This window comes from Hippopotamus amphibius, chromosome 2 (genome assembly GCF_030028045.1).
Source record: "Hippopotamus amphibius kiboko isolate mHipAmp2 chromosome 2, mHipAmp2.hap2, whole genome shotgun sequence".
Lineage (NCBI taxonomy): Eukaryota > Metazoa > Chordata > Mammalia > Artiodactyla > Hippopotamidae > Hippopotamus > Hippopotamus amphibius.
The window spans coordinates 213,707,610-213,778,225 of NC_080187.1; the positions used below are offsets into that span (position 1 = coordinate 213,707,610).

At 53.8% G+C, this 70,616-nt stretch overlaps 1 protein-coding gene across 1 annotated transcript; it reads right to left on the bottom strand.

Moving 5' to 3' along the window:
- Positions 1–383: 383 nt before the first annotated feature.
- Positions 384–40,981, bottom strand: HCN4 (hyperpolarization activated cyclic nucleotide gated potassium channel 4). The gene is made up of 8 exons (XM_057723615.1): positions 40,194–40,981; positions 15,725–16,148; positions 7,237–7,398; positions 4,916–5,134; positions 2,768–2,914; positions 2,423–2,663; positions 1,943–2,107; positions 384–1,828 (listed from the first exon to the last, which is right to left on the bottom strand). The coding sequence occupies exons 1-8, from the start codon at positions 40,979–40,981 to the stop codon at positions 384–386; spliced, it is 3,591 nt and encodes a 1,196-aa protein (XP_057579598.1).
- Between the last annotated feature and the right edge of the window lie 29,635 nt (positions 40,982–70,616).

Here is a 70,616-nt window from a genome sequence, read left to right on the forward strand (position 1 = left end):
CACAGCTAAGGGCTTGGTGGTGGCTACTGCCCTAAAATGAATACAATGACAGGTCTGCTCTGGGAACCCGAACATGGGTCACCCCCACCCCTGCCACGCCCCAGAGACCCCACCTGCCTCTCTCTTTTGCATTTGGGCCCTGCCCGCTCCCCTCCCCCCTCCCTCCCTCTAGTGCTGAGTATTAAAATAGTCTATAAAAGCAAGTGACCAAAAATCTATAGCTCTAAGAATACCTGGTTGTTTTCTGCTGTCTTTTGTTTTTCTGGTGTGGGTTTTTTAACGATAATTATTATTGTTATTGGTATATCTCCTAATCACAGTTAAACCTGAAAGAAGAAAGAAGGGAGAAAAAAAAGAGGAGAGAAAGAGGGAGGGGCCGCAGCTCATAAATTGGACGGCAGTTTGGAGCGTACGGGCTCAGACCTGGCCCCAGGTTCCCTCTGGGGAGCAGCAGTCAGAGGGGGCCCCCCGGAAGAGGTGGCTCTTGCCCCAAATAAAGAAAGAGGGGGTGGCAAAGAACCTGAGGATGTCTTCCGAGGCAGAGTGACGTGCTGGCCAGGGACGGCACCATAGGGCCTCCCGGGGAGACCCAGGCCCCCGCTGCCTCCGCTGCCGCCCCCGCCTCTGGGAAAGAGCGGGAAGGCAGCCACGGACTCCCCGGAGGAGTGCGGGGAGGCTCTGCGCAGAGTCTGTGCCCCGTCCTGCGGCAGGGCCGGCTGAGAGGCTGAGATGAGCTTGAGGTCCTGGGTGAGGCGGCCTGGGGTGAGGGGTGGGGTGCCCCGGCGCTGGGGGACCTGGGGTGGCGGGGGGCTGGATGCCGGAGGCAGGAGCAAGGAGCCGTGGGAGCCGGAGGCCCGGGGCGGGGCACTTGGGAAAGTTCTCGGAGGGCCTGGGCTGTGGCCCGGGGGGCTGAGAGCTCCTCGGGGGGTAAAGGCCACAGGAGAAGCCCCCCCCGAGGCCCCTGCTGCAAAGGACAGCCGCTCAGGCTGCCGCGGGGGTGTCTCTGGCGTAGTCGGCGGGCCGGCGGCCAGCTCCCCGGGGGGCTGGCCCAGCTGCCCGGGGCTGGACGACGGGGACCGGGCCGACGGCGGCGGCGGCGGCGGCAGGCAGTGCTCGGCGAGTCCCAGGCCGCCCCGGGCCCCGGGCAGCGGGGGCGGCGGCGGGTTGGCCTGCGGGGAGCGGGCGCCCGGCTGCAGCGGGGTGAGCAGGGGCGAGTCGGACGAGGACAGGGAGCCCCCGAGCGCCCTGTGGAAGTGGCCGAACCCGGCCGGCGCGGCGGCGGCGGGCGTGGGCGCCGAGGAGGGGCCGGCGACCCCGGGCGGCGGGGAGGAGCCGGACGAGGGCAGGAGCGGGCTCAGGCCGGCGGGCGCGGAGAAGCCGGCCAGCTGCTGGATGTGGAAGGAGGAGGACGACGGCGTGTCCGCCTGCGACGGGCTGCTGGCGGGCGAGGCGGGGCCCAGCGCCGCCGGGATCAGCGACTGCAGCCGCTTCAGGTGCCGCGGCGTCTGCCCGGCCGCGAGGCCGCCGAGCCCTGGCCCCGGGGGCGGCCGGAAGACGGCGGCGGGCAGGCGCGGGTGGTGGGTGAGCGCGATGGCCACGGAGGTGGTGGCGGCGGCGGCCTGCAGCGGCGCCTGGATCAGCGGCGTCCAGATGACCGGCGTGGGGGTCGGCGTGGCCGCGGCGGCGGCCGCCTGGACGCGGTGCGCGCAGTGCGCCATCTCCCGGTCGTGCTGCACGATCTGCTGGATGATCTCGTTCTCCTGGTAGTTGAACACGCCCGAGTTGAGGTCGTGCTGGACTTTGTGGAGCAGGATGGAGTTCTTCTTGCCTGGGCCACAGAACCGGAGCGCGCGCTCAGGCCGGGCTGGGAGCAGAGGGAGCCCGCCCGGCCCGTGCTGCGGGGAAGCTGCGCTCCCGCCTCCCTCCTGCCGGGCCCCCTCACCGATGCGGTCCAGGCGGTCCAGCGCCACGGTCTCGAAGGCCCGCCGCATCATGGGGTACTCCTCCAGCACCTCGTTGAAGTTGTCCACGCTCAGCGAGTAGAGGCGGCAGTAGGTGTCAGCCCTCACGCTGGCTGTGCGCCGGCCCCGCGTCAGCAGGCAGATCTCTGCCAGGATGGCAGGAGTCAGGGGTGGTGGCCAGCCGACTCCAAGGAGCCCCGCTGCCCCACCTTGACCTGGGGCCCCGCTGTCTGGGACAGAACCTTGACAGGCTCACAAGGCCCCACCCCCAGGCTGTGACCTCATCGGATGCCAGCCCCCAACCAAATGGGTTGCAGACTATCTTTCCCATCCCTGGGACCACCCCTGTACCCGGCTCACAGACACCCACCTCCAGGCAGCAGCATGAGGGTCTGTGATGTCATCCTCGATGTCTCTCCAGCCCATTGCCCTGTCCCCCCAGGGCCCCTTGGCAGCCTCACCTCCGAAATAGGAGCCGTCTGCTAGCTTGGTCTCCTTGTTGCCCTTGGTAAGCACACTGACCACCCCGTGCTGGATGAAGTACATCTTCTTGCCGATGGTGCCTTCGCGGATGATGTAGTCTCCCGGCTGGAAGACCTCGAAGCGCAGCTTGGTCAGCATGGAGGTCACAAAGTTGGGGTCCGCGTTGGCAAACAGTGGCATGGAGGCCACCAGCTTTCGGCAGTTAAAGTTGATGATCTCCTGCTCCCCAGACAGGGTGGATTGAGAAAGGGAGGAGGAGGTGAGGGGAGCCACCCAGCAGGAAGACCTGGCTCCCCTCCCAGGCCAGCGGCCACAAAGCTCACCTCCCGCAGAGGCTCGCTCAGCTCGCCCAGGATGCTCTCCTCGTCAAACATCTTGCCCTGGTAGCGGTGCTCATAGTAGTCATGGATGCGCTGCCGGGTGTCGGGTGGGAGCTTGTGGAAGGACATGTACTGCTCCACCTGCTTGTACTGAGTCCCAGGAGAGAAGGAGAGGGTGTCACCTCCCAGCCAGCTGGCCCCACTGCCCCAGCTCGCACCTCCCGGTCTCGGCTGCTGGTGACCAGAGCTGGCACGGACCCTGTGGGCCTTTCGGGCCGACCTGTAAGACTGAGGCCCTGGGTGTGGGTGTGGCCCTGACTCCCGGCCGCTCGGGGTGGAGGAGGGCCACCATCAGTGTCCAGTCCTCACCGTGTTCAATACTATGGGGACAACGGGGACTGTCCAACACCCAGTTACAGGGGCCCCACTGACCAGGGGGTCAACAGAGTTTCCTCTAAATGGTGGTCTCTTCTGTGTTACACTGTGGACCAGAGAGGGCTCACCCACAGACTGTAGAAGGAACTGTTTCCCATCAGTTGTAACAAACTGGCAGAGGCAGCAGAACGGGCTGCAGTGGGTTAGAGGGATTGGAGGCTGAAGCCAGGATGCCTGACCCATCAGGTGGGGCGGGTGTCTAAACGTGGCCTTGGCTGAGGCTCAGCCTTTGGCTGAAGAGCAGCTCCAGCCCAGGGGAGGGGCTGGGTAGAGCAGGGACCTTAAATAGAGGTTTGGGGACAAGAGATTTGTGAACCTACGTGCCCGGGGCTTAACCAAATAAGAAATACTCCTGCCCACCCCTGGGGTTGTGTGTGGAGACTGGGGATCTTCAGGAGCATGGCTGGGACAGGAGACACCGTTAGGCAAGAACAGATTTTCCCCACACGGGGATGGAAGGGAAGTCCCTGTGCCCCAGGAAGAATCAAAAATAGGGGAGCCTATTGTCATATACTAGTGCTTCTAAGAGGTGGGGACACGGCACTGCTGCAGAGAGGTGACAGAAGGGCACTGAGGGCTGGGAGCTGAAGTCCTCTAACGTTCCTGCAGCTGCTGTGACCCAGGCGGGAGCCGAGCTGGCTGGGATGGAGGGGGAGGCGGAGGTGATGATGTGGGCAGCCGCTGACAGGCATCAAGAGGGGCTCCTGGTTTCCGGCCTGGGCCTGTGCGCCACTGTACCCACCACCAAGACAGGCAAGAGTGGAGCTGTGGAGTGAAGGCCGGGGACTGTTCTCATTTTGGACATGATGAGGCTGAGGCCCAGGGAGGCATCAAGTAGTCTGGGGCTGAGGAAAGAGGTGGCGGCTGATTATACTATTTGGGTCCCACTGCACTGAGATGGACACAGAGCATGAGGTGGAGGTGGGGGTGAGGGGGGAAAACAGCAGCCCCTAGGAAGATGGGAGAGAGAGAAACAGAGAGCTGGGCCCACGCCGCCAGGGGGCCCAACATGGGATGACTGAGAAGATGAGCCCGCCGAGGAGAGTGGGGAAGAGAGCTGAGAGCGCACGGTCACGGAAGCAAGTGTGAAGCCAAGGACAGAGTCATATCTGTCAGAGGCCAAGCAAGACAAGGACCCCAAAGGACCCACGGGCTTTAGCAACACGGAGGGCAGAGGTCACCGTAGACTCAGTGGGCCGAGAGAAGAAAGCCAGATCCAGCAGCCACAAACAACGAGAATTTTTTGGTTGGTTGGTTGGTTTTAGAAATTTGTCCATGAAAAAGACGCAGACAGCAGAAAAGCTAGTAGCCAAAGCCTGATGATGGTGGAAGGACAGACGTTTGTAAGAAGAGAGAGATGGAGCAAGTTTCAATGCTGATGGGAAGGCCCTCGGAGGTGGGGAGGTGAGAAGGGATTCTGGGCACGGGGTGGGGGGCCAGGAGGGAAAGGGGCCCTCAGTCAGGAGAGTCAGGCCCCCAATTACAGCAGGAGGAAAGCAGGGTACAGATAAAAAGACGTTTAGAGGTTTAAGGTCGGGGAGCTGCAGTAGTTCTTAGGTAGGAGGAGTCCCCCTCTCTGTCGCCCACACAGGGAGCCCCCATCACAGGGGGCTGGGCCCGGGGTGGCCGGTGGCTGCCGCCTGTGTCCCCCGTGTGAAGGCCCGACAGGCAGGTTCTCCTGAGAGAGCCAGGGTGGACCGCGGCGTTCCGCCCTACCTTCTCCTGGTACTGGCGCCGGGAGGAGTCCAGGGACTGGATGAGGGCGGTGGCGTGGCCGATGAACATGGCATAGCACGTGGCGCCCACGATCATGCTGAGCATGGTGAGCCAGACGTCCGACATGCCCACCGGGGCCTGCCGGCCGTACCCGATGCACAGCATGTGGCTCATGGCCTTGAAGAGGGCGTACGAGTACTGCTTTCCCCACGAGTTGTTCTGCGGACAGACGCACAGGTGGACAGATGCGGGGAGGGGTGGGATGGACTCAAGTCACGGGGAGGGCAGGGCCCCCTCACAGGCACCCAGAAAAGTCTCTGCAACCTCCCACCCCTCAGCCTAACCGAGCCCCAGGCTCCCAACCTGGCTGTTGGCTGGAAGCCTTGGGGGCGGGGCAGGGAGGCCCACACTGGCAGCCCATGGTGACCAAGCGAATCCCTCACTTAGGCCTTTCTCTGGTGATGCGGGTGGGGAGGGTGGGGCAGGGCTCAGACCAGAAGCCCCAACAAAGGGATGGGCTCCAGCCTAGCCCCCACCTGACCTCTCAGCCCTCCGGGGCAGCCTGGAGCCTCCCCAGCAGCCAGGGCTCCAGGCTGGGCCACCCTGCTGTCCGGCACTTGCTGAAGTAGCTCCATCCCCTCCACCAAACTACCGCCAATGAAGCCCATTTCCCCACTGACCTCAATTATAAAACCAGTTATGCTTCCCCTGGGGGGACAAGCTCGGGGCGGCTGAGCCAAAAATGCTGTCCTCGTTTTGGGTGAACAAAGTGAAAGAGCCGCCGAGCGAAGTCGCCTCCTATGTGCACCGAGCCTGCATCCATCCAGGGCTGGGGCCACGAGTTACCCTCCCCCACCCCGAAGGTGGACGATCTGAAAGGCACACGATGCTGGGGGCGGAGGAGGGAGAAAGGGAGCGAGGCTCCTGGCTATTTTTGTTTCCAAAGCCAGCCGGTGTCTCAAGGAAGGCTCAGTGTGGGAACACTGGACTCAGAAGGGCCATCTCCTGAATTTAGTGCATGTGTGGGCCTGTCACCCTCCCACAGAGGAAACTGCCCTAAATGAAGGGGCCACCGGATAAATCCACCTCCCCAGTGCTCTCTGCTCATGAGGCAGATGCATTAGCATTGATGTGGAAACCCATCCTGGTGCATGGCACCTAGAACCCTAAGCACTTCCGCAGTCACCAGGTTGTTCCTGGCACCTGGAGGAAGGCGCAGGAGCTGTGTGCCAAGTTCAAGGTCACTCAGACCATCCTGGACAGAGCTGAGCTAGTCTTGGGGCTCTCGGTCCAGACCAGGGTGGGAGGTCTGTGGGACTGATCTCCAGGAGTAGAGGGGGCCTGGGCTCCCCACCTCTGGACGGGGCTGGCCCCCAGCTGCCTCCAGCCAGGGCTTCCGGCTTTACTGCCGAGCCTCTGGGGACCGGGAAATTCAATCCATGTGGCCGATTCATTGACACTTAGCTCACCAAAAGGCTGTTTTGTAAAGGCCTGTTTGATGCTGAAAGATGCCTCAGGGTCTCTTTCACCTCTTTCAAAGCCGTTTTTTTTCTCCCCTGGGGCCCTGAGGATTCGCCTAGAGACCAAACCGAACTGACTGGGAGTGAGAGGAGGAGGCAGGGGTTCCCAGAGCCAGAGAAAGGCTCACACGTCCGGGGGCCCTTTCACCCTGCCTGGAGCTCGCCTTGTCCGTAGGAGGCCGGGGACCCTGCCCCATGGCGCCTCTCACCCACCCACAGGGTTGGAGGGGGAAGAAGGGGGTCAGGCTCCATCTACCCTGCCTTCCCCGCTCAGGACCGCACCTGCGACCAGGCTGTGTGTCTGTGGGGCAGGGGATGGAGTGGGGAGGAGAAGGGGGAGGGGCGGGGGGGACAGCCCAGCTCTGCTGCTGGAGCAGAAAGTGGCAGCTGCGTGTGATCTGGGAGTCCACGTGGACTGCCCACAGTGCCCCTCATAGGTTTCTCTTTCCTAGGGTTCGGCTGGCGTTTAATGGTGGGTCAGCCTCGGGGAGCAGGGAGCAGAGGTAGGCGGGCAGGAGCCACCAGCCCGGCGTTCCCACCCCTGATACCATCTGAGGAAGCCCTGGTCTTAGTCTCCCTGGGTGCGATCGGGGCGAAGAGCGAGGCTCCCGACTGCAGTGAAGGCTGGAAGGCGGCAGGGGCAGCGGCACAGAGCCGAGGGCGGCGCCGCAGCCCCGCACGCGGTAGAGGGTCCTACTTGCTGGGACCCAGGAGTTCCACCCCCGGGAGCTGCTCTGCGCAGGCGCACCTCCTCGGCCCCTCCCCCCACACCCGGGGGCGGGCGGCAGGCAGGGCGCTCACCACCATGTGGTTGATGGACACCCAGCAGTCGTCGGGGAAGTCCTGCAGCATGGGCACCAGGAACTGCAGGCAGCCGTCCCAGTGGCACAGCAGGAGCATCATGCCGATGAGGTTCACGATGCGCACCACGGCGCTGGCCAGGTCGTAGGTCATGTGGAAGATCTGCGGGCGGCGGGGGGATGGGCCGGGTGAGTGGGGGGCCGGCTCGCCCCCAGGGCGGACCCCACAGCCGTGCGCAGCCCCGCTGCTCTGCGCACACAGGGCAGCGCGCCCAGCCCGGGGCGGGTCCCGGCTGCAGCGAGGGTGGGGAGGTGTAAGGCCAGGCCCTGGGAGACGCAGCCTGCAGGCTGTGGGGCCCCAGAGGGACGCCGCCTGGGACCCGCGGGGAGTCCAGACGCCCAGGCCGGACACATGAAGGGAGGGCGGGGAGAGCCCCGGGCAGCCCGCAAGTGGGCAGAGAAGCTGCTTCCTCGGCTCCCCTGGGCCAGGAGGACAACGCGAAGAAGAGCCAGCCAGCCCACCTGAGGATCCTCAGGGGACCGTGGTCTGTGGTCACGCCAGGGACATGTGTTTCCCTAAATCTGTCACTAGATTCTCAGGACCCCCCAGGGGCTCTGCCTAAGGCAGCCATGGAACTGCAAGGGGAGCAGTATAGACACCTGGACTCCAAGTTCACACAGACCTTGATCCCAGGCCAACTCCTACCCAATTCCTAGCTGTGTGACCTTGAGAAAGCCCCCGAACCTCTCTGATCCTGTTTCCTCATCTGGAAAATGGCGATAAAATTTCTTACCTTGAATGGATTGTCAAGAGGATTAAATTCTACACATAAAGTGCTTAGTTCTGGGTATGGAAGTATTCAATAAATTGCAAACCATTATTAATTGAGAAGTTATTAATAATTAAACCTAACGATTAGTTAATATGTATGAGTAGTAATGTTCTCCTGTAAAGTTTAATAAAGTACAGCAACCTCAATCCCAGCCCACGGCCACCCATCCATCTCAACTCCTGTGGCTCCTAGTGAGAGGCTGAAGTGTGGCTGGGCAGGGTCAAGGGTGGGCACGTCCCAGCATCCCTGTCCCACCTCCCTTCTCCCAGAGCTGCCTCTTGGTCCAGTTTCAGCAGGGGTCACCATGGTGACAGGACAGTGAGGGAACAGAGATGGAAAGAAGTCTAGAGAGAGGTCTCTGGAAGTTCTGGCCTTGCCTCTGGCCTGGGAATCTTTGGGGGTGCCCCCACCCCTAGTTCTGGTCCCTCCGTATTATTCCCAGGTAGAGAGCCTTCCTGGAGAGGGGCTTTGGGCCAAAACTGAAGACGTGTCAAATGCCACTGAGACCTAGTTTAAGCCCATATCAGATGGGGGAATCTGAGACCCAAAGAAATAGACCCTAGATATTTCAACCCTTCTACTGGTTTTTTAGCAACAGCCCCGTAACTGGTGACAGGATATTCTGATACTTGAGACCTCAGTTTCCCCTTCTGAAATACGAGTTTAGCTTGGGTCTTGCTCTGGAAAAAGCGAAGATGAATGCTACTTGTCCATCACCCCCCAGCCTGTGCCCACCTGTGGCCCCCTTAGTAGCATGACTCTGGATGTACCAGCTGAAAGGATGAAAGAGACCTTGGTAAGTTTCATGGAGGTCGGCAGCTCTAGCTGTCCCATCACCCCCCTATGTCCCCAGCAACAGAGGGACAGTAACACCGCACCTGGGGGGGGAGGGGCACATGGTCCCACAGTCGTCATCTCATTCAAACTCACAACAACCCTTTGCTGAAGATGTTGTTCACATTTTACACCCAGGCTCAGAGAAGTAAAGGGACTTGCCCTGGGTCATGGTGGCAGCAGAAGAGGCAGACTGGAACCCAGGGCTGCCTACAAATTATTAGATTGGCCCAAGGCGGGAAGGGTGGTGTTCAGTAGCTTTGTTTTATAAATAAAACAACTCAAACCCAAAGTGGCCAAGTGATGTGCCTGGATCCACACAGCAAGCTGGACCCAGGGCCAGGTGGGACACCCTGGTGCAAGCCTGGTACACAGCGTAACACTATAGACAGAGCTGCGTGCCCGGCAGCCTAGCCCCACTGCAGCCCGGAAACCAGCATCCCATTGCCTAGCATGCCATTGCCCAGCTATGCTGACACATCTCTGTATAAGGAGCGGTGGGCACTAGAGACCAGGCTGGGCAGGCAGCGCGTGAGTACCAGCGCCCCAGCTGTGGCTCCAAGGGAAGATCCCACTTCTGCCTCTTCAGCACCTGCTTAGGTGAACACAATAGCTCTGTGACCTTGGGCCCACTAACCTTTCAAAGTCTTGGTTGACCAGGATGCCACCAGCTCCCCGACTCTGGCGGGGCTGGGGGGGGCAAGTGACACGGGACCACCTAGTCTCAGAGATGGCTGGCACCTGTCCTCACCTCCCACCACACCTCAGTGTCCCCTCAACTAACACAAAGCTAGACATCTGTCCCCATTTTTCAGGGTTGTTCAAGAAATTAAACTGGCTAAGAAAGTGCTCTTGGCCCTGAACACCTACATGGGGGGTGGGGGTGGGGGAATCATTATTGTTGAGTTCTTTCATCTCCCAGCTCCTGTGAACTGAGTGTTTATCTCCCCAAAATCCACGTGTTGAAGCCCCAACTCTCAACGTGATGGTATTAGGAGGTGGAGCCTCTGGGAGATGATTAGGTCATAAGTGTGGGGCCCCCATGAATGGAATTAGTGCTCTTAGAAGAGACACATGAGAGCTGACACGTGGCCATGTGAGGACACAGAAAGAGGACAGCCATCTACAAACCAGGAAGTGGGCCCTCACCAGAACCTGACCATGACAGCATTTTGATCTCATCCTTCTAGCCTCCAGAACTATGAGAAATAAATATTTGTTGTCTAAGCCCCCCATGCTGTAGTATCTTGTTCTAATAGCCCAAACCAGATATGACACTGAAGGAAGACTTGGACCACTTTTAGAAAGCATCCCAGACTCCACAGCCTGCAATGACGGCTCATTTCTATGTTTTACTCTGGGTCTTAAAGACCAGATCAAGGTTGGCACAGTTTAACGCAATGTGTTCTTTCCTTTTTCTATCATCGTTGTTTTTCCTTTCTTTGTAACTGATTTTCTTCCAAGATCAGGTCCTTGTCTAATTTTGCCTTTATCGTGATCTCAGCAACGAGTATGCAGAGCACGTGGTAGGGTCTCAGGAACTGAGAAGTGCTTAAGTGACGAAGGTGAAGGTGATGACAGTGATGGGGATGACGGTGATCAGAGCTGCCGCGCGTATACACAGTGGCATTCGAAAAAGGCCCAACTGTGGGCAGACACAGCCCACAGGGAACCTGCCTTTGCAGGAAGAAAAAAAGGTGCCTTTTCCTGCAGGTGACACAGACTCATGTATCCTCAGAGAGCGTGGTGGTGGCGGTGGTGTTGGCGTGCCTGGTGTTGGCTGAAGGATGCAGATGCTGGGGGTGTCCAGCAGGGGTGGGGTGGTGGGAGTTTTGGTGGTGGTGAGGGGGACTCAGGATGGCTCTCAGACACACAAAGCCAGGGGCACTGGCATGGCAAAGTCTGAGCTTTCTGCGAAGAGTTGGTGTGGGTACATCCATTCAGGCTAGGAGGGTACCCCAGATGGTGGACACTCACCCCACCCCCAACACTCTACAGCACCCAGGCGTGGTTGCTGAGAGCAAGGCTGGACGTTGCTGGGAGAGGTTGCTAAACACTTGTGTGTCCCCACTGTGGGCTGGGGCCACAGGCCACCCGCAAGTCAGCTGCAGTGCGCAAATATTTGTCTTGCTCTTTATACCTCATTAAAAGCCCCTTTTATGATGTTGGTTCTGACTTTGGGGGTTGAGTGTCTTCATCTCGAGGGCCCCACAAGGCTTGCCAGGCAGGCAGCCTGGGCAGCTCACTCTCTGTGCCCGGTGTGGCACTTGGGGAAAGCTCCTACTCCCATTCCCTTCTGTAGTTTCTGGACCAAAGGGCAAGGGCAGGGCGACATGTCTCCCACCGTCTCCCACCTTGGGCAAGTGCCTCCTCTGCTCTGAGCCTCAGCTTCCTCATCTACATAATGGGCCAATAACTGCCAGCTCCCAGGGCTGTCCTGGGCATCAGGAGAGGATGTCCACAGCTGGCACACAGGAGGTACTTAGCACATACTGGTTCCTTTCCTTCCATCTCTTACCCAGCCCTCAAAATAAAGAGCTGATTTCTCAGTCCTGGGGAGAGACCAGAAGCTGGAGTTTCTGCCAAGGCCTCTTCTTGGGGCCTTGTTGAATTCCCTCCCAGGACTTGTTTTCTCCTCAGGGAAGAAGAGCAAACTTCTTCCTCTGTCTCAGGAACAAGTGGCCACATTGAGAACAGCAATCCGGGGCCTGAATCGCTGGTGCGTGTGTATCCTGGGTACAAACTGGAGGGTCACACTAGGTCCCTTCCTGGGGCCCGTAGAGAGGACCAGCTCCAGCCCCCCAGGACCATGCCTCTGTGTCGTTCCAAACTCTTGATTCTGAGAGAGGTGGAAAAACTGAGACACAGGGAAAAGAGACGCATCAGGGGCTACACGGCCACCCTGGCCCGACCTCCGACCTCCAGCCCCTCCCACCACTCCAAGATGCTGCCGAGGGAAAGAAGAGGCTTCTGGGATGGGTCACTGGGGTGCTGGGCCCTGCAGGGGAACATCTGAAGGGGGGCAACCATGGTTTCTAACAATAGCCTCTGTGCCTATAACAAGCTCGCACCTCAGAGGGAGGGAAGAGGCTTGGCTGGGAGAAGCTTCGGAGGGAGGATGCTGACCTAGATCGCCCAGGATGAAGGCAGAGGCTGGCGTCCTCTGAGACAGTTGCCTGCACCTGCCGAGACCCTCCACCTACCCTGTCTCCCAAGAGCTGCCACTAATGTCCAGGAACTCTGGACTAGGAGGCTGGGCTGGGCTGAGCTGGGCTGGGGGAAGCAGCTGAAGGCTGAGGGTCAGGAATCCAACATCTCTGCAGCTTCACCAGGGCATCTTGCGCAAGCTTTTCCCTCCCAATGGGAGGACGCCTCCCCAGCCCTCACCCAGGGCCATGACTGTGTCCTCAGGATGACCAGCTAACAGGATCCTCACCTAGAGAGGCTGGAGTGGGGACTGAGGTCCAGCCTCCGAGAACATCAGAGCACATCTGACAGTCAGGGAAACTAAGGCCCAAAGAAGGGAAGAGATTCACATGAATTGCAGCTGGAGGAGGAGATAGAGCAGGGTCTTCTCTACGTAACACCTCCCTCCTGAGGACTCGTGCAGACCTGAGGCCTCAGAGGGTCTCCCTGCTGCTGCCTCCAGGCCAAGGTGAGGCTGCAAGAAGCCCCGGAGCTGGGGCAAGCTACTGAGGATCTGGAGACAGGGTTCCTGGGGCCAGCTGGGAAACCCCAATCCAATCCCAGGGGTCCAGTGGGAGCCCTTGGCTGGGCCGTGTGCCCGGAAGACACCAGCTCAAAGCAATTTCCTTCCCAGTGGTAGGCAAGATAAGGGTGTGTGTGTGTGGAGGGGGCGGGGCGTCATCCATCTGGCCTCCTAGGATCTCCCTACCCACCCACGAAATGAGGCAGTGGTGTCCAGTTCAGAGCCCTGCCCTGGGGCCTCTGTCCAGGGTCAGAGCCTGGCTGACCAGTTTTGGATAGCCCAGAGGGCAGCCATGCCACAGGGGCAGTGGAGACAGTATAAGGAGAGCTTAGCCCAGCCACTGGAAATTCTTCCAAATCTCCCCAATATACCATGGCCCCCAGGGCCCAAGCATAAGTGGGGAGCCAGGTTGGCCTCCAGGGGACTGGGGCCTGGAGACACGAACAGATGCCAGAGAAGGCAAAGAGCCACTACTCTGCTTTTAACTGTAGTCTGGCCGTAGGTCCAAGACACACAGCAGGTCGGGGGTTTCTTGGAGACTGAGGGAGCCAACGAGGTTCTGAATTTCCACTTGGGACAGAAACCAAGACACAAGCCCATCAGGGCACTCGAGGAAATACACCTCCATCTTCCCTCTGCAGCTACTCAGAGTGGTCCCAGCCACCACCACCCTCACCCCTACAGACACTGTCCCCTCTCAGCCCTGAGCTAGGACCCACATGCCAACCTCTCTCTGCACCTACATGTCCCCCAGGTTCCTCAAACCCAATCCGTCCCACAAAACTCACCCCACCCCTTGGCCCTCCACTGCCTGCCTCCCCAGTCTCAGCAGGGAGTCATCCCCAACAGACGGAGCAGTAACAGAAGCAGTCAGCCTCCTTTCAGGCCACCTGAGAAAGTGAGAAGGGCAGGGAACCGGGAGTCAGGAGGCCTGGGTCAAAATCCTACCACGGGGACAGATGACCCTTCCACCCTTGGTTTCCTCACCTCACAAATACGGATAATAAATCCTGCCCTGTTGACCTTGTCAGCCAGGTGTGAGGAACCAATGAAATCATGGGTAGAAAGCATTTGAGAAAAGTAAACACCTTGCAGAAGCATAGGGGGCTACTAAGATAATTGAGTGGGGAGAGGCATTTATTAAACAGTTCTCTGCACCCCGTTTCACACTAAGGATTTTACAAACATCATCTCTTTTAATCCTCACAACAATTCACTGAGGAAGGTACAAGTTATACCCACTTTGCAGATAAGAGACTGAGGCTCAGGGGCAAGGCAGTGTGGAGCTGGGATTTTAATTCAGGTCTCACATGTGTCATCCTAGCTCCTAAGCCTGCACGCATTCCGCCACACCGGCAGGGACTGCCACACTGCTGGAAGCCAAAAGCGCTAACTGGGACCTGATCCGGCTCCACCAGAGGTCTGTTGCATGCGTGACCTTGGACAAGTCATTGCTCCTCCCATCAGCAGAAATAATGCAAATTTTCCAAACCAAAGAGAATTTATGCCATGGAGTGATTCTGCCAGGCTGGTGTAGGCACTTCTGCAGCACAGGTGTTCGTGACACCTCTGACCTCAACCTGCCAGTGCCCCGACTCTCAGCCATGGGTGCTGTTGCCCAGGACCCAGGCTGCTGCTGCGGTGGGGTTGGGGCTTTGTGCCCTGAATCTGGGAACTTCTCTCCAATCACATAGAGGTTCCAGAGACCAGGACACTAGCAGTGAGCCGTGGCAAGACATGTACCTCTGCAGAAGCTTCCCCAGGCCACAGCCCACTCCGGACCCCAAGGTGGACAGTCTCACAGAACACATCTCCCCCGACCCTGGTACTTCTGGGCTGGCCTGCCTGTTGCTGCCTCCAAAAGGTGGTACTTGGGTGGCAGCAGAAGGTCTCACGAGATCACCTGCTTTTTTTCAAACCCAGCCTGTAGTCCTCTCTTTCTCCCATAGATGGTTGCATTCAGACCACAGATGAGTTGGGTTTGTTCAGAATGGTGTTGGCCACCTAGTTCTTTTACAATGTCTTATTTAGTTTCTGCAGTCAGTTCTCTACCCAGGGCCCCTAGGATCCCTTTACAGTTTGTGCTCACACAACTCCAGGAAAGCGCCAGGCTTGCACTCCCTACAGCCAGCACCTGCAGCTCTTTGTCGGAGGCCTGGCTGCAGGAAACCACTTTGCCTGCTAGCACCGAGGGCTGGAAGTGCCCTGAGCCAGTGACTGACAGGTGAGAGGCTATAAAAGCCCAACTCCTTTGCCCTGATTGGGACAACTCCCAGGTGTGGTGTACACCTTCCTGGGGCTCTCCACAGGATTTGCTTGGTGTCACCCTTGTTTGGCTTCTTTTCTTCCTTCCTTTCTTTCTTATTTCTTTCCTTCCTTGTCCCTTTTCCCCAAACCCTTACCAGATTTTCCTGGAAACACTTTGTCTCCCATCAAGAAAAAAAAAATCACTTTCATACAAATCCTCATCTCAGGGTCTGCGCCAGAAGAACCCAACCCAGTTGCTGACAAAATCTGCACAAAAATCCATATTTCTGCTTCTCATGAAAAATCTGTAGATCTAGCAACCCTGCACCATTCCCACTTGGCCACAGTGGCTACAGGTGAGTGTCTGATACAGATGGAAGATATGTTCTCCAGTTTTCCCCAGTCCACCATACTCCCTACTGTCCTCCAAATGGCCCTTTTCACTCATTCATATTCTCTGCCTGGCCCCCACAGGCTTATGAGTTTGCAACCCCCACAGTACAGTACAGTGATTAACAATGCAGGCTCTGGAGTCCAGGCCCACCAATTAATAATTCTGTGACATTATATAAATCCCTTCATCTTTCTCTATTTCCTCATGTAAAAAATGAGTACTTATATGTAGCTATATGGTACCCTCTATGCTTGTTAGAGACTTCAATGGGATATTTCCTGTATAGCGATTTGTGTAATATCTAGCACATGATAAGCAGTCAAGAAATTACTAACATTTTTCCTCTTGGAGGAGGTGTACCTGCTACAATCCAATAGCCCACATCCAACTATCTGAGGTTACCCGCTGGCCCGTCACTCCCCTGGGAGGGAAGATACCTCTTCCCTGAAGAGGTTTGGGTCTGAACACTCACCTCTTCCCACTGATGAATATATCGGATGAGGCGGGAGAGACGCAAGAGGCGCAGGAGGCTGAGGATCTTGGTGAAGCGGACAATGCGCAGGGCCCGGGCAGTCTTGTAGACCTCCGAGTCGATGCGTGTCTCCACAATGAGGAAGATGTAGTCCACAGGGATGGAGGAGATGAAATCCACCACAAACCAGCTTTTGAGGTACTTCATCTTAATCCGCTGCGGGTCCAGAATGATCTCTGTGTTGTCCTCCACCACGATCCCTGTGCGGAAGTTGAGGACCAAGTCGATGAGGAAGAATGTGTCCGACACCACATTGAAGACAATCCATGGTGTGGTGTTCTCATCCTTGAAGAAGGTGATGCCCACGGGAATGATGATCAGGTTTCCCACCATCAGCAGCAGCATGGTCAGGTCCCAGTAAAATCTGCCCAGAGACACACATGTCAGTCATAGGAGGAGAGAGAGAATGAATTACAGACTAAAAGAAAGCTCAGGGAGAACAAAGGTGGGAGAGAGAAGTCTTGAGAGGTTCCGAGACCCTGCACGAGATAGGCACAGGGGTACCAGGGCAAGATGTAGGGACTGGCACAGAAAGAGGCTCTTCTTTAGTCATCCTTAGGGATGCCTTCTGCTTGCCTCTCTGTGAGCTCCCCGATGACAAGCCTCCTACTCCAATCCCCGTGCCCCAGTGAGAGGCTGAAAAGCACACTAAATCACGACATCCAGAGAGAGGCGAGGGGCTGTTTTAGCAGCAGAAGGAGTTCACCCCACACCACCCCAGGCTTAGACCAGGCTGCTCCATCCTCCCTGAGGGTCAGCTGCGGCCTGAAACAGGTTGGCAGGCAGACACGCTACAGACCATGACCAGAGAACAGGGGAGGTCCAGACACACAGCAGGAGCCTGGGAGCCTGCAGGCGTGGGATCCAGTCCCAAATCTGTCACTGATAGGCAGGTGCTCCCCCTACTCTGGGCCTCAGTTTCCCCACTTTGCAATGAGGAGCAGGGACTCCACACTCAGTAAATCTGTAATTCTGATCTGGTCTTCTCCCACACTGGCTCTCGGGGGGGGGTCTCCCTTTAGTCTATCCCCTATAGTCAGAAAGTGTCTGAACATCTCTCTCCCCCAGAGGTTTGCTTCTAACACAGTGGTGGGGAAGGTCAGTGATATCTTCAAATGCAGACAGTGTTTTTTTCTAAATATATTTCAACAATTTTTTTTTTTATTGGCTGTGTTGGGTCTTTTTTGCTGTGTGGGGGCTTTCTTTTTAGTTGTGGTTAGTGAGGGCTACTGTTTCTTGTGGTGCACGGGCTCCTCATTGCCGTGGCTTCTCTTGTTGCAGAGCATGGGCTCTAGGCGCATGGGCTTCAGTAGTTGTAGCACATGGGCTCAATAGTTGTGGCTTATGGGCTCTAAAGCACAGGCTCAATAGTTGTGGCACACAGGCTTAGTTGCTCCACAGCATGTGGGATCTTCCTGGAGCAGGGATCAAACCTGTGTCCCCTGCATTGGCAGGTGGATTCTCAACCACTGCGCCACCTAGGAAACCCTATTTCAACAATTTTACTTTATTTTTTTCCAACAAGTTTACATTTAGCAAAGTAGATATTTTTGATGTTCAAATACACATTTAAATAAACACTGAATAAATCAATATATTAGTCACAATAAAATATTGCAAATATTTTCTCATTTTTTTCTTAAAAAGTTTCCTTTAAACATTCTTTGGTAGAAGGCACATACATTATTTCAGTTAATTAAAAGTTGCTGTGATAAATTTTTTTTTTAAGTTTGTATTGGAGTATAGTTGATTTACAATGCTATGTTAAGTTTAAGGTATACAGCAAATGACCGGCAGTGTTAACAGGGGGACTTCAGGCACCAGTGAGGTACCACTCAATGCAATGGAATGAGACCAGCAGGGGTTTTCAGCATCACTTCTCCTAAGGCCTCAAAGCAACTGCTAATACTTCCTGGGGAAGGTGGCGAGGGACCCTCAGGGGGAAGCCTCTGAGAGGTTAAGCAATAAAAGTAAAAGCCAACTCACAGGTCTCCTATCTGGCCCAGCAGGGGCCCCTCTGGAGTGTGCACAGGTAGGCATAGACCCTATGTCTAGAAGGCATCACCAGGGACACTGCCCAAGAACCAGCCACCCTGGGGCTGGCCCTAAAAGTGAAAAGTTGCACTGCAGAGCTGTTTCTCTCTGCTAGTCATTTAGACAGTTACACAGGACAGATAAAGGTATTATGTTGGGCAGAAATAAGCATGTCTTCTCCCAAGAGAAATAACCTTTCAGCCATCTTTAATTCCCTACTACAAGGAAGCAGGGGTAAGGGAGAGGGAGACAAAAAGACACACTTTTCTCAAGTCTTCAATGGATCTCACTGCAAAACCAAAGTGCCCCTGCCTGAATAGTTCCAAGTTTGAAAAAAATTACTTCACAGCAAACTGCTTTCTTTGTCAGGCTCAAAATGGCACTATGAGTCAAGGGGAGGGCAGAGCCTGCTTCAGTGAGGGTGGGCGAGACAGCTGTCCCACATCACACAGCTCAGGGAAGTGTGGCTTCTGGAAAGGCAGCTTCCGGCAGCTCCTCTGAAAGCCAAGTTCTTCAGGGCATCAAGAGGGGACTTTAAGTCAGAGCCTCACTGGGCTAAGGCTTTTCATTCTACGTCTGGTGCCAAGAGGTCAACTTTAGCTCCTTCCCTGCCCCACAGCCCACCACCCCTTCGTCAGCCCCACTCCCCCCACGCCATCTGGGAGAACCCACCCCAGCCTTCACACCCACGACACAGAACACAGCACATCCTGCTAATGACTTGTGCGCCCTGGGAGAACGGTTTCAGCTTCTATGCTTCTCTCAAGCTGTGTACACTCTCCACTCAGGATCACGCACACCATTCAAAGACAGCTGCAGGCCCTCGTTAGATGCCATACACAGGTATCCCATTCACACACACAGTGTGCAAACACCCCTATATACACACGGCCATCGTTCCTTTTATTTTTATCTCTTGTGAAAAACAAAGCAAAACAAAAAAATTGTGACATAGAGAGCCCACTGAGAGCCTTGTGGCCCTCTGTACATAAAGCTAATAATACACCCAGACTGGAAGAGTTTCTAAAATTAACAGAGCGGGTGCAAGGCGGCTAGGAATGCTGACTCGGGCAGGCCTGCTACTCCAGTGGGTTTCTACACTCTCCCAAGCTCTAGTTCCCTCAATTACAGACCAAATTTGAGACAGTAATTAACAGGAGAATGTTTGCATTTAGCGGTCTTCATAAAACCAAATTACATGAGGCAAAAACACCCATTTCCTTGCATTCTGACTAATTGTTTCAATCATGAGTGTCCAGATGCTAAGGAATATTTCTGGTGCCTGATCTGGGCTGGGGTCAGAATACTGGAGCACTTCTTCCCACACACCACTGGTCCTAGAGCATCAAAGAGATACTCAAAAGGCAGTGTAATATGGTGGGAAGAAAGAAGCACAGGCTCTCAGGCCAACCAACCTGAATCTGATTCCTAGTTTGATCATTTACTAGCAAGTCACTTAATCTCTCCAAGCCTCAGTTTCCTCACCTGCTCAATGAGGATAACATTACCTAATTAGTGGAACTGTTACAAGAAGGAAGTGAATTGATATTTGTAAAATCCTCTGACCTATGCCTAGCCCATATTTTTAAATGAGTAAATAAGTAATTCACGTCAACAAATGCATAGGAAAGAGGTGAGGGGGGGTAGATGAAATCTTCCAGGGAAGAGCCAAAGCAAAGCATCTACAGGGGTGGGTGGAAGGGAATTTACAACGGTCCCAGAATAGCTAGTGGTGGAAGTCAGGGCCCACAGTATTCCCTGGATAATTGGACGGCAGAGCCTATTTACCTCAGCATAGAGATGCCCTGATCTCAGGGAGCTCATGGTGCAAGGCTTAGACAGATGACAAGTTGGGCAAAATGATGTAAGAAACCATCCCAGACAGCAGCCCAGGCATCTGAAAAGGTGGTCTCCCAGTGGCCTAGAAGGATGAGGTCATAAAGTGCTCCTAGAGAAGGTAACAGGAGTTGGACTTTGGGAGCTGACCTTGGCCTTGTACACCATGCTTCCTTACTCTTTACCAGACAGTTGCACAGATTTCTGAAAGCTGGGCCGGGCGAGAGCAAAAAATGATATTCAGCACCACGGACAGCTCTCGGTGTGCCTGCCAGCCCCACGGTGCTGGCCCTGACAGGGGAAGTTGGCAACAGTCTCCCCACCGCATCCTCAGCTCTCTGGCCCCTCTTCTCCCTCAGTCCTAGTGATCAGAAGCATCTCAAGTGATTTCTTAATGTCCCTGTGCATTTTCAACTGGGGACTTCTTGGTGACTGAAAAGGCTCTATTCAAAAGGACCGCAAAACACTCACATGTATCAAGCACTTATTTGGTGCTTTCAGTGCATTACTTCATTTATTCCTCACACCAGCACTAAGGTGGCTGCTATTATCTGTATTTTACAGATGATGACACCGAGGTTCAGAGAGAAGTATCTGCCCAAGACCACACAGCTAGTAAGGAGCAGACCCCAAATTCAAAGAGGTCTGTGGAACTCCAGAGTCTGACCTCTTGGGATTTTAGGCACCTCAGTGGGATGCGGGGAAGTGGACAAGCCTTTCTGGCACCTCTGCACTGCACTGTGGAGGTAGCCTACCACAGCAGGTGCAGCCCCTGTCCCAGAGACAAAAGAGAAGGTTGCAAAAAGGTTTCAAGGGGACTTATCCTCCTGAGGCCACGCCTTCTAAGGTACTTCCTGGGTGGGGAAATTAACTAATTTTCAAGTATTAACAGCACCCCAGTCATCAGAAGTCAATCGGGCATTGTTGTGCCCATCCCATAGAAAGGAAAACTAAGGTCCACAAAAGAGGGAACAGTAACATTTCCAAAGCCTCAACCTGGAGGCCACATGCTCCCCTGGCCCCCACTACCCCTAGAATCATTCATGAATAAATCCCACAATCCAGGCTATGCATCCACGGTGGCGGGTATCAGGCCCCGGCAGGGAAGAAATGGATAGCCAGACTTGCTCATGCTGCAGTTGGCACAACCCTGAATTAGAGGCCTTGGTCTCCCGAAAGCCAGACGACCTCCCCATGCCAGTGCTCTCTAAGCTGAGAGGAAGTCCTAGCCAGCAAGACACCAACTCTGGAAGCCCTGCCCCTGGACCCCAGGCCTATTCTCCATCAATTCTGGACCTTACTTCCTCCCTGGACCGACAAGAGGAGTGGCCTCTGGGCCAGCTTTGAGGAGCAGGGGGCCGTGTGCATAAGGAGGTGGGTGGCAAAAAGCCCAACAGCCGACTACACTGATACCTGGGACATTTCATGGTCTGAGTGGAAGGTTATGGCTTCAAGAGAGCTGAGGGAAAAGACAGGGGACTCCCGATCTTCAGCGACTCAAGGACCAGACCAAGGGCCCTCTCCTTCCCTGGAGGCTGAAAACGACGTGAAGCGTAATAAAACGGAGGCGCAAGTGGAGGTCCCGAAACAGGGATGACCTCGTTTCGTTCCCTCTTGTCACACCTGCCCATGCTTGCCTCTGAGCACATAGGCTCTCTCTCACACACACACACGAACACATTTTTGTACACACACTCTCATTTATGCATGCCGGTTAAATTTTGCCCTTGTACACACACCCATTTTCACACAGGCATACTTTCTTGCACACCCTCTTCCAACATTTTGACGCAAATGATATCCACTGGGACTCCTGTCAGCTGGAAGAAAGAGGATGTCTGGTTTTTGTCCATTAAGATCTTTTCCATCCTTCAACATTCACCTGCAGTGCTGCCTCTTCTGGGCCTCCCCAACCTCTCACTGATGGAGCCACAGCCCAGCCTAAGCCATGGCTCTGGATCTCCTAGAACACTGTGATTCCTTGAGGGCAGGAGCCTCATCCCAGACACGCCTGTGTCCCTGCAGTACTGGCGACAGGGGAGCTCCCCGTGCCTTCTCCTGGATGAGCGGCACACCCACGGCCCCTTCTTGTACCCCCTCCCGCTGTGCAGACGGCTCCCACTCAGACACCACTCCTAGCACCAGACTGCATTCCCACCTGCCACCTGGAGGGCCTGCTGGCTCCTCCACCCAACAAGTCCAAGGCTGAGCTCAGCATCTACCTCCTCAAAGCTGAACGGCACAGTCAGCATTTCAATCACCGGGGCTGGAAACCTCACGGTTATCCTCAGCTGCTTTCTCTTTCCTCCCACCTGCCCCTGCAGGCCCCCCCCAAGCAGTGGCCAAGTCTTGTCTAGCCTCTTCAATGACAGCTTCTGAATCGGCCCCCAACTGCTCTGTCCTAGATCAATTCCTCACTACTCCTCACTCGGACCCTTGCCCCTGCCACCCACCTGGTCTCCAGCCTCCGCTCTCCTTCCCTCCAAGTCACATGCTCTCTGGGTTCCCTGCCCGGACATTATGATTATGTCACTTCGTGCTTGAACCCCCCTTTGGTAGACCCCCTCTGACTACAGAAGAAGCCTCGAGCTCCTTGGTCTGGCACCCCCTGACCTCTCTTCTCTCCCTTCCACTTCCTTCACAGGAGCCAACTGGACACCCCACTTTTGGCACCATCTCCATCCACCTCCTGGTTCCTCCTCCTGAGAACCACCGCTACCACTTCAACCCCCATCTTCTGAAATCCCTTCTCTCATCCAAAGCCCAGTTCAACTGCCTCCTCCTCCATGAACTTCACCTAACCATGCAGTGTGTCTATGTTAGCAGTCATCGCATCCTGCCTCTTTCATCAGATACCACCTAACTCTCCTTCCAGGCCCTCAATAAAGAAGCCATGAGTCTTTGTGTCTGAGAAATGGATGGAAGCTGGGAGCTTGCCCTTCCATTCTAGGCCCAGCACAGATAACTGCACAAGCTGATCATGAAGATGATGAGAACAGAGGAGGACAGACATCAACATCTGTTGGGCACTTACTATTTGCCAGGCACTCATCTGAGTCCCTTATACAGACTATCTCATTTAATCCCCATAAAAACCCTATGAAGTAGATACTACGATTATGCCCATTTTATAGCTGAGGAGACTGAGGCACAAGAAGTTGTGAAATTTGCTGTATATGGTGGATCAGGAATTCAAACCCAAACAGCCTGACTCCAGAGTCCCACTTCTAATCACTCTGTACAAATAGAAACCCAGTTGGTAGTATTTTCTCTCTCCCAAACTCTGTGACTCTCCAACTCCCTCTCTCCCTCCCAAACCTGTCTCCTGTGCTCTCCTCCACAGCACCTTCACCCTTAACTTCTTCACTCCCTAGCCCATCTGCTTTTCCCCTTAACTGAACCTTAGTTGTGTCCTAAGGACATCACACTCCCAAACCCCACAGAGCTCAGGGTCAGGGTGGAGTGAGCATCTTCCCCCTTCCACAGTGATGCCTCTTCCTTCCTGTGGCAGGAGTATCTACAAGATCCTCTGAGCATCTTGTCACTTGCTGGCCATCTTTCCAGCATCCACCTGCCACCCTTGGGGACCCTAGTGATGCTGGAACCTGGTTCACAACCTTCTGTTCCAAATCCTGCCATCATCCTAGGTGACTTCTATTCCCTCTTATCAACCCAATGATACCCAGCCTCCCTGTGTCTTGAAGTCCTGCCTCTAATGTCTTCACTCCAATCCATTCCAACAGCACACCTTGGACTGGGTCACTGTCTCCAGTTGGTCCACCTCTAATCTCAGATGAGCAATGCCCTCTCTTGCCCTAACCTCCTTTCCTTCCAGCTCTCTTATCCGATCGTGCTAGTCTATTCCTTAGTGTCCCAGGAGCCTGCACTTGGCTGACCCTCTAATCCTCGCATGAGGACCCTCCTGCCTTCTCCCAGCCCCCCCAGACGTAATGGTCTTGCTCACCAACCTCTCTTGCCCCATCCTCCTGGCACCCACTTCACCAGATCACAACCTTAGCTCAGGGCCATCACCAGATCTTTTTCTGTTTACATGGGGGGGGGGGGGGGGGCGGGGCTGTGCAGAAAACCCCACAACCTCAGACCAGTCCTACTAAATACCAAGTGCCTTAGCTCCCTGTGCCTCTGTTTCCTCATCGGGGTTTCCATGCTCAGCTGGGCTCTCAGCTCTGCCAGCTCATCCTCCAGGAGACCCTAATAACCTTTCCCACCCATTCCCCACAGCAGCTTTTCCAAATTATCTCCTCTCTCCTCAAAGCTCTGAAACCACCATTTCCCCGCTTCCTGCCCCCCCGCCCCGCCCCACAGCAGATAACACCACCTCTACTTCAGAGAGAAAACAGAAGCCCCCAGAATAACCCCGTCCTCCTCCTGCCACCAGACTACTCCCTTGCTTGTCTCTCCCTCACCCCATTCCCTCCCCCAGTCACAAGGGAATCGGTGACTCTTCCACCGGCCCTCTCGACACTGTTCCCTTTTTCCTCCCCCAGGAACCTAATCTACAGGTTATCCCCTCTCACCCATATCTTCAGTCTCCCTCTCTACTCATCCTTTCTCATCAGCTTTGAAGCTCTCTACACTTAAAAAAATAAAATCTCTCCTGAGTCCCCACTGTCTTACCTCTTCTCCCCTCAGAACTGAGCTTCTTGAAAGACGTGTGGCCATCCCCACCCTCACTTCCACGTCTGTCCCCAGCACGCCTCTCAACCCTCCAGCAACACTGCCAGCGCACACATCCTGCTGCAAAATCCCACAGACACTTTCTGGTCTGTTTTCGCCTTGACCCTCTGTATCATCTGACACTGTGCGCCATTTCTCCTGAGACACCCCGCTCCGCTGGCTCTTCTCGTTCTCTCTGTCTCTCCTTTCCCTCCCGTTGCAAGAGCTCCTCTTCCCCTGCGTGACCTTTAAATGTTTTTGTTCCTTTGGGCCCCCACCTCCTCTCCCTCCTTACGCTCTCCCTGGGTGACCTCACCAACTCCCAAGGCTGCCTTATTCTGCTGGCTTCGAAACCAGACCTCTCTCTCGAGCCCCACAGCCATGTGTTCACTTGCTGACTACACATCTACACCTGGGTGTCCCATCGGAACTTCATTCTTGACATAGCCAGATATAACTTAGCTTCCCCCACAAACTTGTGCTCCCAGCACGTGATACCACCAGCCATCTAAAATGCTTAGCCTATAAACCTGGGAATTATCCTCGACTCTCCCATCTCGCTTACCTTCCAACACTCAGTCACGTGGGATCCAGCACAGCTCACCAACCCACCATCTGGCTTACTTCAGCAGCTTCCTAACTGGGCTCCTGCCTCTTCCAGGACCCCACAGACCTCAGGGCCCACGGTAGGATTCACATCTTCTCCATGCTTTGCCAAGCCCAAAGTCCTTCAATGCTCCCAGCTAAAATCCAAGTTCCTCACTGTCATTCTGGGGCACTTCCTGATCTGGGCTTGGCCTCCTCTCTTGTCTTGATTCTCACCATACCTCCCCTGTGCGAGGTGCCCTGTTCCAGACACACTCAGCAGCTTTCAGTGCCCCAGACTCACCGCACTTCCCTTCTCTTCTGGGCTTTCCTACATGCTGTCATCTGCCTGGAGCTCTTCTCCCCACCTGTGCCCACCCCAGCCCCCTTGGTTCAGAGGAGCCATCACTTCTCTTGGGAGATCTTCTCTGTCTCCTAGGAAATCTGGCTAGGCACCCCTCATCTGTGCTGCTCTAGCATGTTTGTCTATCTTGTGGTCACCGGACTCTCTGAACCCAGCACTGTGTCTTTTATGAGGTAGGTCCAAAAAACATGAGAATGGGTGGAAACATGGGAATGGGTGGATGAGTGAACAAATGAATGAATGAATCCCTTGGGAGCCAAAGGCTGAGTGGCACGAGGCCCAGCAGAAGCCACACAAAACGGGCAGCCCTCCGAGACCCCGACTCCTTTCCACAAGGCTTTCACAGGCCTCCGATGATCAGGGAGGAATGCATCCCATCCAAACCCCCAAGACACAAAGACTCCCAGCGACATCCACTAGCAAATGGCCCTCACCTGGTGAGGATGATGGTGAGAACGTCACAGAGAAGGAGGGAGGAGTTGAAAGGGAGGTGGGGGAAGGTAGATGAACAAGAGACGGGCCGGGAGAAACCTGAGGTTGGGGTTCCGACACAGTGGGATGACAGGGGGCTGGTGGGGGGACACAGGCTAAAGGTGGCAACCAAGGTTCTGACTGTGCGTCCAGCCTTACCAGCACAGGCCCACAGGGGGCAGAACACGCCAAGCCCCCTGTTACAGGTGCACCCCCTCGGTGGGGACTTGGGGGATGCTCCCTTCTCCCAGATAGGCTCGGCACAGATCCAGGAGGGAGGGGCGGGGAGGGCAAGGAGGCGGCAGCTCCACTTCTCCTCTGTAACCCCCCTACGGTCGCCCCCACCTTGCCAACCCAGGAGGAGTCTCATCTCCCCAAACCTGCTGTGTGCTCCCCAAGAGCAGAAATGACTTCTCTTCCTTTTCCAAGATGTAAACACATAGCTGGGCCCAGGGCGGCGGGCGGGGGCGGGGGGGGGTCCTCAGGAAAATTGTCTTATTGTCAAATAAATGGGTGGATTAAAAACTACTGTGGGGAGGGAGACTGCCAAAAATAAAAATAAAAAAGAATACACTAACATGTTAACACTGATATTTCTAAGTAGTGGGATTATGGGTGATTTTTGTCTCCATGACACCTTTATTTTCTAAATTCCCTATAATGGGCAAATCCTACCTTTCAATTAGAAAAATAAATCCACCATTAACCACTGACCCGTGTCCCATGCTGTGAAGCATCCTCCAACGTATGTCACGGGAGAGACACATGGGTCCCCAGGGAACTCCTAGGCGGCCGCGCAGACAAAGGTGCTGTCTTGACGCGAGGGCAGGAGGAGCAGATTTTCTGGAGGCGGTTAAGGATGAGGAGACAGAGGGAGGCCACTTGAAGGGCAGGTGTAATAGGCAATGGAGACCACGTGCCTGCCCACAACACACACACGTGGGAACGCACACACGTGGGGCACCTTCCTTGCCTACCGTCCCTCACAACCAGTAACAGCTGTGGAGAAGCGTCGACCCCCCCCCCCACCCCCACCCCAGCCCCCCACTCCCGGTCCCCTCCGCATCCAGGCTCTCCTTGATCATTCTCAGAGGCCGCGCTGCGGCCCCGCCCCCTCACCACGCTCCACCCACCCGAGGGGGGCGGGGCGCAGGAGTCGGGCATTTTAGCCTCCCCGCCTCCCACCGCCCTCAGCTCGGGCCTCTGAGGGGAAGAAACGCCCCCACCTCCCAGGCCCCCTCCTTCTGGCTCAGCCTCCCTTCGCGGCTCCTCCGTGACCCTGGGGTCTCCCCCTACAGCAGATGAATCGCTGCCTTGCTTCCACCCCCGCCTGGCCACTAGGGCTCTATTTTTAACCCACCTCAAAATCTCTGACTCAGAATCACAGGGCTCCCAGGTAGCTGCTCCCTCGGCCGCCTGAGGCTGCCTCCCAAGCAGATTCAGAGCCAAGGGCATCTCGCTAGCGCTTGGTTTCTGAGTGAGTTGTTGGGATTTGGGCGTTATCTTTAGGGTCTCACTTTTCTGAAAGGATGATCTGTTATCTGAAGAACAAAATTTAGTTTTGTTTCTGTTTTTGAAGACCCACACAAAACGACCCTTTACCCGCTGCCTCCTCCCTGGTCCCTCTCCGTCCTGGGCTGAGGCACCAGACCCTCAACATGAGGGCTGGTCTCGGCCATTCCCCGTGGAAGAGGTGAGCTGTGTGAGGGCTGGAACTGCCTGAATCTGCCCTTCCCCTTCTGTGATCTTTCAATCATATAGCACAGTGCTTCTTAAACTGTAATATGCACACAGGGACTTCCTAGGTGGTGCAGTGGTTAAGAATCTGCCTGCCAGTGCAGGGGACACCAGTCTGATCCCTGCTCCAGGAAGATCCCACATGCCGCGGAGCAACTAAGCCTGTGTGCCACAACTATTGAGCCCATGTGCTGCAACTACTGAAGCCCACGTGCCTAGAGCCCACGCTCCACAAGAGAAGCCACCGCATTGAGGAGCCCGTGCACCACAATGAAGAGTAACCCCCACTCACCACAACTAGAGAAAGCCCGTGTGCAGCATCGAAGACCCAATGCAGCCAATAAATAAATAAATTTATTTTTTTTAAAATGCACACAAATCACCTGGGGATCTCACCAAGACAGACTCGGCTTCACTGGGTGTGGGGTGAGGGCTGACACCTGTATTGCTAGCAGGCTTCCAGGTGGTGTTGAGGCTGCTGGTCCAGGGACCACACTTGGAGAAGCCAGGCTGCCGCAGACAGTGCAGCAGTTAAGCACTCTAGTGTTTGAACACCTGGCTGTGTAGCCTTGGACAAATCACTTAACCTCTCTGAGTCTGTTTTCTCATGTACAAAATGAGAACATGAATCCCACCTCAAAGGATTCTGAGAATTCAGTGAGATAATAGTAATAATATGCTACACAGTGTAAATACACAACGCATGCTGGCTGTTACCACCATCATTATTATTCTTGTAACCACTAAGATGCAGGTCCCGGCCTGAGGACTATGGGGATCTGGAAGTATGTGGACTGGTCCCACCTCAAGCAGCCCTCAGTCTTAGGGGTGAGGGGCAGCATGGCTTGTTGGGCACAAAAGCCCCAAAGAGGAGAGGGCCTGAGAGTGCCCACTGGTCAGGAAGTTTGGTGTTGTGGCTGCAGGAAGGAGGGCTCTGCTACACAGCAGACAGAAGCTAGGCCAGGGGCCCGAGAGTCTTGGGTTTTACCCATCTCAGTCTCTTGCTGTGTGCCCTTGAACAAGTCCCTGCCTCTCACAGTCCCTGCCTCAGTGTCCCCATTGGTACAATGAGAGGATGGAGCCAGACAAGCTCTAAAGACACACTGATTCCATGGACCTCTGCAGTGCAGAGGCTAAAGAGGCCAGCCAAGAGCCGCTGGCCAGATGGGAAGCTTGCTGAGAGAAGAGGGCACAGCTCAGAAAACCATGACAGCCCCTCCCCCAACTCAATACTGATCTGAAGAAAAGACGGGGGCATCTTGAATGCCAGACTTGAGACGTTAGGACTCTTCTGAGGATGTGGGGACCCACGAAGGCAGCAGAGGAAGAGCTCCTCGGGGAAAGGATTGTTACTGCACCTTCTCAGTGGCACAGCTGAGCACAGGCCTGAATACAAGGGACACCAAGACATCAACCCGTTGCATCTCTCATGGTCTTACACCTCCTCTGCAGACCCTAAATCTGTGCACTCACAGACACACTAGCATAAGAGTGCACACACACACATACACACACACCAAACTATATAGCAGAGGTCACCTGCTCTACCGCCGCCCCGAACTGCCAGGACGCTGTGTTCCCTCAGGCTAGTGGCCTAACCTCTCTGAGTTTCACTCAACTGACAAGAGCATTTGGGGAAAATTGTGGAGGGGACCAGCAACTGGAGAACGTCTTCACCTGCCTTATAGGAAACAAAAAAGGCTCAAACACAGCTCTCCGCACTTAAGGGAACACAAATAGAATATTGCGGTGGCGTAGCATGTGAGCACCAGCTCAGGGGAAATTAGGTAGGAAGCTCACCTGCTCCTGCAGGAAGGGCGTGCCCCTGCGGAGGAGGAAACAGGATGCATTCCAGGCAGAACTTCCTAAGGACAAGCAGCACTGGTGACAAACAGGGCTAACGATGACACCAGGGGAGGGCTGTCCCATAGAAGGTGGCTAAATATTGACTCTGGGAGGGTCTCTACGTGGCCCTCTTCTTGTTAGGATGAGGGTCTCCTGGGAGTGCCTGGGCTCTGGGGACATGAGCTGGACAGGACTCCGCCTTGCCTCTAGGAAAACACAGTCTGACAAGGACACTAAGCAAGGGTCATGTTCTCTGGGGTCCTGCCAACCCCAGAGTTTTATGGTTCTCTTTGCTAACAAGCGGTGAGGAAGAAAAGGGAACGACTCCCTGGGGAGGGGCCGTCATGAATGGCCTGGGTGTATTTCAGCCCCCAGCTCTGGGGAGTGCTGAAGGGCTATGATGGACGCAGTGCAGTCAGAGAACCGCAGGCTGCTAGCACAGAAGGGGCCCTAGGGGTGCCAGCTCATTGACTCCTCAAGTGACGGAAGCAGAATCACCTGGGTGCTCCCCAAACTTACACCCGCCTGGGCCTCACCCACGGACACCCAGGCATCCGTAACTGCATAAAGCTCCCAGGTGACTCTACAGCTACCGATTTTGAATTGGGAGTCATGCTAAAACCCCCTCTTTGGTCCCATTTTCAGATGAGGAAAGCAAGGCCAGGGTGGTGAGGTCTCGGCTCAGCCCACACAGCTGGCTGGGGCAGAGCCAAGTCTTCATCTGGCCTCTTACTCACAGCCAGCCCCCTGGGCTCCGTCAGCAGAAGCTTTGGTGCAACATGGCAGGAGGGTGACTCCCCAGAGCCTCTGGGGCAGGATGGACAGCTTGTCACACTTCCTTCCCCTGCCAATCCCAAAGTCAATGCTCCTGCTGGTCTGCCCCACGGGACTCTTCCAGCCACAGCTGTCCAAGGTCACCTGTGGTCTCCATGGATCTGCACATCTGAACTCTTCCAAGGGCAGGTCGGAGCTTCCAGGAGAGGACCTCTAGAAGAGGTGGCTGGGACCTTTGCCCAGGGAACAAAGAAAGCGTGATCTCCACTCTCACAGTGGCTAACGGGTTACAGCATAACCACACGACAGGCTAGGGAGCCCCCGCGCCCTAATCCCCAGGAGAGAGGCTGGCAAAGACTCTGCAGAAAGAGGCCAGGAGGTAAGGAACCCCCCACCCACTCCAGGAGCACAAGGGCCGCGTAAATCCAAGATCACGCCCGGATGGGCCTTGGCAGAGTCTCAGCAGAGAGGGAGGGAGATTCTCATCAGCTCTACTTGTCAGCGGTGCTGTCCCTGCCCTGCTGGCTCAATTTGTACTAATGGGGTCAGGATTACGGGTTCAATACCTATTTGGCCAATTAGCTTTGCTCCCTTCTCAGTCTCAGACTGAGCCCTGACGCTGGACACTGAGAGAGGAAAGGACTTTGCTGAGGCCACACAGCAGAACAGGACGAGGGTCAGGAGGGCAAACTCAGCGTGGGGGGAGGTGGACAGTTACAAGCTGGGAAAGCTTGGGATGAGAGGCCCAGGGCTCCAGGCTGGGCCAGCTCCGATGTTGCAAAAGGATAGGCCACAGCTGCAGTCTCCCCTGCTGGACCAAGTTTCTCCTAAAAGTTGCCAATGGCATTGATAAGACCTGTGGACCTGAGGGTGAGGGTCTTTTCTGTCCCTGGGGAAGGGGATAAGTGCCCCGTATCCTCTAACAAATTGTAGGTGGGAGAAGCCCACGCTGGCTTTGGCATCAAGTGACCGGGGACTCAGGTTAATCATTGACGGGGGCTGCTCCAGCCTGCGACGGGGAACCGCAGGGTAATTACTTCTGGGCTCCAGGCCACACACTCAGTGACATTATTGCAGCGGTAACACCTGCCTTCCGGGCCTAGGATGGCAGAAGAAGGGAGTCTTTTCAGAGGTTGTGCAGCTGGAGACAGGGCCTAGGAGAGGTCCCCTGGGCTGCAAGGACCCAGGGTGAGAAGCCAGAGAGAGACACCAACACACATGCAAACACACACACACACTCAGGCAGCATGAGGGGCAAGACCCAGGGCTGTGGGGTCAGAGTCCTCAAGGGCAAAGCTTAAGGAGTGCAGGTCCAAAACAGCAGGATCTGAGCAATCTGCCCTGTCTGCCAAAACCCACCCCAGCCAGGCAGCTCAAGCTCCCAGACACTCGCCTCCAAGAAAGTGTGCAGGATGGTTCTCTCTCTCCTTCAGATCCAGCTCAGCTCTGCTTCCTCCAGGAAGCTTTCCCAGACCATCAGTCCAAACTGGTCTCTTGCATGCCCTCCCCCAGACCAGACCAGGGGACCCTAAGAGGTACCGAAATCCTGCTCTCCTCTTTGCCAGATGGGTGGTGACCCCCATTCTCCATAATGGGTGAAAACAGTCTTGGAATGGACCATCTGGTCTCCCAGTGGGCACGACCTCCCTTAGTCTGCCCCTCCCCAAGCCCAGAAGACAACATATTAGCCAGCCCCATGTTATGTATTAATTTCTTAAAGCCTCGTTCGTACAGACATAACACGTCCACCCACACTGGTAAATGCTTAGACAGACACAAAATCATCAGCCAATTATCAGGCCCCCGCAGCTGCCGTAAGCAGACCTGGAGGCCCCACTGCTTGCTCTGCAATTTGTGGGAGCCCAGAGCTGGAGGTACAGTGGGGAGTAGAGAATCCCTCTACCAAGCCAGCACACCTTTCTGCCCAGCCCAGAGCGCCCCTCTGCAGGAGCCACGAGCTGGCTGCCTGGCTGGGAAGACAGACACAGCCCCAAACAATGAAAGACCAGAGCAGGGCGGGAGTGGTCATGTGTGAGATTTGGTGGCTCTGGCGTCGGCAGCAGTGGCACCGTTGTGTATTTATAATTTGTACTTTACCTCCCCGAGAAGACCAAAGGCAGCTGGCTCAGATGCTAAGAGGTGTAGGAGCTCAGGGAGCTTAAAGGAAGGGAAGGCTTCCTGGGGGGCGGAGCATAGGATGGAGTGGGCCACATGCCCGCCCTGCCCCCAGCCCTGGTGCCTCAGGGAGGCATTGGGGTTGGCTCAAAGCTTTTGTTCAAGGACTCCAGTCCCTGACCTCAAACCAAGGCCTTACCTTGGTCCCAGGCTGAAGCCCGATCCTGAACATAGAGCCCCGACCCTGGACACACACTGAGCCCTAAACTACAGACTGACTCCACTTCTTCACTTCTCAGAAAGATGTGATGAACGGACCACATGACCGCCTATTTCTCTGGTGGCGAGAACAGATACCAGGGGCTACTTGTTCCCTTCCCCTTTGAACCCCAAACACTCATACCAAGGAATATATGTGTCAATGGCATCTGGATATGGTTCCAAAATCCCAAAGGTCTCCATAGCAGTCGGGACATGCTGGGGTGGGGGGAGCAGGTGGACAAGCATCCAGATCCCCAGGAGCAGCAGCCCCAGAGGTGGGGTTAGGACAGGCATGTCTCAGCCTCCAGATGCTGCATTTTCAGCTATGGAAAGACTCCCTTCTCATTGATGACCTTAAATTAACATGGGGCCCTGAAAACACCTAACACTTCAAAATTCAGCTGTGGGGCTGGACAGGCAAGAAAAAGGTCCAGTGATGAGACCATTCAGGAGAAGCCTTCTCTGGACCCTTCTGGCTGGGGATGGGGTAGACTGCAGAGCCTTAAAACCTTTGAGCCAGATGTTACATAACCCGCTTGGGTTCTGGTTTCATCTCTGACTTACTTTGTGACCTTGGGCCTGTCACTTTCCCTCTCTGGTCCTCTGCTCCCCACATATAAAGTAAAGGCTTTAGGTCAGGAGCTTACTAAGCCCTGTCTGGATCTGGTATTCTGAGACCTGTTAAATTTCCCGTGCCAGCTGAGCCCCTTCACACAATCATGTGTGTCCAGCATTATCTGCAATGTTTTCACTCTCAGGAGAATGTTTTCTTGAACTACTTTTGTAATTTAGCTTTCAAAAGGTAACACACACACCACACACACACACGGAAAGAAAAGAAAGAAGGAAGAAAGAAAAGGGACACGTATGAGTCTCAAGTCCTAGAGAACAGGTTCACATTTCAGTTCTGGTGCTTCACAGCTGTGTGATTTGGAGCAAATCTTTTTTTTCCCCCCATCAGAGCCTCAGTTTCCTTATCTGTAAGCTGGGGATAATAGAACCTATTTTTTGGGCCACTATGAAGAATAAATGAGACATGAGTAACGGAGCTCCTAGCACAGCCTGCCACATCTGAATGCTTCATAAACAGTGGTTATTAGTACGTGAGTCCACCTGGTTTTAGTCTCTATTGGTTCGACCTGAGGGTTGTAAACTCAGAACCCTAAGGGGGTCAGGCGTCTAAATGTGCATGTGTGGCGTGGCCACAGGTGGGGACTGTGGGCAACTGGAGAGCAAAATACAGTTTAAAGCCTCTAGTGTGCTCCAGCTCCCTGCTGCGGGTGGGAATGTGGAGCTGAAGCTGCCAGAGTTTCTAATTTTTCAAGAGAAGCTGGAAAGCCAAATTTTTGTCTTACATCTTTCCGTTTTAAACACTGTCTCAGACTTGTTATGACACACTATGCTGGCCAAACAGAACACATCTGGGTACTGTATTTGGTCCACAGGATGCAGCTTAGCAACCTCTGGTGTAAGTACTGCTGTTTCATTTTGAGCACCCTCGGTGACGGGGAGCTCACCACCTCTCTGTGCTGCCCCAGCTCTGGGCAGGTGCTGATGATAGAGCGGCCTCCCAGGCTCTGGGATCGCAGATTTCCAGGGCCCTGGCAATGCTTTCTCAGTAAAGCCTGGCTGGCAGAGAACATCCTCTCTGACGCCAAGGCAATGCCCCTGCCCTCCCCATGGCCCGCTCTGACTGGGAAATGCGGATTCTTCAACATCCCCTGGGCCCAAGCAGGACCTCCTGGCCGGCCTCAGTAGCCCTTCTGTTAATTACCAACTGGCAGTGGCGGCTTTGTGAGAGCCCTTGAGCCAAGAGGTGTGTGTGCCCGAGCCGGCTGCCTCCTCAGTTACATGACAAGTCCCCCTGGGGACTGGGGCTTGACCTTCTGCTCCAGGTGAGTTCCCCCACGGTGGCCAGTGTTGCGGCAGGCACAAGGGCCACTCAGGCTGCTGTGACACGTGTCAGCCCTGTCATCTGTATGCAGACTGGTGTCTTCCAGGCTGGGCAGGGGCAGAGAGAAGTGACAGGCAAGATCGGCTCACGGGGCGGGGGGACTGGGGGGGTGCTACTAGGCATAGTCTGGGGGGGGGAGGGGGCATTAAGAGTCAGCCACACGCTGACACAACCTCAAGGTGCCAAGGCGGCTGCTCTCACCGGATGCCTCTGTCCTCCTCCCAACCAGCCACTGTCAGAGCCCCCTCACACCAGCTCTCCTGCCCGGCACCTCTGGACTCTCTCACTGACAACATCTGTTCCTGCCCGGAAATCTCATTGCAGCACAGCAGTCACTGCACTCCCTGCCCCTTCTCCAGCTGGCCCGCCCCTCTGGCCCTCTGAATGGCAGAAGAGCTGCGAAAGCAGTGAGACAGGATGGATTCATGAGGGCCCTCTGGCCACCTGGCCTCTTCCTGCTGGCCCCGCCCCAACAGCCAGCATCTAGGGCCAGCAGGGTCCACGCAGCAGTGCAGGAAGGGAGGAAGGCTGTGAATCTGACTCCCCCAGGTTTGCACTGACCTCTGTGGCTGAGAGCTGCTCAGCCCAGTTCACAGAACTCACCCTGCCGTGCTTGTGCTAGAGGCCAAGAGGAGAAGATAGTCTCTGGCCTCAAGGAACTGAGTCAGGGAGCCCAGGCTAAGTGTGGAGGGCGTGGTCTGAACCTCAGTACTCCAAGCATGGTTCTGGGCTGGGCACCAGCAGCACTGGCTTCACCTGGGCACTTATCGGAATGCAGAATCTCAGACCCCACCACCTGACCTAATGAGTCAGAATCCGTATTTTAACAGATCCCCAGGTGAGTTGGATGACATGACAGTGTGAGAAGCACTGCATTATAACAGACACAGCGCTCCATCCAAATGCCATGTAGTGGGCAGAGATGGAGAGATGCGTGATGGTGGCCACAGTGGCCTGGGAGGGCATCCCGGAAGACCCGGAGGCCCTAAAGCATGGGAGAGGAGGGCACATGGAAGGCAGACAGCCCAGCACGGTGTGAGGCAGGCCACTTGACAGCCCAAAGCCTCACGGCTCACAGCAGCTAAGGGAACAAATGGGGCAGGGCTGGGCAGGGGAGAGGCCCCCAGCCTCATCATGCAGTGTCCAGATCAGGAACTGAAGCCTTGCAATGGGGAGAACCTGGAGCCCAGGCCTCTCCACCCAGGCAATATAATGGTCCTGGCCCCCCAACCCCATTGGGTTTCTGTGCACCTGGCATCCGAGGAGCACCTCGGCCTTGAGCTGGATGCTGGCCTTCACAGCACATCCTCCACCTGCCCCGGTCTTAGCAGGTTGAGCACGTCCTCATCACTGGAGAATCCTGCTGCCCACTGTGCCAGCTGACAGCACCGCCAAGGCAGCTCACCTTGGAATTCCCCTCTGCACCAAGGCGCCCTTCCCCCTCCCCTAGTGCCACAGCGGCCTGCAGCGCCTTTTGGCCTGGCTTTCCACACGGATAGCAAGTGGGTGTCCCTGGACAATGCCCCCAGGAAGGCCCCAGAACCCCCCAGACCCAGAGCCAGGTTGCTGCCTTCTTCTTCCTCACCACCTACCTTGAACAGCCCTTCCCATGGTTGAAAGGGAGAGAGGTGGGCATGGCACTGAGGAAACAGAAAAGTAACTCGTCCTCAGCAGAGCACCTTTCCTTCTCCAGGCATCTAACTCTGCCCCTGTTTTCATTTCCGTCCTGCAGGCAACGGGAGGCCCAAGCCTCAGATTACAGAGGGCCCCAGGGAAACCTCTGGGAGATGAGCACCTGCCCGTCTCAGGCCAGGACTCTCTTCTGGGGCGGCCCAGAGTAGGGTTCACAACCTGATGGTTTTCAGCTTAGGGGGTCCACAGACTCCAGAAATTGAGTGTCATATTGAGTGTGGCTGGATACGTGTATCTTTCTGGATAGAGACTCTATATTTTCCAGCAAGTTCTCTGACGCAGATTCAGAACCACTGGCCTGAGCCAAGGACAGAAGCCTGTCTGCTCTGCTCAGAACTAAGAAAAAGAAGCAGTGAGGGCAGAGCGGTGTGGTTCACGACCGTGTCACTGCTCTCCGGCAGTGCACCTCACCTCCACCTCCACAGCTGGACAGTTTGTGTCTGACATGGTCATAGGCAACAGGATTCCCATTTTTCTAGATGGGAAAACTGAGGCTCAGAGAAGGCTCATAACCCCTGCAGGGCCCCATAGCAGACAGGGCTGGGAAGTGATATGAGGTGGGCAACGGCTGCGCCTGGGGCCATGGACCAGCACAGGAAGTCAATTTTAGGCCAAACCCGGGACTTACCAAGCCATTGGCCCAGTTTCCATGATTTGGAGCCCAGCTGTTTCTGCCCCAAGTAAAGGACCCTCTCGTGCCCTCTGTTTCCTTCCCTCCCTCATAGCTTCAGAAGGCTCAGGCTAGGAGAGGGAAGGGGCAGAGGGATGAGAAGGGTCAAGCTTCTGCCTGCCTCCACTCTCAAGACCAAGCTAGAGTCTGGGGCAGAGGAGTAGCCCTAGAACCGACATCCCGCATAGGGACTTCCCTGTAAGCCCCCATGTCCACCCACACAGCCCCAAGATACCTGCTCAGACATCTAGATGTCACACACCCAGGCCAACCCCTTGAACCTGATGCTTGAACGCCTGACCAACTTCTGGGAACAAAACCAGGTACATCTTCACTGGGGGTTCCCACTTTTTTTCTCTCCTCTTGGAAAAACAAGATAATATTTTATATTCGTTCCAGGTTCCTACCACCAAGCTTGGCTTCCAGGACATGGCTCATGTGGAAGGAAGGACCCACCCAGGACCCAAGAGCCTAACCAGCCCAGGCAGTGTCCTGAGGGGCTGCGTGTTCTGGCCTCTTCCCTTACCAAACCCTAAATACAGGTTCAAAAGGCAAATGCAGAGTGGAAGGCGAGGGGAAGCCAGACAAGCTCGTGGAGGCTGGAGAAGCCATGGAGGTCACCAGGGCACGGTGTGTGTGCGTGAAGAGGGTGGTGAGGAGAAGCAGATGCAGCCGAGAAAAGCCTATTATCTACACGGCCCAAGTTATGTGGGTCCCTCAGAGCACAGCCCAGTCCAGCCCTTGGAAAAGGCACCCAACCTTCCTCCCCCAGGAACAGGAGATGCCGGAAGCAGCCTGTGACAGCAAGCCCTGAACTCCAAACCACAAACTCAATCTATCATGGTTTGCTGGCGATTCTTTATTAAACCAGTCCTACTGGATCAATGCTTCCTGCCCGTCAAAATGATAAATAAATCTTCAACTGGCCTGAGCAATGCTTGCAGAAGCTCTTGTGAAGCCAGAGGTGGACAGTGGGGATTGGCTCCACATAGAGGCCAAAGGCCGGTGGCTGAAGGGACTGAGGCTTAGGGTGCTGGGTGGGCTGGGGTGGGGGGTGGGGCTGGGGGGGGGAGGGGGAGCAGGGAGGTGCGCCTGGATTGAGCTGGTGGGTCTTCTGAGCTGAGAAGACTTGCCCAAGTCTTTGCCTCTTTGACCTTGTAGAGATGAGACCAGCTGTTTTGGCCTAGATGTCAGACCACAACCCCTCCACACAGAGACAGTCTTTTTTGGATTTCTTCCCTTACACCCCATCCTGCACCAGGCTGCACACAGAAGGTGTACGCTTCCAGCTACCAGTTCCTATTGCTTGTTGCACAAACCCAAATTGAAAGCCCATCCTGACCCTTTTTCTATTGCCCGTTTAGCAACACCTAAGCCCAGCCACACCTCCCTCTCTACCACCCTCCCCTCTGCCATGTCCCGGGTGGCCTGCAGTTAGTAGGAGATTCTGCAGCAAAGGGACTGCAGATAGATATGCCGAGATAGGCAAAGTAAGATCAGGAAGGCAGGGGAGGTTCCCATAGATGCAAGCAACTGGGCCCCAGCCCTTCAACATCTCGGGTAAGGGGCAACTGGGAGGGCACGGGCCAGCTCCCAGAAGGTGCTTGATCAATGCCAGGGAAGCTAGGCATGCCTGGGATTGGCCCCTAGCAGCCTCCCACCCCAGGCAGTGAGGTTGGTGGTGAGAACCCTGAACAGAGGCTTTTAGACAACGGGGAGCTGGGTGAGGATGGTGAGGAAGGGAGGTTGACACTGACATGGCCTACCTGCCATCACCACCAGGGAGTTCAGAGAGAGGAGGAGCCCAGGACACCCTGGGGGTGCAGGAGACAACAGTGCCTGCCCACTCCTCCCTAGCTCATGCTGGGATCCTCAGGTCCCAGTACTGACCAGAGGGGAAACCACACTTTAGGAACCTGGCACCGGGAACCAGCCACAGTTCCTCATGGGAGGGTCCCACATCAGCTCACACAACTTGAGGACTGTGGCTGTCTGTTTAGTTTGTTCTCTGGCCCACTTATGTCCTCTGGGAATGGGAACCCTGGATATTAGGGTTAGGCAGAGCAATTACTCAAAAAAGGAAAAGGTAGGGGCCCTCTGGTTTACCACCTATTTTAAGCCGTTGAGTGTTGCCTGACTGGTCATTCCCAGCACGAGAAATCTCTCTCATTGGATGGAAAACGGCTTTGCTCTCATTACAAACCTAGCTTCCCTGGAGTTTGCAAAGAGGGCTCTGGGTTGGCAAAATGCTCATTTATATTGGCAGGCAAGCAGGGTAGGCAGGGAAGCGAGCTAAATAGGGGGCAGGGCCCAGAGAGAGAGAGAAGATGAATTAAACCCAGCTCAAAAGGGTGAACATGTTTCACACCCTTGCTTCAATCCTGTGTATCAGGAAAGCCCAGGGAGGCACTGGGGAACCCCAAGATTTTGATTAGGGTAAGGGCACCCCTGATCCCAACTTCAGAGGCAATCACCAATCTCTCTTTTTGCACAGATACCCCCACAGGCCCCGAGTGGTATCTGCTCTTCAGTGGCATCTGACTCAGGTGATGAGGAGGGGGTGGGTTCCCTCTCCCTGACTCGCAGTCATACCATTTGTTTGGAGACCCACGACTAAGCCATGAAAGACCTAGCAGCTGCTGGAGCTTGGGCACTGGGGTGAGGATGGGGCACAGGATGGGCTTAGGGTCACAGGACAACTGCTCATCAGTCAGGACACCAGGCATCTTCACTGACCACTATGAACAAGGTCATGCTGTCCTGCTAGTCTGGATGCCAGCTGCCCAGGGTGCCTGCTCCAGGCCCACCACTTGGCATGAGGGGCTGGGCCCAGGGTTAAGGTGGGGGCAGAAGGCTTTTATCCTGGACCTGAGGCCCCAGTACCTCAGTCCTCCAGGAGCTCAGCTCTCCAGCTCCAGTTGCAGCTTCCCAGGGCACCAGAAGGCAGATATTAATGCCTGGGGTCTGCGCTCAAGATGCTGGCCCAGCTGCCAAAAGGTCTCTCTTCCAAGCCCTGATCTGCAGGCTAAAAGACCTGGAGCAGCCTTTAGGATGTTCACCCTGACTCTGCAGCCCAGATGAGGGAGGTAGGATGTGGGGCTTAAGGTGGCAGAGCCTCATCCTGGTTGCAGGCAGGGCTAGGCCAGGCTCACCTTCTCGTCTTGCCTCTAATGCGGCCCAGACCCAGAGAGGACGAGGCTGCGAGGCAGGAGCACAGAGGAAAGTTCTCAGCTCTGTGCAAGAGGAGGTCTGGGGGTGTCTCCAGCCTAGAGGCGCCCCAAGCTCCCAGCGCAAGGAAGGAAAGTTAACTCCGGCTGAGAGGCAGGGCCGAGAGAGAGGAAGCGCGCCTGCGACTGCTCAGGGAACCCACAGGATCGTCGCCAGGCCCCCTTACCTGAAGTCGCTGTAGGGGTGGATAATCCAGAACCCGGCCGATTTAACCCTCTCCTGCTCGCGCTCCACCGCCTTCTGGCTGCCGAACATCCTCAGGGAGAATTTGTTGACCCCGGGCTGGAGCATGGCCCCGAACTGGCGCTGCATGAAGCCGGCCTGGCCCAGGCGCACCTCGGCCTCAGGGAGGATCTGGTCGCCGGCGGCCGCGCCTCCCTCCACTTTGATCGCGGTGTCCACCGAGGGCTGCTCGCAGGAGGCGGGGACCGGCTGCGGCGGCTGCTGGGGCGGCGGCGGCGAGGCTGCGGGCTGCGCCGAGGCGCCGGAGCGCTCGGGCTCGGCCGCCAGGCCCGGGGGCGTCCTGTCCTCACCGGGGGACGCGTCGCCCTCGGCAATGAGCCGCCGCTCCTCGGCGGAGTCATGCAGGTGCCCGTGACTGCTGCCGCCCCCCGCTCCGGCGCCGCCGCCGCCGCCCCGGCTGCCCAGCGATGCCAGGCTCCCGCGGAAGCGCCTGCAGTCGCCGTTAGTGCTGGACTTGCCCGCACCGCGGGCCGACCCCTCGCTGTCCGCCGCCCCGTGGGCCGCGCCCCGGGACTCCGTGCCGCCCGCGGCCGCCGAGGGCGAGGGAGAAGGCAGCGGCCGCAGCCGGATGCTCCTGCGGCTGGGGTCCTGGCGGCCCCCGGCCCCCTCCTCCTCGGCGTCCTCTTCCTCGTCCATGATCCACGCCTTGGCCCCCACCTGCTGCGGAAGGCTGTAGAGTCTCTTGCGCATGGACGGCGGCAGCTTGTCCATGGCTCCAGGGGCCGGGGCCGGGCCGGGGGCAGGGGCACGGGTGCGGCGCCGCGGACCGGCTCCAGGTCCGCCCGCCGGGCGGTGCGCCCGCGGGGACGCGTCCTTCGCCGGCGGCGCCGAGCCGCCTCAGGCGCCCATGCTGGGCAGGTTGCGCGAGGCGGGGAGGCTCCCAGTCCGGCTCGCGTCCCGGGGCTCGCGGCGCTGCGCCTCCTCCCGGGCCGGGCTGGGCGCGGGGACCCCGCGCTCTCTCGCTCCCTCCCTCCCGCGGTCAGGGGCGCGGCGCGCGGCCCGGCTCCAGGCGCCCCGCCCCCGCGGGGAACAATGGGCGCGGGTTGAAGCGGCGCTGCGGCCGCGGCGCTCCGAAAACCGCCCCGGAGCGCAGAGCGCACGGCCGGCGCTCCTCTGGGGCGTGTGTCCCGCGGGCGGGCGGGCTGTCCGTCTGTCCCGCCGCCCGGGCTTGGTGGCCAGCCAATCGCGAGCTCGCCTCGCTTCCTCCGGCCGAGCCCGGCCGGCCCGTCCCGGGGCTCCCGCTGCAGCCGAGCGGAGCCCAGCGGCCCGCCGGGCTTACATCAGCGGCCGCCTCCCCCGGAGCGCCCTCCGGCAGCGCTCGGCTCCCGCGCCCCGGAATATTCATGAAGCCGCCGCAGCTCGCGGGTTGCCATAGGAGCGGCTCCCGCAGCCGGGCCTGCCTACCTGGGCTTCTTAAAGGGGCAGTGGCGTGCGGGCCGGGGGCCTGGAGGGGGGCGGAGGCGGGCCCGGCGGGGGGCGCAGGGTGGACCCTCGCCGGACCTTAGGGGCCGAGGTGAGAGGCGTGCTTCATCCTCAACCCTCGAATGTCTTTCCTGGGCCAGAGGCTGGGAGCGCACCCCAAGCCTAGGGTTCCAGCTTGGGTTGCGAATTCCCCACCCCAAGATAGGGGGGTGGGGCGGGGTTTCCCGATCTCTCCTTCTGCGAGCTCCGGGCTCGCCTCTCTCCGCCGGTTATGCTTCTCAGCTGGTCTCCGACCCTCCTCCGGGGAAGCGGGTCATCTGCATGCGGAGCCCCGGGCCTTCCCGCAGCGCGCCTGGAGAGGGGGTTTCCGGGAAATGCACTGCGTCGGGGCCGCTCCCGGGGTTTTCCTGTGATACAGGAGGGGGCGAATCCCCCGCTGGTCTTTCCCCTGCGGAGCCTCGCAGCGACCCGGCCAGGAGGGCGTGGGGGAAACTCCGGGAGGCACAGGGCGCGCGGGTGAGACCCAAGCCCTTCGAGGTAAGACTTCGAGGAAATGCGCCTGCAGCAGCCACGGGTGCGGGGTCAGATCCCGCACGCACCTCTCCCGGGGTGTTTCCGATGCGGGTTTCGGAGACCAGCCGGCTGCAGCGGGGAGCCAGCAGGCGGGCTCTTCTGGGCGACCTGGCACTCTGGGGCTAGCTGCGGACCTACTTCTCGTTGGGTTCTCATCCAAATTGTGACACCCCAACGCTAGGGGAGTTGCTGCTCCACCCAGGCCCCCTACCCTGGAGCAGCTCCCCAGCTCCCACTCCCTTTGAGTCCCCTCCCCACCCCCAACACCCAGGCCCGGCGATCCGGCTGTGGTCCTCTATCTGTGTGCAGTCTCTGGGTTTATGCACAAATCCCAGCAGCTCTGCCAGAGATACAGCTCTACTCCTCTCCAGCACTCTAAAGCTGACACCCCAACCCCCATCCACACAGGCCGGGCTGCCAGACCCCCCTCTCCCTGGCCTGGGGGCTGCCAAGATGGCCCAGGGGTTACTCAGACCCTGTCAGGGCCAACATGACAGATTAGCTCAGAAGTGGGGATGGATCATTAGAGGGAAGGGGTTGGCTGGGGAAGGTTGGAGTTTGGGTTAATGCTGAAGTGGATGCTCAGCAAAGTCTGACAGGAGGGAGGCAAAAGGTCCCCCAGCCCTACCAACTCTCTGAGGAATGACATGAAGTTTTTTTTCAAAGACTTTTTTATTCTCATTCTTAGCCCACTTGTGACCATCTCTCCCACCCCATTCAGAGCAGAAATTTTGGAAGCAAGATTGGGGGGGGGGGGGGGAGGGCGGGGAGGGGGCGGCCTGGTAGGAGCTTTTCTGTACTCTACCCACTGGACCACAGGACCTCCCGTGGGGAGAGGGAATGACTAGGGTGGTGACATCACCGCTTGCTGGCATTTCTACTTTTGAGCAGCTCTGAGCTGACAGTTCTCTGCACAGATGCTGGGAGGCCTAATCCCTGAATGTCCTTGGGTCTCCTTGAGAAGGAGTGTTCTTAACCAGCGGTGAGCCCTGCCTGCCCTGGTGCGCCAGCCGCAGAGGGAAGACTTCCATTTAACTCACTTCTTTGAGCTTCTGTGTCAGCCAGGAGCTATGCTGCCCTAACCCAGCTTTAGGAAGTCAACCCAAACAGGCTTCCCAGTGACCCATGGTAGGGACATCTCCTCCTCTAGGAACCCCTTCCTGGCCACGCAAATCTTGGCCATGTCCCCCCTTTTGGGTCCCCTGGCCTAGGAGCTCCCACCAACCTGAGCACCGTATACAGTGTATACAGTGCAGTCTGTGTCCCCTTCAGGACTGAGCTTCCCGAGGGGAGGACAGGTCTGACTCATTTCCACGACCTCCACACCAGCTCGGGAGGACAGAGAGCAGATCCATACATGTCAACTCAACACACGAGTGAGGGACCCCAGGAATTAGTTACTGCCACTGAAGGGGCTCCTTGAAGTAGATGGTGGATACAACCAGGGTTCAGCTTCCTGGGACCCTGGTGCCACAGGCTGGCCAGGGGGCAGGGTCCCTTAATTCCTCCCCCTCTAGCACCTCACTTCCCCTCAATTTAATTAACACCAGACATTGAGGACCAACTAGGACCACCCTCGGGTGAAGAAATGACCGTTGATAAAGCATGCACCTGGAAACCCCTTGTGAGGCCTGGTCTCTCCTGTCTTCTCTCTGTGAAAACCATCATAGAGGATAGCTGTGGCACGCCAGCAACCTGGGGGAACGAGGAGGCGTAGACCCAGATCTTGCCCTTGATGGGCTCCAAGTTGTGGGGAATCTATACTCATGTTCAGGAATGAGGAGAAAACTCAAGACAGAAGAGAAGTGTGTACTAAATCATGCCTCAATCAATGAGATTTGAGGAGGGGGACCTCGCTCAAGCTTGCAGATAGCTAGGGAGGGCTTCCTGGAGGAGGGGTCAGATTTGGTGAGAGACGTAGCCAACACTTTAAAGTTCACACTTCATTTGTTAAAATAAACCACATGAAATTTTTGTGGGCCAAATATGGTCAGATGTTTCCAGTTTCACATAGCTCAACCTAACATTCTTACTCCCATTTGCAAGCTGGAGAACTAAAGCACAGAGAGGTTAAGTGACTAGCTAACTGTTCCACAGCAAGAAAATGGTGGAGCTGGAACTGCCCAACCAAGGGCTCCACAGGTCAGGCTCTTCTCTGCTGCCCAGGTGACACTCACGGAATGGGATGGGGACAGGCCCAGGTACAGGAGGGAGAGACAGTTCTGAGTCTGGCGTGGCTAAAGAAGTGAGAAGGTAAAGAATGGAACCCCCACATTCTGTACTCTCCCCATTGCCCCATCCAGGTCTCACACCCTCTCCTTTCCAGCATTGCCTAGAAAGCCCGAGGTCTGCTCTGGTTGGTCTTGTAACAGAATACATAGGACCTTGGGACCCCAGTAAGGGGAAGGCCCTACCTCTGGACTGAGATGGGAAGAAGAGCTGTGGCTATCAGCTGCAGTGGGGAACTGAGTACCTCTGAGAGACAGATGCGCTTCTTGCCGGGTCTGCAGGAGGCCTGGATATTGCTGGAATGCAAACCCAGAAAAGATCTGGGTCTAAGAGAGAAGGGGCTGGGGAGGATGGGCTTCCCTCCCTGGAAGGGACACTGAATGTCAGAGATTCAGAAGACCCAGAAGACCCTGGGGTGGGGTGAGGATGTGGCTGATTATTATATATCATCCTCAGATCTTATTTGGTGGCAACCTGGATGGGCAGAGGGGTATGGAAATTCTGAAAGTTTATTTGCTCGTGGTCTGAGGGCATTGTTCTTGCTTAAAGAGGCAGCTCTGGGGTAGGGCAGTGGCTCCCATGCTGTGTAATGCCAATGTTTTGGCCACTTCTGCTTGAAACTTAACCAAAAAAAAAGAGAGAACAATGTAGGATATTTTAGGGTAAGATTGCCAACTGTCCTTTCTTAGAAGGCTGTCTTTATTCTACCATTATATCCTTGCCATATTTTCTGTGTTAAAATGCCCTTTTATGAAATCATAATGCTGGGAGAGGGTATTTTTTTATGTCCTTGGCTAAATAAAATGTTGGCATAGGGTCCTGTGTTTGTTCCCCAAAATCATTTTTGAAATGTTACCAGTCTGTGTATTCCAAAAGTCTGGGATCCCCTGCTGTAAATAATAGCGCATGAGACTGGAAAACAAAATCTCTAGAATGAAATACTTTCGTCATTTACTGCCCGGGTATGCCTCAGTCTTCCTCATGTGTAAATTGGGGTTAATGATATGTACCTCGTAAGTTACTGTGAAGACGACATGAGAAAATGAATGAGGAGAGCATGGCTTCTCATGTGTGGTCGGTTCTCAATAAACACTGAACGATGGAATATTGAATGAAACCTGTGTCAGCCAACAGAGGAGGAGACACTTGGCCTTTGGAATCCGATTTTAGGTCATATATTCATCTTAAAAATTGCTGTTGGGATGAAAGTGTTGTCTTGCTATACAGGATTGCTTTTTTTGAATGCTCCGTTCTTGATATGCCCTGGCCAGGTGTCCAGAAGGCAGACTTTCTTCTCTCTGGGATAGGCAGTTGCCTAAGTGGGATCAGAGAGAACTGACTCAGAGGTCACAGCCTTGACCCTGTGCTCAAGACCCCCACCAGACACAGGTGCAACTTCATCTTTCTGTTTAGCGTAGATATCATCCTCCTGGTGCACCTACTGCTCTGCTCTGCTCTGAGGCAGGTCTGCTCTGTGGCCTGGATCAGAGATATACCAGCTTCCTGCTGGGGGTCCTGACCTGGAGACTAGGCCCCTGAGAATTCACTACGTTCCCTCAGGTTTCCTGTCTTGAGGCTTCCTGATGAAGAAATAGGAAGGGGGATGGGGCATACAGGGAGCTGGCCCAATTGGATGTACAAGTATGGAGAGAACAAATCAACAACCCAGTTGTGACCAAGCCCTTGGGTGTCCATCCATGAGCACAGCCACACATGGATGGAGGCCAAGAAGGCAGAGAGATGCCCTAACTTGGGCAATTCCCAGTCTGGTCAAAGCAATGAAAGGCTATCCTAGAGGTTTGTAATCAAGGGTCAGAGTAAATAGTTCAGAAGCTCAGAGCAATAGTGCTCCTGAGTATGTATGGTCAAGGTGGGCTTCCTGGAGGAGGTGGAAAGTGAACCGGGTTTTCTAGTAGGGTTTTCTACTGGGTGTGTGTGTGTGTGTGTGTGTGTGTGTTTCCTACAGGGGAAACAGTGAGTGGAGCAGGCCTGCTGCACTCTTTCAGTGGGGTAAATGAGGCATTGCCAGAGGGCAGGGCTAGGGTAAATGTCCACCTTAAGGGGCCACTAAGCTGTTGCCCTAAGCCAGCCCTAGGAGAAAGTCTGCTGTCCCCATAGAAGGAGGGTTTTGGGTCCTTCTGATCACCTCCTTCCCAACACCCTCCCCTCCAGACTCTGGCTGCAACAACCCCCTGGGAGCCCACATGCCCACCCAGTGACATTAAGGCACTAGTGAAAGAAAGCCCTCCAAGGTTCAACTTCCTATTGGGCTTGACACCTGCTTTCTTCTCAGTTCTGCCTGGTTTCTTTAAGATCTGGGAGTGTGAACTATTATATTTTTGCCTCTGTGCAGGACCCCACCTGGGAGTGCCCAGAGCCCAGCAGAGCCCAAAGGCCTTTCATCTCCAGGCCAGCCCTGGCTCCACTGCCCTTGATCTCTCCAGCCTCCCTATCCTGCACTCCCAGCTGTTCCCCCAGCGCTCTGCCAGAGCACTGGCCGGGACACCATGCCTCTCTCCTCCCAGGGAGGCAGAAGAAAGATGTGCTGACAGCTCAGCCAGGCCTGGACTGTGTCTCTGTGTCCTGCTGGGGCTCCAGGACGTCTGGGCCACCTGGACTTGGAGCCAGGCTGGAGAGTGAGGCACTTGGGGCGGGAGGAGGCCCCCGAGGTGCTGGCTGAGCCGAGCTGCCAAGAAGTAAGTACCAGAGACTCCTCGGCCCCAAGTCTGGAATTCACCATCTATCAGAGCTGAAGTGAGTTGAGACAGGGGCCCCGGGGGTGGTTTCAACAGCCCAGGCTGGAGGTGTTAGGGAGGGAAGGAAGAGACAGGTTGGCCTGGGAGAGGGGGAAGAGGGAAGAGGCTTGGCAAATGGGCAAGATGGAGGGTGGAAGGAGGGGTAGGGGGGAGACCTGGGGAGATGGGGCTCACCTGGGAACCCTGAGGTGGTCCAGGGAGTGAGCTCAGAGCCCTGCATGAGCACCGGGCTCCTTCCCCCGCCCCCCGGCCCCCCGGCCAAGCCCTACCCATGAGGTCCTCTGTGACATGCGCTCCGTCCTCTCCCCCACCCCGCTACATTTTCTCCTTCCCCCAATTTCACATCACTGCTTTTATTTGTTCAATCGTTCACCCATTTATTCATCTAGCCCACTTGTGGAGTAAGTACCTCCTATGTGATGCTATAAGATCCAGTCCCTAAGCTCCAGGCACCTCAGGCTGTGGCTGGAATAAGATAGATTGAGAAACTCACATCTGGAAGCCAGAGACGAGGGTCATGTGATGTGGACACGTGGCTGGAGAGCAGAGGAAGGAGGGGGAAGGGCATAGAGGAGGGGAGCAGGGGAGACGGTCAGGTTTGAATTGGTCTCTGAAGAAGGCACCTGTGGTTTGGAAGAGTGGAGGCAGAGAGGTGGGCATGCCAGGCACCGGGGACCCTGTGCACGGGGATGGGTCTGGAGACCGCAGCCCTGGTGGTCAGGGAGCAGTGAGCAGAAGGACCCATGGTGAGTTCATTCTGGAGGCAAAGGGAAGCAACTGGAACCAACTCAAGACAAGCCAGGACTTTGGGCATGACCATCGGGTTGTGCCCTGGGAGCCCGGCCCTGTGTTCAGCTCTGCAGCGAGGAAGCGAGAAAAGAATAAGACACAGTCCTTGCTCTTGGAAGCTCACAGTGGGGTCGAGGAAACTGAAGGAATATCACGAAACTATTTAGTCATCCTCCCAGAGACAGAGACCTGGACCCCCGACCCCTGGGGGCAGAGAGTGAGCCACAGCCAGGGCCCGGCGGCTGGTTGGGAGATCTGCTCTCCAGCGTCCTGCAAAGCACATCTTTTGTATGAGCCCCACGGCCCAGCCTCTCTCCCACAAGCCCTGCACATCAGGATAACCTGCTATTACATGAGCCTTCCGCTGGACGCCTTCCAGGGAGAGACAGTTCCGCTGTGTAATGAAAGCTCTGCCTCACAGGCCACCCTGCAGGGTCCAAAGCAGAGTTAGTCAGGGAGAGGGCGATAGAGGTTGTGACAGAGACTGACAGGGGCTGTGATAGAGACTGTGATGGGGCTGTGACAGAGACTGTGACAGGGATTGTGATGGAGCTGTGACAGGGACTGTGACAGAGACTGTGACAGGGATCATGACAGGGACTGTGACAGAGACTGTGATGGGCTGTGACAGAGACTGTGATAGGGGTTGTGACAGGGATTGTGATGGGGCTGTGACAGAGACTGTGATAGGGTTGTGACAGAGACTGTGACAGAGACTGTGGTAGGGGTTGTGACAGAGACTGTGATGGTGCTGTGACAGAGACTGTGACAGGGATTGTGACAGGGATTGTGAAAAGGGCTGTGACAGAGACTGTGACAGAGGCTGTGACAGAGACTGTGACAGGGCCGTGACAGGGGCTGTGATAGAGACTGTGACAGGACTATGACAGAGGCTGTGACAAAGGCTGTGGCACTCACTGTGACAGATGTTGTGACAGGGACTGGACAGGGCCTGGGCAGGGACTGAGAAGGAAATGTGGCTAAGTCTGGAGCCACAGTCAGAGTTGGGACAACAGTTCCTGGAGCCCAGGCCCACACTCCCACGGCCGACAGCGCAGTTGGCGGTGACAGCAGCAACACTGCAAACACACAGGCCCAGCCAGACCCAGCGTTTGTGGGAATGCCAACAGGCTGAAGCTGCCACAGGAAGAGAACAAGAGGGAGATGAGTGAGGCCGGTTCCCACCCGGCTCTGCCGTGTACTCCTGTCTGTCCCTCCAGCGGCAAGTTTCTCGGCCTCAGTTTCCTCAGTAACGCCTGCCTTGGGGAGAAGTCAGATCTCAGAGTGAGGTAAGGGCTAGTGTGGACTGACCGAGGGGCCGTGGGAGAATCCGAGTGATTGCAAGGGGTCCCTGAATCTCCACAGTCTCCCCAGTCACAACCCTCTGACTGACTAAGAAATGCGCCTTCCGTGTATATGAACAACCATTTCCCCTATGTGTGGGTGCTAGTGCGATGAGGAAGACACAGATTTGTTTTAAAGCACAACTGAATTCATAGTCACGGTAACTAACGTTTAAGGAGAGCTAGCTCTGTGCCAGGCACCATGCCAAGCACGTAGCATGGATTAGCTCATGTCATCCTTGCTAGAGCCCTGTCAGGTAAGTGGTATTATCCCCATTTTACAGATGATTAAATTGAGGCTAAAGAGGTTGACGAACTTGCCCAGCCTCCCATGGTTAGAGGAAGAGCCAGCAGTTAGGGCTAACCCCGTCTCTTACCTTTGCCCACCACTGGCAGCGTTCTCAATCACAACTGCTGCCATGTCAGATCTATTTTGAAGTTTCAAAGTCAGACTTTTTTTTTAGTGAAAAAGAGGAGCCTGTATTCCAATTGGCTGGGACCTGCTGGGAAGAATTCCTTCAGTCCACGGGCATTTGGGGACCTTATCTCTGCCCCCTCCCAAGGCACTTGGAATTGGGGAGGAGCAGGACATGATTTTCTGCCCAAGGAGAGCACAGGATAGGTATAATGATTCCAAGGGCTATGGTTGTCATTGCAGCTGTCAGTCAGGCTCTCACTGACCAGCGTGGGTCATAAACAGTTCTGGCCAAGCAGTCATTGTCCTCCTCTCTTGCCGCGCTAACTCTTCAGGCTATTCTGATGGCCCCTTGTCTCAACGCCCTTCTTGAGTGATGCTCAGAAGAGAAAGTCTCTGCCACGCCCCTTGAGAAGAAGGGCTCCTCAGCCTTTTCACAGAGACCCCTCCTCTGCTGTCCTTGAGGGATGGATCCTCATTCTCCAGACCACCCCCGACCTCATGGTCAGAAAGGGACATGGTTACTCCCTACTGCTTCTCCCAGACCTCTGCACCTCTACCACCCATAACACTCCTCCACCTGCCTGCTCCTCTGAGGCCCCCACACCTGGTCCCCTCAGGGCTGTCACCCAGGGATCATTCCCACCTGGCTTCCTCCCCACCTAAGTCCTGGAGAGGGCTCCGCGTGAATCTTGGCCCTGGCTCTGGGTTTTCCGAGCCCTTCTTCTCAACTTCAGCCACCCGTTCCACGGCCAACACCTAGTGCTGCTCTCCACCTTCTAGAATCTGAAATTCAGGCTCCCCAGTCCGACCTCAGCCTCTGCTCCTTCCACCGTCTCTGGGTCTCCCCTTTACACTTGCCCTTTGAGGGTAGAACAAGCTCTGTCCACCGACCTCCTGCCTCAGTGCCTTCCTTCCCCAGCTTAGCCTCCAAGATCCATCACCTCAACCTTCACCTCCAGTGTCCTCTGCTCCCTTGTTCCAACCCCACGATCCTTTTTGCTTCTCAACCTGGAAACTCCAGCCCTGGATCAGTGCAACTGCCCGCCCTCTCTGAGGTTCACAGGCCACAGCAGTCCTGCCAGGGCAGCCAGGGAAAAATCACACAGCCGCCCAGATTTGCTCTTCCTCAGGTTCATTGTCTAGTGTGCCTCAGGGCTGCCCGCCCGGCAAACCCATTGTATTTTCCTACCTGCCTTGTCTTCATGCTCTTCTGTCAGTTACCACTTCTGCCAAATGTTCAACCTCTTCCTTCAGGATCCTTCCCATCCATATTTAAACCTGGTCAATCTTTCCTCTCCAAAAAAGATTCTCCTTGAACCCCACTGTCCCTTTCTGTCCTTCCCATCACATCTGATCTTCTTAAAGGGTGGGCTTCACTTGCCTTCCTTTCTCAACTGCCACTCATTCCTTAGCCTGCGGGGACCAGGCTTCGCTACCCCTTGTGTCTTCAGCAAGGCCAAGTCCACCTTTCATTCCGGTCCCTACGTGGCCCCTGAGCGTCCTGTGCTGCTGCTGACCACTGCCCCTCCCTCCATTCTCCTCCCTTGACTTCCAGCCTACATACTCTTCTGTTGTCTTGCTACATCTCTGACCCATCTTCAGTTTCCCTTATGTGAGGAGGAAGGCTTCCTCTGCTAGTTCTTCACTTGTTCGCATTATTCCTGATTCTGTTGCAAGCTGTTTCTTTTCTCGTGTGATCTCTCTCCCTGCACACTCTCACCAAGGCCCTTGGCTTCACTTTCCATCCTTGCCTTCAGCCCAACCCGCCCCCCTGGATCAATGGCCACTTGGATGTCTTACAAGCACCTCCCCTCCACATGCTCTTCTCCAGAGACCCCCTGTTTTTCCCACTCAATGAATAACACCAACATCCTTCCAGTGGCTGAAACCAGAAACCTGGGCATCATTCCTGACATCTTGTTCCACCGCCCCACCCCCCATCTTCCACATCCAATCAATTCAAAAGTCTTGCTATGTCTCCTTCATAAATATCTCAAATATTCTTACCATGCCCACTGACACAGCTCTAGATTATTTCTTGCCTAGCCTATGGCAGAAGCCTCCTAACTGGCTTCCCTGCCTCAAGCCTTGTGTTACTAGATTCCATTATCCATGATGCTGCCAGAGTGGTTTTCCAAAATGTAAAACTGGCCATGTCTGCTGAAGACTCTTCAGTGACTTCCACTGGACTTAGAATAAAACCCAGACTCTCTAACCTGGCAAGTAAGCTGCTTTTCAGCCCAGCTGACAGTAATTCCCCAGCCTTCCTTCTCAGCAGTGCCCTCCTTCCTGGCACTCTACACCCATGCACTTTCATAGGCTTTCTGCTTGTGGTGATGGGGACACTCTTGTCATTGGCTGCTCTGGTAACTATGGAGATGTCAGTGGTGGGTGATTATGGTGATAACTTTAGAACACTGCCCACTACATTCCAAAGGCGGTCCTTAGAGGCAGACCCCATCCCACAGGGCTCCCTCACTCCTGTCTCCTGTTTGTTTATGCATGCCTGTCTCAGGACCATTTCTCCCAGGGGTTGTTTTAGGACTCTCTGGTCAGGGCCCAGGCTATCTTCCCATGTTGACTCTTGAATATCAGCTCGAACCTACATCCGATGTCCATCTCTTTCCAGCTTTGAGTTGGGCCCAGCATCTTGCTGAAGGAGCTGCATTGGCAATGATGGTAGAGGAACAAGGTGATAAACGTAAAGATGCCGCTGACATCAGCACTCGGTGGGGAGACAGACAAGGCCAGCCATGGGGCTGTAGAAGAGGGGCTCCAGCCAGTTGGTGCCTCATGTCCTCTCGTTGCTGTGACTCTGTGATCAGCTGGTGGGGTGATTTGTCCTTCTCAGAGGACAAGTGTCCTTAGCTCTGTAGCACTGACCCACCACCCACTCTCCATGTATGTCCAGGACTGGTGGCCTGACCCCCTATCAGGGGGCACTTGGTTTGCCAGGCTGGGGATCTAACATTCCCGGTATGGACGACCCCCCCCTCCCCTAATGTTAGCATGAGGGCTATTTTTCCTAAACTGGGGAAGGTGGTTGGGGGCTAGGAAGAAAGGAGATGAGCAGTCTGGAGGATGATAAAAAGGCATCTGGGGACTTCCCTGGTAGTCCACTGCTAAAGAATCTGTCCTGCAATGCAGGGGACACCAGTTCATGCTCTGGTCTGCAAACTAAGATCCCACATGCCGTGGGACAACTCAGCCCGCGAGCCACAACTACTGAGCCCGCCCGCACACCTCAACTAGAAGAGCCCATGTGCTGCAAACTGCATAGCCCACGTGCTCTGGAGCCCACCCGCCACTATTAGAGAAGAGAAAACCCGCATGCCACAACTAGAGAGAAGCCCATGCAATGCAGCAAGGAGTCCGCGCAATACAACCAAAGATCCCACATGCTGCAACAAAGATCTTGAGTGCCTCAATGAAGACCCAACACAGCCAAAAAAATAACATAATTAATTAATTAATTAATTAATTAAAGAATATCCTTCCTTAAGAAAAAAAGGCATCTGCACCTGTGGCGGTCTGAGTAATGGTCCCCAAAGATAATCATGTCCTAATCCCTGGAACCTATGACTGTTACCTTACATAACAAAAGACACTTGGCCGATGTGATTAAGGATCTTGAATAAGGGAAGATCGTTTTGGATTATCTGGGTAGGCCCTAAAGGCAATCATTAGTGTCCTTTTAAGAGGGAGGCAGAGGGGGATTTGAGAGGCAGAGGGGGATTTGACACAGAACAAAGAGACAGCATGACCTGAAGCATGATGGTATGCCGCTGGCTCGGAAGATGGAGGAAGGGGCCATGAGCCAAGAAACACAATGTGGTGCTAGAAGTTGGAAAAGGCAAGGATTCTCCCCTAGAGTCTCTGGAGAGGGTGCAGCCCTGCCAACATGTTGATTTCAGCCCAGTGAAATTGATTTTGGACTTCTGGCCTCCAGAGCTGTGAGAAAATAAAGGTGTGTTGTTTTAAGCCAGCAGGTTTGTGGTCATTTGTTACAGCAGCAATAGGAAACTGACACAGTCCCTCTTCCTCCTCCCTCTCTGCCCCCTGTGTCTTTCTTTTGAGTGGGGCTAATCCTTTTGGTGTTAGCAGGGAGGCGGGATACTTGGTGGTTCGAGGAGGCATCCTCCTCACCTCTCCTTGGGGTCCAGTGCCCTCTGGTTCCAGGGAATGGTGGCTTTGGGAATATGGGAAGGGAGGTGCCTCCTTGGAGTAGTAGTCACACGCAGGTCACTGTCGGAATGGCTTTGCTGGCAGCTGGCACTGAACTAGGACAGGAGAGGAAGAATTCCGGAGAAGCCATATGGGGATTGTGGCTGATGGGGTGATGCTTCAGCATATGTGGGCTCCCTTTTTGGAACTCCCAGAAATACTTGTGGCAGAGGAGGAAGAGGGCAGAGGTCCTGTAGGTGCCAGAAGAGAAACAGCAGGAACTTTGGCTGATGGATGTTAATGGAACTTTATTTATAGTCCCAGACTGGGAGGGTTTGATAACATTTGTGCTCTGTCGCTCTTCCAGCTGACTACATCCTCCCTGCCTTTATACAAGGTGGCTGATTAAGCAAATAATGACTTGCAAACCCTTTTCATCCCCTTTCCCCCTTTCCATTTAGTTTTCATCTTTTCTGTACAGAGTCAAAGGAGCATTGTCTTTATTGGGGAGAATATTCCCTTTTCTATCGTTTATTGCCGCAAATACTTTCTCCCCCTCACCTCGTTTGTTATTTAACTTTCGTTATGGAGTGTTTGCCATGCAGAAATTTTCATTTTTATGTAGTGAAGCGTATCAGACTTTGCTTTTATGATCTCTGACCTAGATAATGTACTTAAAGAACTCTTCCCCACCTCAAGAAATATTCACTTACATTTTCTTATCTATAAATACGTCTTCATATACATATATAATCCATCTTCCCGCATTAATGAGCAATGCCTCTTTTCTCATATACTATATTTCATTATCTATTCTGTATTCTGTATCTGTTCCATGATTTCTTTCCTTTTGCTATTCCTATATCACTGCTTGCCCCCCCAATTACTGTAATATACTATTATCTTTTTTTTTTTAAATGATAAAGGAGTCTCTCTCCTCTACTGCTCATCTCTTTTAGAATTCTTTTAGCTATTTCTTTTACCAGAGTAACTATAAAATCATTTCATCATGTTAAAAATCATGCTGGTACTTTGATTAGGATTGTGCTGAATTTATAAATTAATTTAGAGGGAATATATATCTTTATATCATGGCAAGAGGAAGGTCTGTCTATTTAAATCCTCTTTTGTGTCTGAGGAGAATCCTGCCACTGTTTCAGCCCTGGTGCAGCCTTTTCTCTCATTTTTGTTTCTTTTTGTTCATTTCTGTCAAGTTTGGGGAGGGTAGTTTTGTAAACCTGCATTTAAGCCACCGTGATTCTCAGAAGTCTTTAGATTTGCACTGAATTGAGGGCGAAGGCGGGGATGATGAGCTGAAGCTGTGGGTGTGGGTGAAATCCGGAAGGAGAGTAAATGCTAACTGAGAGGAACACAAGCTTGCAAAGCTGCAGCATTTATGGGGAAAGTGAATGCAGTGGATGCGGATGAGAGCAAGCACACAGAAAGGAGAGGTGAGAAACTGGCGGAGAGGTGTCAAGTAAGCCGGAGGAGGAAAGTTCAAGAATGGCATAATCAACAGAGGCCAGTGTTGCTGGCACGTTGTGAAGAATGGCTGTGATGGAGCCATGGGCTGTGTTGGTTGTAGCTGGTTACTGGTAACGTGACCATATCATTTAGTGTTTAAACTGGGACACTTGGAGAAGACTCTGGGGCAACAGGGGCAAACCAGGATTATTCCTGGCAAACTGGGACACTTGGTGACCCTGATTAGTGGTGACCCCTGAGAACGTGTTCTCAGTGGATAGATGGCCAAGGTGCCCAGGTTGTGTGGGTTGCAGAGTCAAGACAGTGAGAGTAGATTCTGACTTCTTTTTAGAAGTTTGGGTAATAAACTATATGGGAAAAGAATCTGAAAAAGAATGAATATATGTATATGTATAACTGAATCACTTCGCTGTATACCTAACACTAACACAACATTGTAAATCAACTATACTCCAATAAAATTAAAAGAAAGAAAGAAATTTGGCCAGAAAAGAAGGGAGAGAGTTGGGTCATAGCTGCAGGGGAATTAAGGTTGGAGGAAGGTTTATTTGCTTGTTGGTTTTGCAGTCTTGAGGAATTTGTCTGGGGAGGAAAAGAACTTAGTAAAGAGGAAGAGACTGAAGATGCAAGATGGAGACAGGATAAATAACTAAGAAGGGACGCATAGGAGAGGAAGGAAGCAATATCAACAGCCTATGCAAGACACGAGTTTAGCTGGGGAGAGAAGGAAGGGCAATTCTGTTAGGAGAGGCAAATAAAAGAACGCATGACACACCAGTGAAAAGTGGAGGTGCAGAGAGGAAACTTGAGGAAACTCATTTAGCTTCTCAAGAATGGTTGCTGAGAAGGAGGTGGGCAAATCCATGTGGGCAAAAGCCTCCAAAAGGAAAAGATTGGAAACCCTTAACCCCTTCCCTTTGGGGATCAACATGGTCAGATCCTCTCTGATAGATGGTTCTGAATGAGGTCCGCTGGGGGTGGGAACTGGCAGATTGTCCAAGCTCAGGGCCAGGCACTAAGCTGGCAGGGTTCTGGCTGGTGTGTGCATGGGGCAAGAAGCATCTCCTGTCCTAGGTGCTTTGGCACATTGGGGGTCTTCCTCCATTGGAGAATTACCTTAGAAAACGCTTAGAAATCTGGACCAGAGAGAACATCTCTGCATTGGTGGACAAAGATGCTGAGACCGTACGGGACCAGGTTCTACAGGGATACGTTGGGGGCGCAAGAGAAGCCACAGCTGATTAGAGGCTCCAGTGCTCTTGTCACCCAGCCTTGGATGAACTGCCCTTTTGAGCAAGTCCTTAATATGCTTGAGCAATTCGGGGTGGAGGACGAACGCAAGAGAGAGATTCTGTATTTTTTGTTAATTCAGATGGACTTAAGTGGTTAATTAAAAATACTTATAATGGGGAAAGGGCTCCGCACTTCCACTGCAGGGAGCACGGGTTCAATCTCTGGTCGGGGAACTAAGATCCCCGCATAGCGTGGCCAAAAGAAAAAAAAAAACTTACAAAATATTTGTCTAATTTAGACCAAAACTTGATGAAGCATGTTCGTGTAATAGAATGGTATGCAGCCATTCGAAATGGTATTAGAAAATAAAATAAATAAATTTGATGAAATGAAAAATATTTGGGATACATTAATTGAAAAACTAGTATAGGCACGACAATCTGATTTTTGAAAAGAATGTGTAATATGTCTATATATGGACAGATACAAGGCTGTCAGAATATATACCAGTTAGCAGTGGCTATTTCTGGGTAGTGGAATGTGGAATCAACGGTGATTTTTCTTTTCTTTTCTTTTTTTTTTTTTGGTAAGTTAAATACCACAAGTTATTTTGTAAAAGGATTGTCAAGAAGCAATAAGATCCCACCTGAGCCTGAAGGAGGAATCTGTCGAGGGGCTAGTGGATGTGGTTGGGTATTCTCTCTCCAGCTGCCCTCAGCAGCTTCTCTTTCCGAAGGGGAAACAATCTGGCCAGATATAGCAATGCACCTTAGCCCATGGGACGTGTCCGGGAGGAGCTGCCCTACATTCCCCATCTGGGGCTCCACAGACAGCCCACCACCCTTGAGCAGGCATCTTCAATCCAGATGACATAAATGAAAGTTTACCCCTCGACAAGTTTATCCTCTTGACCCTGCAGACAACTATTCTGGGCCCATTTGTACCCAAGACCAAAGGGAGAGAGGAGGTTCTAGGAAGGCTTGAAATATCCAAGGGATTCTTGGAAGGCATCGACTGCTGTTTGATGTGGCTGTGACTCTGATCATGTGAATGCTGTGTTTGCCACATTGTATGAAGCTATGGTTGTACCAACAGACTATGGGCAGAGGAGCAAGGACACTGTCAGATAGTTTCCACAGCTATGTGGGGAAAAAAACACACTGCCAGACCAGGACCCAGAACTCAGAGGGAAGGCCTTTCAGTTCTAGCCAGAGTCGTTGGTGAGTCCTTTTCAGCATCCGACCTTGAGGCGGATGGTGAGCATGCTCGTCCCACCTTAGGTTGTTGGTCCATCCTCCACGCATCAGTGGGTCTGACTCAGGAAGAGCCTTTGGGCAGTTGCTGGGCTCAGAGGCTTTGCTCTGGGTCTGCTCCATCAGAGAGGAACCTAATGATGTTTCCTACCTACATCTGGCTGGTGTGTGTCAGGCCGTAGGTGACAGATATGAGTGGGTCTCCATTGGGCCATTAGAAAGGTCTGGGGGTTACCTGGCCCTCTGCTCTTTCCAGACTTCTGGGCTTTTAATCCCTGAGTCAGATGTCACCACCTTCCCCATGGGAAGCCTGTGAGGCACCCAGACCTCTGCTCAGTGCAAAAGGGCCATCTCTCCCAGGAAGATGAGGGAGGGGCTTCCCCTGACCCACCTCCATGCCCATATGAAATTCTATGCCATCTTTGTTACCCACTAGCTTGCTCTGAGCTTCCCACAAAGACAGTGAAGGAAATACACGATTCATCCCTGACTCATGACAGGCATTACATAAATATTTGTTGAATGAATAAATGAGTGTGGGAGTGAATTAATCAATTACCTAATTTTGTGGGCACAGAGGCCTTACATGGTTGGATGAGGAGATGGGCTCTTTTTAGAATGGGGACAGTAGACAAAAATACCTATTGTTCTTGGCCACGAGTAAAAAAGAAAGGCTAATATGCCAAGGTTCGTGACTGTGATTCAAAACTTTCATGTATTAATCATCTTTATGTATTAATCATGATACTTTAAAAAATCTTTCTTTGGCCCTAGAACAGTAGATTATCAAGTCCAATCAAGTCCAAGTTTCAGTTAAGAAAACTGAGGTCCAGAAAGAGAAGAGAGTGTCCAAAGCCACCAGGATGATGGAATGAAAGTGTGATTCAGGCCTCTTGGCTCCTGCCCTGCAGGGCTCTTCCCACCCTGTGTGCCTGTGTGGTTGGGGTCTTCTGCTCTGGGAAGGCAGTTTCTCTTATAAATAAATATACTAGATGCCATATACCTACTATGTGTCAAGCAAGTTGCTAGATGCTGGTGATATAATGGTAACTAGATAGTGCCTCGACAAGAGAAGAGCCAGGCAATCATGATAAGGAATGTGCACCAGCTGGGGGAGCACAGACTTGGGGTGATGGGTTGGGTAGGGGGGGCTATGGGTGGGGAGCAGACATTCCTGTTAGATAGCGTCTGTTTGGTGGCATCCCCCTAGCATTCCCCAGCCACTCTATCTCCTGTTTCTCTGAGAAAGCCCGGCTCCAGGGACCCAGGCATCCAGATAAGAGTCACAGCTCGGAGTCTAAGGGGACAGATAAGCAGGGCAGTCTGTGCAGATGGAGGGGGCCTCAGGCAGGGGTGTCAGGCTCCAGAGGGAGGCCCTGGGAAGGAAAGGACCCACTATCCTGTTTGAGGGGATGTAGTAGGGGAGATGTGGATCCCACAGTGGAGGCCTGAGCTCCAGACCCTCTCAGCAGGCCCTCCCACCCCAGGCAGTCAAAATGGGTTCTGCTCTTCAACCTTGAATCAGTCTTATTTTGAAGCCAAAATTTCTCTAGGAGGTCCTAGATGACTTCTCGTCTCTCTGCTCTCTTTTTTCACCTCCATCCTCCCATTTGCTGCCTCTCCATCTCATGAACAACTCACCCCTCCTACCTCATCAGCTCACCCTGAGCCATTCCTTCCACCCTTCTTCATTTGTATAGCTCCAGAAACTCAGTCTCTTCTGGGCAAGTTTGAAGGCAGATGCAGAGATGAAGAAAGAAGAACACCCATGATCGTCCTCCCTCTCGCCCTAGCAGGAGGGCTAACCAAGACAGGGGCCTCTGTGTCAGTCAGGGGTCCCGCAGGACAGGGAAGATGTATTCACACTAGGTCACGGAGGACAGGTTAAGAAAGAGTACTTATAAAGGGAAACCAACAAGGGACGGTGTTGCTGTCCATTGAGAAACAGCAGGAAGCAGCTTCCACCCCTGGGCCTGAAGGGGCAAATGGGAGGGGCAGTTACTGGAACCTGGAGTGAGGACCTCTCCAAAGGAGGCCACCTGACAGAAGCTGTGGCCTCTCATAGAGGGACAGAGCCCACCCACAGTGGCCTGGCAGGGAGGATGCGATGGAACAAATACCCCAACCTGCCCTCTGATATTCCGTGGTACCTTCCAAAGACCAAATCCAACCAGAGGCCAGAGGGCAAGGAAATCCATCGATGTAGTCCAAAAGGTCAGCTCCTCAAGCATTGCACAGCAGCGTGGAGAAGTGCAGAGAGTGGGTCTGGAGGGGCAAGTTGAAGCTATCCAGGTCACCTGACTGTGTGCGGGGCACCGTGCTGAAATGTCGTGTGGGTCATCTCGCCTAATGGCCATGCCGATCCCGTGATGCACGCGTTGTTATTATCCTCATTTTAGAGCAAAGGAACCTGAAGGTCAGAGAAGTAAAGGAAGTTACCCTGATCCTCAGCTAGTGAATGGTAGAGTACGGATTTGAACCAAGGCAGCCTGACTCCTGGGTTGTGGTTCTGTCTATGTCTTTATTTAGAATCTGTCTGTCTAAACTAGGGCTATCTGATAGAATTTTCTGCAGTGATGGGACTATTCTATATCCTTGCTACCCAATGCAGTAGCCACTAGCCACACATGGCTGTTGAGCATGTGAACTGTGGCTACGGTGACTGAGTGAGAATCTGAGTTTCAAATTTCATGTAACTTTAACTCATTGTCGTTGAAATGGCCACATGTGGCTACCCTGTTGGACCAGACATGTCTAGACCTTACTCTGTGCGTCTTTGCCTGTTGGATCCTATAGGGGAGAACTGCTGCCCATGTCACTCTGCAGCTTGTGAAATTTTGGAGAGTGTGGATTTTTTTAAATTAATTAATTAATTAACTAATTAATTAATTTTGGCTGTGTTGGGTCTTCATTGCTGCGCACAGGCTTTCTCTAGTTGTGGAGAGCAGGGGCTACTCTTCATTGGCTTCTCACTCTGGTGGCTTCTCTTGTTGTGAAGCATGAGCACTAGGTTCACAAGCTTCAGTAGTTGCAGCATGTGGGCTCAGTAGTTGTGGCACACAGGCTTAGTTGCTCCGGGGCACATGGGACCTTCCTGGACTGGGGATTGAACCCGTGTCCCCTGCATTGGCAGGTGGATTCTTAACCACTGTGTCACCAGGGAAGTTCTGGGGAGGGTGGATTGATTGTCAAAGTCATGGCACTGGAGGTTGAGGTAGACATGGACTGAGAAGAGATGAGGGGTCATTCACCTGCCCTCCCCCATCTCAGGCTGAAGAAGCTCATCAGATACATCCCTCCACCTTCATCTGGCCAGGAACATTCTTGGAGGTAGGGGAACTGTGGGTCAGCATGATATTTGGGGGCAGGGTCCAAAGGGAAAGGGGGCAAAGACGTTTGGTCACCTTCCCCAGATAGGCTTGCTGGCTAAAATAATTGGCTGTGGTAGGTCTGCTACTCTGAGATTTTATTGCTACCGCCACTTGACCTGGGGCAGGCTCCTGAGCACTTTTCATGCTTCTTGATCAGGAGTTCTTAACTGGGCTACTAGGGTTCCATGCCTTGCTCCAGGGGAGTCTCTGAAGCCCCTGAAACTGTGCAAAACATCACATACTTGCACATGTATCTTTGTTTCTAGGAGAAAGTCCACAGATTCCATTGGATTTCCAAAGGCATCTGTGACAAATAAAAAGGGGCAGAGCCCCTCATCCAGGTCTTTAGAGGAAGAAGTGCCTCCTGCCAGCCTGCCCCCTCCCTTGAGGCCCTCCACCCCATCCTCTGGGTTTCTTCCACTCCTGTGGTTCTGCTGGCAGCCTGTCCCCAGAGCCAGCTTGGGCTGTGTGCTTCTCTGCTCACCTGGACACAACACCGTGCCTCTATCAACTGCCCTATTTAGGAGCTGCTAAACTGACTGCAGAAACCAGGTCTGCATCTGCCCCCTCCAGGGGTGGCCAGGCTTTGAGGTAGGGTGTGGGCAAAAGTCCTCTGAATCTCTGGGCTTTTTAGGAGCAAGCATGAATCCTGGAGTCAAAAAGACTTGCACTTCACCCTGGATCTGGGCTGCCTTGACACATTGATGAAGCTCCCTGAAACTCTGTTTCCTCATCTATAAAATGGGGGGAATAATGCCTCCCTACAGGGGCGTTGTGAGGATTAGCTGAGGTAATGGTTATAAAACACCAGGCACTCAATAAATGCTAGCTGTTATCTGGCACAACTGGATCCAGAAATTTACTCTACAGTGTCCCTGGCAGGAGGTTGTCCAGCTCTGCCTGGGGAGCTGCTGTGTCCTGAGACAGCCCAGCCCCTATTTGGACAGCTTCTGACTGTGAGAAAGTTCTTACGTCAGTCAGGAACTCTCTGAGTTGAAGGGACAGAAATCTGACTCAAATGGCTCACCAAAAAAGGGAATTATTAGCCCAAGAAATTGGGAAGGGCAGGAATGGAGATGATCTCAAGGCTCTAGAGATCCAAACAATGTTGTCAGGACTTCCCTTCTCTCCCTCTGCAGCTCTTGGCGTGGCTTTTCCATGTGACTGGAGAGAAGGGAGTCAACAACTCTCAGCACATGTCACCACATCTTCGTGAATCAGAAGAGAGCTTCTTTCTCCCAGTGACCACGTATAAATTCCCAGGGAAGGATGAAGACAGCAGCTTTGGGTCACATGTCCATCCTGAGCCAATCACTGTGGGTAGGGCCATGGACAATCATGATTGGCCAGGCCTTGTCACATGACCACAGGATAGGCTACAGTGTACTTTGAAGGGTAGCCATGTTGGAACCATGTGGAGTGTGGGGCAGTAGGATCCCCAACAGGAGGAATGCTGTATCTAGAAGTCTGTGGAAAATCAGTGTGCTCACTACTCTTCTTCCTTACATTGGGCCTGATTCTTTGTCCCTCTGACAGCCTTGAGTCCAGCGCCAGCCTTGGCTCTGTCCTCCTGGCCTGCACAAGACAAAGCTGTTCAGTCAGCTGAGCCAGCCCCTCAGGGATAGGTAGGGTCATTATGGCTTCACCCGTCTTCTTTTCTTCAAGCGACGTTGTTCTATCTCCTCCATCTCTCTGAGTACAATGGGTTTCCAACCCCCCTCCTCCTCCACTCCTGGCCAGAAGGCAGCAATCTGGTAGAAGTCGGAATGGGGGCCAGACTTGAGAAGTGGCTTTTGGAATGCTGAGGGAAATGACGGGGACTTTAGTATCCCTTTGCGCTGGTCACTAACCTGATGTTTCCTTTAGCCACACGAAGGGAGGTGACAGGGGAGGAAGGACAAGGAAGGGGGAGAATGTGGGTGAGCAGAGTGGGGAGGGTGAAGAGGAGGAAGGAGAGGAGAAGGAAGAGTGGGAGGAGGAAGGGAGGCAGGGGAAATAGAAGGAAAGGAGGCAAGGAGGAGGATGGGGAGGAAGCTTCAGCTCTCTGGAAGCTTTCAGGCTGGAGAACACAATCAATTTCTTTAACAGGTACCCAGCTTGTATAGCACAGAGTGTATGTACAGAAGGAGCTCAAGGCTGGGAGCCATCTCCTTGGCTAGTCAGGGGAGGCTTCCTGGAAGAAGGGACCTTGAAGGAAGAAAGATTGCAAAGCCAGAGCCTGGCTCTGGGATCTTGCTGCAGCAAGTGCAGAACCATCTCTGATTGCCCAGCTGGGGAGACGGGGGCAGGTGGCACAGGAAGGGGCTTCTGCTCTCATTCCCCCCCTCCCTGCCCCCTGTTGTTGTCCCATTCCCAATTGGGCTGCTCTGCAGAGGTCACCCCTAGGCTAATGAGAAATCTTCCTGAAGTTTAAAACCAATTAAGCAACAAACGGCTTCTGATTAGTTATTTCTCTTGATGTGAATTTTAATGAACAGTCTTCTCTTCCCTCCCTACCTCCCAAGCACCCTGGGGGTTAACCAGCTTTTGGTCTGCCTTGAAGAGCCCTCAGGGGTTTCTGGAAAGGCTAGAGAGGCAGGGGAGAGGGGCTAGAATAGGGTCCAAACAGCTTTTCACAGCACAGCATACTCCGCCAGTCAGCCTGCGTTTCCCCTAACATTTCAGAGTTCCAGTGTGTCCCAAGGCAGGAGCTGCTCTTGGAGGGGAAGGGGAGAGGGGTGGGGGCACAGAGAGACAGTGGAATAGAGAGACGGTGAAACACAGCCTCGAACCTCTGCCAGCTCCCTGTAATCAGAGACTCAGCATAACGTGTAAAATGTACCCATGACACAAGTTAGAAGTTCTCTGTCAAAGATATGTGACTAGGCGGGGAGTACCAAGTTGCGGGGCGGCACAGAGGTGGGGACAGGGCTGCAGGAGAGGGCAGAAGGGTGCAGTGGGGAGAGCTCAGTTCCATGGGGATGTACTGAGCAGCTCTGAACAGGGAGCCTTCCATTTTGGCTGCTTATCCTTCCGGAAATATAGAGCTGTAGAGATGCTGGCTGTTGCTTGGTCTTCCTCTGGGGACTCTTGTGACCCTCCCATGAGAAAACACAGTGGAAAGTTTAGTGTAAGTCAAAAAGAGACTGGGGTAGGGTGGTGAGTGTGCGGGAGATGGCAGGGCACTTCTTTACTGCCCTGAATCCTCAACAGGAGAACCCCCAGGGCAACAGCTGTTAGGCCCTATTCACACCATCCTCAACCCACAGGCAGCAGACGGAGGCCAAAAGACTCGGCTCTGTCTCCAGTGTGGACAGGCAGGTCAGCTACAGAGTCTCAGGTCCAGCTCTCTCCATCCTAAAATGGGTGTCCTCTGGTATCCTCCCCCAGGACCTAAAGCCCCTGGGGGTAGCTGAGACCCAGAGGGGTGCTCAGAAGCCTTGCTGAGCCTTGCTGTCCAGCCCCACACTCCTGATCACTCCTTCTAGCTGAGCAGAAAGGCTCTTTCTTAAAAGGCAAGTAAAGTCCACAGTGTCTGCTGGAGGAAGGAAAAGGGGGAAGCATCTCCTGGGAAATGCTGACAAAAGAAATAAAGATGGATTTTTTTTGCAGAGTCCTCTTCCTTGTCTCTCTTCTCTTCAGAGTACCTCTTTCTCCTCTTCCTCTCCTCCCTGCCTCTCTCCCTCCTATCCTTTCTTTGCTGCCCAACCATGTTAGCTCTGAAGGACATCTGGCTGAGGAGCTCCTAAGGGATCTGACCAGGCCCTGACTCCCGGGGGAAGCCCAGTGTGTTTCAGAGTGATTCCCTGAAAGCCAGCCCTGCCGCCCAGGTCAAAGGAAAGACATCATTTCTGGCTCAGGCGTCTGAGTGATGACAAATTTAGAGTAGCCACCTCTAAGCCCAGCCCCTTTGGCTTCCATTTTAGGTACCAGGAGCCAGCCTGGCCCAGAAGATTGGCTTCCGACCAGGGCTCTGCAGCCCAGAACTGGGGCCAGCTGTTCCAGGCCTGAGATTCCCCTGCACTTGGCCACATGTCACCATCGAGCACCTGGGCCCCTCTGGTTGGCTTCACTGCTCCAACTTTCTGGAACAGGATGGCTGTTCCATCCTGTTCATGCAGTGCTGACGGATGAGGGGATGGCTTGGTCAGGTCTCTCGGTGGCAAGGGACAGAACCCAGTTCATACCAACTTGGGCACAGAAAGGGACTTTATTGGTAGATGTGCTGGTCCCGGTTGTCCCTTACGAGAAGCTGGCTGGGGTCAGGTATGGGATATTGGCAAATACATCCCAACCAAAATAAGGGCTGAACAGTCAATCGAGGGGGAGCAGGAATACCACTGGGCCTCAGGAATGTTTGAACTCAAGTCTCAAATGCTGCCAGGAATCTGTCTTCCACCCTACATCTCTGTCCCTGTCTCTGCTTCGATCTGACTACAGCTCAGCTTCCTACACCTCCTGAGCATCACCGCTAACCACCTTAGCTCCAGGAGAGAGGGCTCTTCATCTCAGTCCCAGTTCAAAAGATCCCAACAGAGACGTCTGATGGGCTCAGCTTGGGTGCTCCCAGCCCCAGCGGACCAAGTAACAAAACGGCAGCCCCCATGGGACCCCTATGGTGGACAGGGGGAAGGAGCCACTTACTAGAAGAAAGGGGGCTCTCCCCAGAAACGGAGAGGAAGGATGGAGAGTAGGTATCTCCTGCTCGCTCACCAGGAGGACTTTGGAATATATTTGCAGGTCCTATTACAGAAATTTTGTGACTATTTCCCTCACCAGCTCAGGGCCACAGACAAGCTGAATGTATTTCCTCCCCTCCTTCACACCTCCTAACTTGTCATCCTGACTCACGGACTGCTCTCACCTGTCACCCCAGATGTTGGCCTTGGTAACCCATACCTGCCATCTTGTCCTCGCAACCTCTCATCTTGGTCAGCTTTATGTAGCAGTTAGAATAAAGTCCAAAGATAGAAGCCTGGGATTTGAAGTTTTCTATACCTGAGTCTGAATTAAGTGTCACCATTTACTACCTATTGGATCTTTTTGTGTGTGGGGGTGGGGGGGGGGTCTTGCCGTGTGGCTTGTGGGATCCTAGTTCCCCCACCAGGGATCGAACGCGGGCCTCCTGCAATGGAAGCAGAGAGTCATAACCATTGGACCACCAGGGAAGTCCTTACCTATTGGATCTTAAACAATTTCTATGAGGTCCTAATTCCTCACCTGTAAAATGAAGAAGATAAGAGTACCTAATCAACAGGATTATGGTACAGGTTATAATAGGTAGTGAATGTAAACTCTGGGCACCTAGTAAGCACTCAGTAAGTGGTAGCCTGAAAAAAAAAGCAATGTCAAGGTGTAGAGTCCTCTCAGCTCCTATTTCAAACAGCAAGACCACTATATCTGAGAGACCAGTGTATCTGAGCAGGAGCTATTTGTGGCAGGTGGGAAGGATGGTGGGGATTGTCTTCCAGTCCCAGGCTACCAGATTCAGGCTGAGGGAGGGAACCTCAATCCCCCTCCCCAGCTAAATCCACACACATCCCTTCAGGCCAGCTCTGGGGAGCTCCCTGTTTACTGAAAGAATGCCAAAGCTAAAGTGAAAGCCCCGAGGCCTGCCATTGGCCTCAGGGAAAGGACTGATTCCCTAAAGTCTGTCCTGAGAGAAGAGTGGATCAGGGGAGAGGGACCCTCCATGGGACCCTGGCCACCTCTGTCCAAAGTAAACTTCAGCTTCCAGATGTTTCAGGCCACAGGGAAAACCCTGAACACAGGGTCTCGTGGGGCCACCGTCTGCATCTGTGTTCAAATCAGCCTTGTGTATCAGCACAGGCAGCCCCTTCTGAGGAGCTGGCTGGGACCCGGTATGGGATATTGGCAAAACACACCCCAGTGTCACCCCCTCTTGTTTGGACCAGCATCCCTGAGCTCCCGGCTGGTAGGCATAGTAGTGATGGGGGCGATGCAACAAGGAGGATCAAAGACGTGGGCACACACATGCACCCACACACTGCCAGCCCTGTGTGCAGAGGGAAACAGATGGCCAGGACCAGAAACCCTACCTGAAGCCTCCCAGATGCCTAATAATAGTAATTGAGCTGCATTTACAGAGCACTTACCATGTGCAAGGCTCTGGGCTAACCTCTTTGCCTTCATGATTTCAGTGAGTACTTTCCATGACCCTCAGAAGTGGGCATTAGTATCCCTGTTTTACAGGTGAGAAAATCAAAACTCAAGGGTTAAGTAACTTGCCCAAGGTCATACAGAGTATGACAGAGCCAGCATTCAATTCCAGATATGTCTGATTTCAAAGATCTGTTATTCTACTGCCCACCTGATGCTTCAACAGACACAGTTTTCCAAAGGAGAGATTCAAAGGGGACAAAGAATTCTCCAAGCAAATGCACTGGATCACAGGGAGAGGCCTGGAGAGGACCAGCCTCAAAATCCCCTGGGGAAGTTGCTGCAAATGCAAATTCTTGGGTCCCATCCTTTCCCTCCAGGCACCCCCTTCCTCCAGGTATTGATTCAATGGGGGTTGGGGGCCTGGGACTATGCATTTTAGCAAGCTGCCTAACTCCCATGAAAATATCTTCCTTTCCCATTATAAAATTATAATACTGCTCATTGTAAGGTCTTTGAATCTGTGTGGGGGTCAGGACGCTTCATTTTTGATACATTCTCCAGGAGAGACGTATGTTCACTAAAGTTTGAAAATACTTGCTCAGGGGTTTGAACACGTGGCCTTCCTTAGGTGAGTCCCAGGGATGTACACAAAGGACCCTGGGGACTCCACAGTCTGGAGTTTGGGAGGAGCATGCTTCTCAGGCTCCAGTAGGCACTGTGGACCCAGCATTACAAGAAGGGCAGAGAGGGCAGTGAGTTCTACTCAGAGAAGGCAGGTTGGCCTGGCTTCCCCATCCATGGGCGGGTGGGGGTGGGGGTGGGGGTGGGGGTGCAGCACCAGCTTCTACAAGAGCCCATCCTCCCTCTGCTTCTCTGTCTAGGACCCTCTCCCTGGGAAGCATGGGGCCACTCTTTGGCTCCCTCCTCGCTGAGCTCCTCCCGCACCATTCTGCTAGACACACAAAGCATCTCTTCCAAGAAGGTCCTCCCCTGGGTAATCGGACCCTCAGGCCATTGACATTTAAAGAAATGTTCTTGACCTTTTCAGCAGTTCCATAAAATCACAAAATAGAACTCTAAATATTACTGCAGACTCCTACTTGCCCAGACTCTGGCAAAGACTCATTTTCCAGGCCAAATCAAGAATGAGAGAAAATAGCAAAATTGCTGGGAAAAAAGGGGCTCTTCTCAAAATCTCCCTTTCGGTAATAATCCCATGATGGACTGCTATTATCTGCATCAGAACTCTGTTCTCCACTACCACCAGCACCACCAACACATTCTCCCCACCATCACCACCCATGACCACACTTACTCTGTTCCCATCATCACCTTAGTTACATCATTTCATAAAATACAGAGGATTTATGCTCTTTTTAAAAAATATATGACCAATTTTTATATATATATATAAATTTATTTATTTATTTATTTATTGGCTGCATTGGGTATTCATTGCTGCGCGGGCTTTCTCTAGTTGCAGTGAGCCGGGGCTACTCTTCGTTGCAGTGCGTGGGCTTCTCATTGCGGTGGCTTCTCTTGTTGCAGAGCACGGGCTCTAGGCACATGGGCTTCAGTAGTTGTGGCACGTAGGCTCAGTAGTTGTGGCGCCCGGGCTTAGTTGCCCTGTGGCATGTGGGAGGTTCCCGGACCAGGGCTCGAACCCGTGTCCCCTGCATTGGCAGGTGGATTCTTAACCACTGTGCCATCAGGGAAGCCTAGATTTATGCTTTTGAATCTCCATAGTGTGCAACATCTGCTTCTTTTAGATATTTGATCCAGGACCTCTCCCCACTTCTCTTCTTCCTCTGATATGGAACCAGATGAAGCAATGGATAGGGAAGGACCAGCTACCAGCTCTGGAGGGAGACACAAGAGAGAACAGACTCTTGGGAGGAGAGAATGAATGTGTCAAAGAAGTTCTGAAAAAAAATCACGAAAATTTGAAAATAGATTAGATATTAGATCAGGAACATCACTTACATTTACAAAACTTGGGCTAAGAGCAGAAATTTAAATTATTTTTCTCATATGTTTCAAAAAAAAGTTTTGTCATCTGAAAAGGAGTCCTCAGACTCCAGTCTGCAGGTCAAATTCAGCTCTTGGCCTGTTTTTTTGTATGGCCCTTGAGCTAAAAATGGTTTTTACATTTTTAAATAACAGCTCTGTTGAGATATAATTCATATACAATAAAGTTCACCTTCTTAGAGTGTACAATTCAGTGGTTTTCAGTATGTTCACAGAAATATACAATCATTACCACTATTTAATTCCAGAATATTTCATCACCCCTAAAAGAAACCTGTATCCATTAGCAGTCACTTCCCATCCACCTATCCCCCCAGTCCCTGGCAACCAGTAATCTACTTTCTGTCTCTATGAATTTACCTATTCTCAACATCTCATATAAATGGAATCACACAATATGTGACCTGTTTTACCTGAATTCTTTTATGTAGCATAATGTTTTTAAGGTTCATTGATGTTGTAGCATATGTAGTATGTATGAATAATATTCCATTGTATGGCTATAGATGTGGTATTTTCTAATATCACTTCTGACACCAAATGTGTGGGTTTTTTCTCTGACACCAAATACACGTCATGTTCCCACACCAGCAAAAAACAGTTCTCAGGTACCAACTGCATGTCCCACAGTTCAGTTCAGTTCAGACGCTAACTATCTGAGTTAGCACAGACCTCACAGTTTAGGGGCTCAGTCCCGCAAGACTGCCCCCATTTCAGATGCTAGCCACAAATGGAGTGCCCAAGCTACTAACACTTCTGCCTGCCTGACTACAAAGTCAGGTGCAGCTCCCCCTCAGGTTTGGCAATTCACCAGAACAACTCATAGAACTCAGGGAGGAATCTTCATACTATTCTCCATAGTGGCTGTATCAATTTACATTCCCACCAACAGTGTAGGAGGGTTCCCTTTTCTCCACATCCTCTCCAACATTTACTGTTTGTAGATTTTTTGATGATGGCCATTCTGACCAGTGTGAGGTGATGCCTCACTGTAGTTTTGATTTGCATTTCTGTAGTAATTAGTGATGTTGAGCAGCTTTTCATGTGTTTGTTGGCCATCTGTATGACTTCTTTGGAGAAATGTCTATTTAGGTCTTCTGCCCATGTTTTGATTGGGTTGTTCATTTTTTTGATATTGAGCTGCATAAGCTGTTTGTACATTTTGGAGATTAATCCTTTG

Excerpts from the sequence above, each read along its gene's own strand:
- HCN4 (XM_057723615.1), bottom strand. The coding sequence starts at position 40,981 with ATGGACAAGCTGCCGCCGTCCATGCGCAAGAGACTCTACAGCCTTCCG. Across the intron at positions 7,399-15,724 it reads ATATTCATCAGTGGGAAGAG|ATCTTCCACATGACCTACGA; the intron begins GTGAGTGTTCAG and ends CGCCGCCCGCAG. Across the intron at positions 2,664-2,767 it reads TGAGCGAGCCTCTGCGGGAG|GAGATCATCAACTTTAACTG; the intron begins GTGAGCTTTGTG and ends TCTGGGGAGCAG.